Source organism: Gekko japonicus, unplaced genomic scaffold, assembly GCF_001447785.1.
Source record: "Gekko japonicus isolate JY-2015 unplaced genomic scaffold, Gekko_japonicus_V1.1 scaffold353, whole genome shotgun sequence".
Taxonomy (NCBI): domain Eukaryota; kingdom Metazoa; phylum Chordata; class Lepidosauria; order Squamata; family Gekkonidae; genus Gekko; species Gekko japonicus.
This window is the reverse complement of record NW_015160219.1, coordinates 22,656-94,744: the sequence shown is the minus strand read 5'-3', so window position 1 is coordinate 94,744 and position 72,089 is coordinate 22,656. Positions and strand designations below refer to the sequence as shown.

The 72,089-nt window shown below is 42.8% G+C and overlaps 2 protein-coding genes across 2 annotated transcripts; both read right to left on the bottom strand.

Moving 5' to 3' along the window:
* Positions 1–4,112: 4,112 nt before the first annotated feature.
* LOC107110235 (interleukin-1 receptor-like 2) lies at positions 4,113–23,904 on the bottom strand. The gene is made up of 11 exons (XM_015410986.1): positions 23,882–23,904; positions 22,430–22,493; positions 20,488–20,728; positions 17,948–18,134; positions 16,317–16,479; positions 14,589–14,654; positions 13,429–13,552; positions 10,682–10,818; positions 8,564–8,707; positions 7,852–8,001; positions 4,113–6,712 (listed from the first exon to the last, which is right to left on the bottom strand). Exons 2-11 carry the CDS (start codon positions 22,485–22,487, stop codon positions 6,321–6,323), a joined length of 1,662 nt encoding a protein of 553 aa, XP_015266472.1. The 5' UTR covers positions 22,488–22,493; positions 23,882–23,904; the 3' UTR covers positions 4,113–6,320.
* Positions 23,905–33,431: 9,527 nt separating this feature from the next.
* Positions 33,432–60,670, bottom strand: LOC107110211 (interleukin-1 receptor type 1-like). Its single transcript, XM_015410960.1, has 11 exons — positions 60,583–60,670; positions 56,470–56,533; positions 54,642–54,861; positions 50,420–50,597; positions 46,064–46,232; positions 44,513–44,575; positions 44,290–44,410; positions 43,174–43,319; positions 39,124–39,267; positions 35,725–35,889; positions 33,432–34,657 (listed from the first exon to the last, which is right to left on the bottom strand). Exons 1-11 carry the CDS (start codon positions 60,589–60,591, stop codon positions 34,266–34,268), a joined length of 1,671 nt encoding a protein of 556 aa, XP_015266446.1. The 5' UTR covers positions 60,592–60,670; the 3' UTR covers positions 33,432–34,265.
* Positions 60,671–72,089: the final 11,419 nt, after the last annotated feature.

Here is a 72,089-nt window from a genome sequence, read left to right as displayed (position 1 = left end):
GGCAAGCCACCTCTATTCATCTCTTCCCTTGAAAACCCTATGGGTCTCTATAAATTAGCTGTGACTTGATAGCACTTTCTACCACTAAGTGGGATGATGGGCTGGGGGTGAATCTTGCCTCACACATAGCAGCCCCAGATAAGGCAAGTTGCCTACAGCCACACTTCCATCTGCCCGTCCTTCCTCCGTGAGGAAGCCATGTCTGGGGAAGGGAGGGACCCTTTTCCTGGGCTATTTTGGCTTTCTGGTCCTCACCTGAGTGAGAATGAAAGACGATGGAAATAGGGAGCATTTCTTCAAGTGGGCATGAAGAAGGGGTCCAATTGACTCTGACTTGAATATATGTAATTGTGGGGAAGGTGAGATGTCAGTAGCATGTACGGTAGCAGACATTTGCAAATAGGAGGTTGCAGTGTCACCCTGTTGGGAGCTAATGGTTTGCCTTTTTGTTAATGGTAGTAATTGTTTTGACCCTTATCACAACTTGTAGGGTTGCCGGGTGTCCAGTTTTAACCTGCACAGTTTAGTATTTGTTGCCTCTGTCTGGGAAATAAATCGAGAAAAGGACAGAGATATAAATATTTAGTATTTGCTAATTAAGAGTTCCAAGAACCAGGCAGTTCCAAAGGGACAGAGTTGCAGGGGGACAAGGGGTTAAACTAGAAAGTGAGGACAACAGAGGGGCAGAATAGGAGATCAAACTCTAGTGAACTGAGAGCCAGTTTGGTGCAGTGGTTAAGTGCGTGGACTCTAATCTGGGAGAACCAGGTTTGATTCCCCACACCTCCATTTGCACCTGCTGATGTGACCTTGGGTCAGCCACAAGCTCTGGCACAGCTGTCCTTGAAAAAGAGCAGTTTGTGTCAGAGTTCTCTCAGCCCCACCCACCTCACAGGGTGACTGTTGTAGGGAGGGGAAGGGAAAGGAGTTTGTAAACCGCTCTGAGACTCCAAGTGAAGGGCGGGGTATAAATCCAATCTCTTCTTAATTGTACATGTGTCGAGGACTGGTTTTCTGTGTCTCTTATGTGCTGCAAGGTAGGAAGTTAACCTTTGCTCAATTTTGTGTTGCTTTTTAAATTCTTTGTCTTTTCCTTTCTCGGTTGGGGAGTTGCTTTACCTGTCCTGCCTCTCCCACCCCCTACAAACTGACTGCCTCTTCTGGCTCCCATCTTGGAAAAAAGAAGACTGCTTCTCTGCTTAGGCAGCTGCAAAAGGCAGTGGGGATAGTCCAAGCAACTACTGGGAGCAAGCATAATAAAGGACGTAAATTTTCAAGAAATCATGCCCTACAACAGCCCAGAGCGTGTGTGTGTGTGTGTGTGTGTGTGTGTGTGTGACTGTTCCAAAATCAGTGCGGCTGTGGTGTATTCAATGTGCCAATGTATGTTTGTAAATGCAGTGATTGAAACACCATGTGAAGCCTCGTCCTGGGCTAGGATCCTAAGCCCTCAATTACTATTGGTAGCCCAGGAAGAGACCACCAATCACCAACATCCAGTTCCATGAGAGGGAACACTTGTGATTGGTCCTTATCCGTACAACCTCATAGATTGGTATTGTAAAACAGGGCGTGGCTATATTAGCCGGGAGAGTTTAAAAGAAAAACAGCTTCAATGCTAAAGCTGTTCTGGCTATTTGCGTTGATCTGTTTGGAGTTGAGTTACGAGTTGCTGAATAAAGCTGATCTTTTGCTGAAATCACTCTCTGACTCGTTCGTTAAGTAGCCGACTTAACAGCGGCACTTCCCAAAAATCACTTCAGAAGGTATTTATGCCCCTGAGAACTAATCTTGTTTTTACCTTTCCTCCTTCCCCCCCTCTGCAGTCAGCACCTGTGGCATTTTGCCTGAAGGCCCTGCAGCCCTGACTCCAGCAGCACTGGCGATGAGGGAGGGATTGGGGCGGGGATCACGGCATCTAGCATTCGCTCCACATTTTCTCAACTGGGAGGGGAAAGTGCAGCTCAAAACCACATTCAGATACCTCAGGCCAATCCTGTACCGCCTGCAGTCACCCCATAAAACAGCCATAAAACACCCATAAATCTGACTTCCAGTACGGCGTCTTCGACGAGCGGGGGGGCGATGATCAAAGGAAGCGAAAGCGGCATGGAGTGTGGAGGCTCTCATAAAATTCAACGATCAAAAGAAGTGAAAGCAGCATGCAATGCAGAGGGGAATTTCTGTTCCAATGTGGGTTTGGTAAAACAACAGAGGGAAAAGCCAATGCAGAATCAGCCTCACATGTCTTAATAGTGTAAATCTTCCACCAAATAGGGACCCAAAGTGGCTCACAATATTCTCCCCCTAAGCCGTTTTATCCTCATAATAGCCCCACAAGGAAGGTTAAAATCAGTGAGGTGAGTACGAAAAAGGAGGTGTGGGGGGGCCCCAACCTTGACTTTTGTGCCCAGGTCTCCACTAAACTGCCCCTTGTCTGGTGAGGAATCAGCCTGCTAGAGTAGCTGTGGCATGAAACACACAGAGCACTAGTGGCCCTTTTGGGACCTGCCCCTTTCTCTGCCTCCTGTTCTGCCCCAAGCCACCTGGTCTCCAAAGGTCAAGAATTTTTTTACTGTGCCCCAACCTGGATAGCTCAGGCAAGCCCAATCTTGTCAGATTTTGGAAGCTAAGCAGGGCCGACCCTGGCAAGTATTTGGATGGGAGACCTCCAAGGAATACCAGGGCCGGGAGGCAGAGGCAGGCTATCAAGCCACTTCTCTGAACAACCTCCATGCCCCAGTAGGAGTCGCCAGAGGTCACCATGACTTCCAGACATGGGCACACACATGCACAACCAAAGTGAAAAAAATACAAAAAAAGAACATTTTATTATTTGTCCACTATTTTTGTTGAAACTATCTGAAAACCCCAGTCACAAAATCACTGCTATTGGAAATGTTTCTCATTACAAATCTCTCTTTTTTTAGCTTTAGCATTAATTTTACTACGGCATGGAGTATTTATTTTTCCCTTTGGAAATACCAGTCTAGGGTCTTTTTATTAAAAGCCTTTATTTCATCAGATTTCTAGGCAGGCAAGCAGACAGATATTCCATTATTTTATATATACTTCATTACTCAGAATCAGCTCTTGTTAAAGAAGAGATTTGCTACCCCAGCATAGTAAAACTAATAATTTATTAATCTAATAAACTACTAGCAGCAGCTTTTTAATACTGAGTAGTTTTGGCACCAACACTTTGGAATTCCCTCCCCCAAATTATCAGGCCAGCACTGAATTTACAGTGTTCTAGGCCCCAGGCAAAGACTCCCACATAAGTGGATAAATATCTTAGTATGAAGCATATGGCTTCAGTAACCTGAAGACAACAGTGGTCTGTGTTGAAACAAAAATTCATCTCAGAAGAAGAAACATCTACTTTCTTCTCCACATCTCCCCCACCTAGTCTAAGATTGCATTTTCACCAGTGCCTTATGGGTGTGGTGTTAAAATCCCACCATTTATAATATTACATTAAGGTAAATACCTTCAGAATTGAAACCTGAACATGCATATCCATGAGCTTTGCAGATTATTCCGCTTTGTTAGCTGCCATGAGTTTGAGAAGATAAAGCAGGGTATAACGGTTTTAAATAAATCAAATAAGTACATCAAAATCCGTTATCTTTTGAATAACTATTGGTGTTGAGCTTGCAGGCAAAAACCATCACATTTCAAGCTAAACATAAACAGAAATCAAACAGTTTGGAAAGCAGTTATTAGAAAAACCGTACACATAATAAAGGAGACTTGAGAGCTGTATGAACTTCAGATTGAAACAGGAGAAGAAAGAGACTGGAGATTTACAAGGATATGCCATTTAATAGAAATGCAGTAAACCTGCCACAGAATTAATTTGCTCTAGCTTGCAATGAGTGACTTTTTGTTTCTTTTAAATAGGGATACCAGTCCCTATTTAAATTTAAATTCCAGATCCCCTGGAATTACAGCTCATTTCCATTGAGGTCCCTGTCCTCCCCAGGCTCCATCCTAGGGTTGCCAGACCCCTGGTCCAGGTAGGGGTTTCCCCAATTTTCCAGGCTTCCATGTGACATCACCACATTGGAGATGTCGCACGATGTCCCTGCCCACCCTTGGAATGCCCCCCAAATCCCCCCCACCGGAAAGCTGAGGCGACCTGGCAACGCTACTCCATCCCCAAATCTCTAGGACTTTCCCAACCTGGATCTGACAACCCAACCCCCACATCCCCTGCCAGTGGCCAGAGGGGAACTGGCAGCCCTAAGAAGCCAAAAGGACAGAACCTGTCGTAATGCATCATCTGCAAAACACAGCTAGTTAACATCCCATTTTTCTTTTAATCAAATTTATTTTTTACTTTGTTGACCGCATCCCTGATAACTGTTAAACAACACATGATCAGTATTGTCTACAGAACCCTTTGTTGCTGTTAATCATTTTCTCCATCATAGCCTGCATGCAGATGTCACAATAAATTGTGGATTGTTTAAAGCGCAGCCTGCGTAACACATTTTTGGTTCGTGTATCTGATGTGACAAACTGGTTTGTGTATAAGTCTCAGGTTGTCTGGGTTTGTTTTGTTCTGGTCTCCACTCCACCTATGAGGACAGAGAATATTCTGAATATATTGCCATATCTATGTCCAGCCTTGCTGGCACTACTCAACAAACTGTGGTGCGTGACTTCAGATACTACAACAAGCTGCAGTTAGCAGGAACTGCATTAACAGATATCTACAAACTGTACTGAGGAATCCTGGTTCGATGCCAACCAATATATCCTGATTTATTGGACTTTTCTGCATTCAGATGTCACAAATTAACTGGGGTTTACTGAAACCACACTTTATTGCATTATCAATGTGTAGCTATAGTTGATTCGGTTTTGTATATTGCATTTCCCCCCCATTGAGTCCATTCTGTTCCTTTGCACAAGGAAGGACAATCATGTCATCCCAACCTCCAAAAGTACAAAAACATCGAAACACATGCCTCAATGCATTTGTAAGGGCTTATGGAATTTTTTTTTAAATGAAACCATTGCAATACAAATATTTACTTGTATAGTTGACTGGCTTGCACAGAGATGTCTTTTTGTAAAGCTTTGTAAGGTGTTCTGCCTTCAGCAAGGAGCTGTGTTTCAAGGCTCAAAATGGGGAAACCCATGGTTATATAACAATTGAGCAATATTTTATATGGGTGAAAGATTGCTTCCTGGGAGCCGTTCTGCACACCCATAATTACACAAGCTACTAAATAGGCAGGGTAAATGCCAATAAGCTCTTTAATTTGTTGACTGGTAATAAGAGCTGATGACAGTGAAACAGGAGACACAAACGATCGGAATGCATCTTAAACACTTTAGGCTTTACCAAGCAGTCAGCAAAAATTCTTTCTGCATCAGATGGTAAATCACAGATGCACCTATTTTAATTTTACTCTTACATTTTCACCAATGAACTTCCTACACTTCAACACCACTGACAACATATAAGAGCCATTTCGGATTCAACCTTTTAAGCATTCTGCTTCCTTTTCCATTATCAGTAAACATGATTAAATGAAATGTATCCGGAAGATTAAGATTCTCCCCTCTCCCTAGAACTTTACATTTGTACCTGGAAAACATTTGTACCTGAGAATCTTGCAAATGATTTCAGTCATTTATAGAATGTTACCAGAAAAAAAATATATTTCCAAGTTTGAAGTCAAGGAACACAAAGTTACAGTTGCAGCAATCCATCTGGGGCTTCAAACATGAACGTAAAAGTTGGCTTCCACAGATATCCCTTGAATGGGTTTGAGAGTCACTTGTAAACAGTTGCTCTGTGTGCGAGTCTCTTTCCTGATCCAACAGCTACGTTATTGGCCTCAGTCCAACAGAGTGTGCACGGAGTAGCTCAGGGTGCAAATACATTTCCCACTAAAGTTGTGCATCTCTGAATGACGTTTTGGGAAGGAAGGCAGAGGCTGGGTTCACCAAACAGCTAATCAGCAAGGTTTCAACTTGTGTTTTGTCCGTTCATGTGCAGCCCTGCCCATTCTGGGAACATTCCATTAGATCGCAGCCATTACTCAGATGTTCGCTTGCTAAGAAACACTTTGGTAATATAAAAAATGCTGTTCAATACACCTTTATAAAAATAAGCTCTTTCAGCTTCCTTGTTTTTGTCTGACAATGACCTATGGGTTTTATGTACACAAGAATGCTAGTTCAGTGCAGTCAAGCAGCAAACACAACAACATGGAAGTCCATGCAAAGTTGCACTATAAGGAAACCTATCAAAACAGCCTTCCAAAGCAGGTGCACCAAGGGTTATGAAAGCGACACAAGACTCATCTTCCTACTGTTTGACATGTGTTGAGTGAAGTTTCCACCAAAGGTAATTCTGTGGAGATCTGATGTCCTGGTGGCATTTGATACCTGACCTTTTTCCAGAATCTGGTACTTGCAGAATAAGATTGACTCTCTGTGAGGTCCCCTTTCCATCGGATGGCTCCATGTTTTTGCTTAATGTATTGAATGGATTCTGGCATGTCACTGTAATCCTTGATTTTATCCATTTCAATCAGGATTACTTTCATTCCGTCATGCACGAGAGCATTGTATAGAGCTATCTGCTGCTCAGGATCCTCTTCTAATAATTTGTAGCTTGGCGATCCTGACTCTAAAATAATTATCAGCCTTCTGCTTTGCTTAATAGTTTCATCAATCACTGTGACCAGAGCTGTAAATTAGAAGAGATAAACGCATCAAAATTAGAAGAGAGTCCTGCAAAACAGTAACCTACTGTAACAAGTATGACCACTATAGGAACAACTGCTGGAAAAACCATTGAACGCTGACCATTTGCGCTTTTAAGAATTGGTAGTGCGGACTAGGATTTTGAAACATTGATTGAGCATCTAGAAAGCATTATTAACATTAATAAACTGAAGTCAAAGGGCACAGATCCATTGACCTTTATCACTACCTAAGTACTGAGGTGGTGATAAAAGTTTACCTGAATTAAATACAGGGCTTTTTTTGTAGCAGGAACTCCTTCGCATGTTAGGCCACACCCCTAATGTAGCCAATCCTAATGAGTGTCTGCTGTTGGGTGTGGCCTATTATGCTAATGAGTTCCTGCTGGGCTTTTTCTACAAAAAAAGCCCTGGGTTTTGACAACAAACAAGGAAAACAGAATAAGAAGCAAAAGGTGGGTGTGGCTGGATATGCTAATGAGTTTCTGTTGGGTGTGGCCTATTATGCTAATGAGTTCCTGCTGTTGGGTGTGGCCTATTATGCTAATGAGTTCCTGCTGGACATGGTCAACTTGGGAGCCAGACGGAACTCCGTTCCTGTGTGTTCCTGCCCAAAAATAGCCCTGATTAAGTAGCAGTTCAGATACAAGCTACCATTTGCAAGCAAGACTATTTTTTTTTAATTAGGGTGGCATGTATCTTTCCAAAGGTTAAGCAGTAGTTTCCTGGTTTGCTGTAAAAAAATAATTATGTGCTTTACGTGTAAGCCCTAAATGAAAGTTTAAGATGGCTGGTGTTTCAAATCATCATTTGGTGGTGGTGGTAAGTGCCATTGTCACATCTGACTTACGGCAACCCCGTGGGGTTTTCAAGACAAGAGACGTTTCAGCGGTGGTTTGCCATTGCCTGCCTCCACGTCATGGCCCTGGTATTCCTTGGAAGTCTCCCATCCAAATACTAGCCGGGGCCGACCCTGCTTAGCTTCTGAGATCTGATGAGATCAAGCTAGCCTGGGCTATCCAGGTCATGGCCAAGTCATCATTTAGCATGGATAAAACACAAAGATTATGAATTGCATGTTTTGTTTAAAAAGCAATCATAAAAATGAATGTTCAGATTTTACCTTTTCCTGGTAAGTCATCCCTACCGAATATAAATAGAGTATATCCACACTGTTTCTCCAAAACTTCAGGAAGTACTTTCAGAACAAAGCGATCTGGGTTGTGGGTTTTTGGGTATAACACATATGCATCATAGATCTTCCCATCTGCAACTGAGCAGCACAAACCAAGGTGACTTGCAGAACTAAACAATCTCATGTTTCAAGTACAGTGTATATACCATGTCCTCCTTTTAAGTTATCGATTACCAGCCAACGGAGCTTGCATAGTATATTTAAGTGACTTATGAAACATCCTGATTTAGGGTCATGGTTGTAGAGATTCCTGGGGTTTGCTTCCCATGTGGCTACAATAATGTTTTGAAGTGTGAAGAGGAGACTTCATGGGAGGGACTGGCAACGGGTTTACGTCTAAAGACAAGGTTGCCAGTCCCTGCAGATAGAATGACGATGCTGCCTACAAAACCTCTAGTGTTCAATCATTCAAGATAATATGAAAAATGACACAAAGCAGCATCAGTCACACCATTCCCATAACATAAAAACCGGTCTCCATTCTTAGCAGTTACCAGCAGCCTTCTTATCCTGACGTCTGTAGAGGTTGCTATTTGCCAATGCTGGTTTATTTGCTGTAGCTTTTCTTCTTTGCCTCTGGTTACAGATACAGCTTTTATTTAAGCCATTCACAGTGATTCAGAATGTAATGTGGAATTACCTTTTTTCCCAAGAAACAAATGGCATGACTTTCGGTACCAAAGTATGATGTCAATCTTGAACAACATGCAGATTAATACAAGAACAGCTGTAATGAATACCAGTGCAGCAAGCCCTCCAGCCAGGTATCCAGTGTAATGTCTGGCTGCACCAAGAAACAAACAAAAATAACAGAACGTTAAGTCAATCACGCATACCTAAAGCAGGAAGGCAATTTGTTTATTTTATTTTACAAACTTTGCATTCACTTTTTCCCCCTCAGAAAGGCCACTTAGGCTACTAAAAAATTAAAACGCAATAAAATCAGATTTTAAAACCATTAAACCACCTCCAGTTTGGTGTAGTGGTTAAGTGCGTGGACTCTAATCTGGGAGAACCGGGTTTGATTCCCCACTCCTCCACTTGCACCTGGCTGGATGACCTTGGGCAGGCCGTAGTTCTGATAAGAGCAGTTCTTGAAAAAGAGCAGTTTCTGTCAAGAGCTCTCTCAGCCCCACCTACCTCACAGGGTGTCTGTTGTGGGGAGGGGAAGGGAAAGGAGTTTGTAAGCCGCTCTGAGACTCCTTTGGGTAGTGAAGGGTGGGGTATAAATCCAATCTCTCCTCTCTCTCTCACCTCAAAACCCATCACTGAAACAATTAACCAGAGCTAAAATACATACAAAAGCAACAATTAAAAACACTGGGCAGGAAGGACCACTGAGGGAATGCCAAACAAAACAAAAAATTCTCCATTCACTGGCAGAACATGCCAACAGAAGGGAACAGACAAATCTCCCTGCAGAGAGCCACTACCAAGAAGGCCCTGTCCTTGGCTGCCAGCTGCCTACTCTCAGAAAGTGGGGGCACTTTAAGCAGGGCCTCCAAAGATGACTTTAGTGGTTAGGTAGGATCTAAAGGGAGTAGGTGTCTTTCATGTATGTTGGTCCCAAACCATATCAGGCTTTAAAGTTCAGCAGCAGCACCTTGATCTACAATAACTATTGTCAAGACAGTAACTTGTAGATATCTTCTTCCCTGCATATACATAGCACTGCGACATGGGGTGGGAGGGTATCACCCAAGCAAAAGTCCTTCAAGGCTTGGGGACACAGTGGAGAACAGACCTGTGAGCTATACCCATTCTTCTGAAATCTCTCCTCCAAACCATCCTTAGCCACCACCACTGTTGAGGCTCTCCCAGCTTTGCCAACTGTGGGTGGCAGGTGCAAGCTGGGAATTCCAAGGGCTGAGGGCTTGACTTGAGGTTTCCGGGCTTTAGCCTTGTCAGGATCTGCAGCAAGTTCAGGTGGGGCTCGAGAGCTTGCTGTACCGCCAAGTCCATCAGTTTCCACCTCAATAATCCAGGCCTAATCAGGCTGTTTCCCACGACCTGTCTGCCAGATCCCAACTTTTGGCTATATCCTTAGAGACTCGATATCTGAGACAGAAGATCTGTGTTATGTCCTGGGCCCGGCATTGACTGACCAAGCTTGAAACCTAGAACAATAGATAGCTAGGCTGCTGGAAGGAACCTATAGACCAGGAGTCGCACTATAAATAGCCTATCATGGGTAGTGGGTATTTGTGGGGTGAGGTGTTGTGCACGGATTTAAGCAGGGCTTCGGTCCTGCTAGAGTTGTCCTTAGTTTGAGCTGATTCACAATAAACTATGAGCTGATCACTACACGGGTCTCAAACCCAGTATATTTCAATCTGGGTAACCTGGAACTCTGAGGTAGCCTGATGAAAGGGGACTCTCACATTCTCTTCAGCATCTGTAGATTACTGCTGAATACACACAAACAACCACCACGATCATTCACAAATATGCCTTGTGCTTTGCTTGCCACTGCTGCTTTGTCTGGGATAATCCCAGCCTATACAGAGGAGATATGAGTGGGAAGATGGAAGGGACTGTCATGCCTTCTGGTCTGGCAACCCATATCTTTCACCAATAAAGGGTAGAAGAAGGTATCTCCCATCACCAATTTTTCACAGGTCTCTATTTCTGTTTTATAAAACATTTCAGTTTGGAAAACCTGTTATTTCTTCATTCCTTTTTAAAACGAGTTATCTTTTCCTTTTTAAAATACTTTTCGCAGTTGAAATAGATTACTAACAGAAACCGAATGACATACTTGGAGGTTGCACCGAGATGTATGCTGCCACTTTCCCAGCATGGCAGACAAACCGCTCGCCGTAATCTTCCTGTTTCAGTACGGTGATGTTCAGAGGCACTACAGTAAGCAGCTCTTCTTCCGCAGGGAAGTATTTACTGTCCAAAATGTAAACACCACAGTGAAGACCTGCACTCATGATCCACTGTGCCCTCATAAAAAAAAAAGCACTGCATTTGGATCTGGAGGGAAGTGGTAGGTGCTAGTTATGAAAAGCTCAGCTCAGCTGTAAACCAGTCGCTAGCAGAGGTCATTTCGGGGGGGAACGTGGGGGAACACAGTTCCCCCGGGTGAGGTGCAGGGGGCAGGGTACATGATGAAGCCCCGCCCCCTGCTTCTGGCCACCCCGCTTCCAGCCCTCATTCAGCCAGGAGGAGGCAGGAGAAGAGGGAGGGTAAGTTGCTTCCTCCCCGCCTCTCCCCACCCCTGCCTGCCTGGGGCCAGGGAGGGCCTTGGCGGGGCTTCCTCGCACTCCCGCTGGCCTTGCAGGTCCACCGCCGGGCCCCTGATGTCAGGGGGTGTGGCATATGCTAATGAGTTATGCTAATGAGTTCCCCTAGCTCTTTTTCTACGAAATGACCCCTGGTCGCTAGGTAGATGAAGCCACATCAGCCATATTCAGGGCAGATTCAACAGTACAAAACCTGACATGCTGTAGTTCTCACAAGGAACTATACCGCCTCTTGCACAAGTTCTCACAAGGAACTATACCGCCTCTTGTTTTATATGAAGTACAGCATCCGTGTGTCAACACGTTGGTAGCATTTTCACTTTCTTACCCCAGACAACACAACCAGTGTTCCCTCTAAGCTGAGTTAGTGTGAGCTAGCTCACAGTTTTTTAGCCTCTGGCTCACACATTTTCATCTTCGCTCAGGAAGGATGGCTCCAGAGCAAACTAATTTATGCAGTAGCCACATCTCTTGCTCACAACTTTAATGCCCAGTAGCTCACAAAGTAGGATTTTTGCTCACAAGGCTCCACAGCTTAGAGAGAACATTGAACACAACCCACATCAATTTGTCTGCAGAAGAACTCCTAAGCATCAGAATGCCTGGATTCGGGAGAGTGTCCTATGGTTAGGGTTGCCAACTTCCAGGTAGTAGCTGGAGATCTCCAGATTTTTCAGCTGACCTCCAGGTGACAGAGATAAGTTGACCTGGAGAAAATGGCTTCTTTGGAAGATGGATTTTGTGGCATTATACTGAAGTCCCTCCCCCTCCTGTAGTAACCGGGGGGCTATTTTTATTTTATTTTTAATTGTTCATTTGTATGTAGTTCCTCGCAGGAGCCCTGTGTTTGGTTTTGTGTTCTTGAGACTGAGAAGTGCTGATAAGGCCACCTGCAGACCATTAGCTTTGGGTTGCCTAGCACTGACACCACGAAGACTTGTTTTTTTAGGAATGGCCTTGGACAGCCGAGGCTGGTTGGGGTTCCCATGCAACAACCGAGCATGTGAATGTTAACCAGTTCAGCTTTCAATTACATATGACAAATACTTCATTTACATATGTCAAACTCCCTGATTGGTACTGGGGTTGCAAGGTCCCATTAGTGCCTATGGTCAGGTGTTCCCAGAAATGGTTAAAAATGAAGTCTTTTCCTCTTTTCTTTGTCTAACTTTAGACCTGTAGCTGGGTATGCTACAGGGTCTCTTGTTTTTCCATTTGGAGGGAAACCCTGAACCTCTGTTGGAGAAACTGAGATTTGTGGTCTGTTCTGCTGAACTGCTGTAAGCAGACTGCTCTTATTGCTTGAAGAATTGCTGTGGATAACTGGTGTTGTAATATCCAAGGTAACTAGCTAGAAGTATTAAAAACCTTTTTTATTTTCTGTTCACCTAGTATGTTGGTATTGCTTTGCACCATAAATAAAATTTTTAGTTACATATCTGTTTGGTGTGTTTCTGTCTGGGGTTTGCAGAAGGCTTTTTCTAGTTGCCCTTTTGGCCCTACCAATAGTATATGAGTGGAACTCCTGACTCTGGAGTTTGGATTTCTGCTCAAAGTCCTAAAGGAAGCAGAGTTGGCCTGTGCCTTGCATTTCTGGATGAAACAGGTCTGGTGGCAGCCTACTGTGGTTTAGGAGCAAGAGGAACTTGACTTCTGATTTTTTTAGTAATAGTTAGAGTGCTCTGCTTGTCAGGCCTCCAGCCCAACCTCCTGCCAGGTTGGCAAAGGAGTGCTTGAGGTCTGGTGGTAACTGCCTGCCTGGCAGTGGCACTACACCTCCCCAAACCCCACCCTCCTAAGTCTCCACCCCTCAAATCTCCAGGTATTTCCCAACCTGGAGCTGGCAACCCTCTAACACACAGTTTACAAGCCTGCTGGGTCTGTTCACATTGCCCATAAGAACTGCAAGCAAGATACAGAACACGATCTGCAGTTCTCAGGCAAGATCTGCAAGTGGGAAGCAAGTTTGCCAGGGAAATTGAGGTTTCTAAGATCAAATGAAAATCTCTATTCTTTAGTCTACATACATTACATGAAGAGTCCTGAATGTGAAACACTGTTCTTTAATAAACAATAATCCAAGCTAGCTGACAGAGCAATAACTATTAACACCCACCAATGCTGTTCTAAATTCTAGCTGTCAGAATTTGTTTTTACCCACCATGAAAACTGACATTCATTGCAGTAAACAAAGAAACAGGTGAGTTACTGTTTCAGATCGTTGTTTGATTTGTTTGTATACAATACAGATACTTACTCATATCCCTCTTGAATTCTACCATCAAACAGATCGTTGACGAGAATTTTATTGACTTTCCAGGATATAGCAGTAAGACTGTCTGTGGAATCTGATACATTGCACTCTACAAACACACTGGATCCTGAAATGAAAATGGACATCAGAGGCCAATAACGTGTAGTTGTACAATGGAATGAGAACACAGGCCTTTCCTAAGACACTGCATCCCTGCAAACTGGAACATACAATTTCATTCCACTCAGTGGTGAAGTACAATGGATTTGCATACTATAAGGTCACCTGAGGCTTCCTCCCTGTCTGTTTTCAGCTCTCTGGGGAAATCTGACATATTCACTGTTGCAGACCCCTTCCCATATCTTTATGTAAAGTGATAATGGGGATGGCAGAGTGCCTCCATCTCTGCATTCACCAGCACATGGTGGAGCTGGCCAGTTTTCTAGCCTGTTTGCATGTCCTGCCTGCATCTTGTGTGGATTGCCCAGAGAGAGAATTGCCTTTAAGTCCCTGGATTGCTTGAACGTGAAAGCTTTGTGCGCTAGTGCCAATGAACTGGGTGGAAAAGGAGGCAAGAGGGGAAATGGAAATAAGCCTGGAGTTTTTAGAGAGAGAGAGAGAGAGAGAGAAAGAGATGGTACTGAGAGTGAGGACACAGGAAGACCAAAGTAGAAAAACAGAGGAGATTAACAAATATGGGGAAACAAAGTAAAGAGCAACACAATAAAACAGTTTAGTGAGCTCTAAGTCACAGAAGCTTGTGGAAGACATTTTGACAGCCACTGCACTCCTCCTTTCATTTTGCTGCCACAAACAAACATGGATACCTATCTAGAAGTATCATGGAGAGTAAAGAGCAACAGAGAGAGAGAAAGCTATGGAATAATAAGAGAAAAGTGGGTGGCATAGGGAAAATCGAGTAACTGGTATGTGGCTTGATCTGTGGGAAAATGAAGAATGACAGCAACAGAAATGGGGATGCAGCATAATGCCATCGACTTGGATTTCTAACATGAATTTCCAAGGAACTCTAAGTGAAATTTAACTAGGCAACACTAAAATTTCCTTGCACCCCAAGAGGTGGTATGTTTTTGCCAGTTGCCCTCACAGTCACCATATGTCTTTAGACAAACAGACTGAAGATAAAATAGAGGAAGATTTACCAAGTTCTGCTTCAATTGTGTTGTTCCTTGGGTACAGAATCTCAGTTCCTTTTTTCACTGGACTTCCTAGCAAAAAATTAAAAAGAAGCATTTTTTGAAAATATGCCTTTTATGTCAAAGTTCAGGTAACACATATAACAAGCACATAATGATAACAATACGGGGTTTTAGAAAGTTCAGAGCACGTACGTAGTCCTAACAACAAACCTGTACTCTGTGTCATCACTGCATCCAATTACACAGATGGGAGAACTGAGAATTTTTTAAAAAAGGCTTGCTGAAGGTCACCTACTCATAAGATTTGAATAGAAGATTAACAGCCTTGTCTCTGACGTAGGGCATTATTGTATTATAGTACAATTTGCATCTTTCACACGGGGACGGGGAAACATTCAGTACAGCCACACTGGCACGGCTCCAAAAACTAATCAGAGTTGTGAGAATACCAATTTGTTGACACAGAAATGCCAAAGTGAACATCACTTGCAATGGCGCAGCAGTGACAAAGGAAGTGACAGAATCACTGCAAGAGCTGAGAAATATAAACACATGCGAACAGCCAGTTCACATCGATTCTTGGGGTCAAATGAGATGTGACAGGGAAGCAACGAGTATTCTTTATGTGACGACCCTTATTTGTATACTAAGTGGGGACAGAAGACTAGTGTGTTCTGTGGAAAGCTGTATGTGGATGAGGGCCGTACTAAAGCTGTCCCTAAGCTATGGAGAAAAGTAGCTTGAAGCAATGGAAAAGAGCAATGTTTGAAGGAGGCATTGCACCGCACATTCCTTTTCATATAGAGAGGATGTACCACATAGGAAGAATCAGACACACAAATTCATGTGGGTTTTGGGGGAGACGGAAAGGAGAAGTAAACTAAATACTGGAAGTAAACTAAATACTGGAAAAAGATTTTTCGAGTCTGTGAAGACCTTTTTTTGGCACAATACATCACGGTTGTTTGTTTCCTTTCAACCTCCAGGTGGTGGCTTGAGATCTCCCACTATTACAACTGATTTCCAGGCGAGAGAGATCAGTTCACTTGGAGAAAGTGGCTGCTTCGGGAATTGGACTCTCTGGCATTATGCCCCCAAATCCGCCCCTCTAAGGCTCCACCCCCCAATGTTCCCTCTAAGCTGTGGAGTCCTGTGAGCAAAAATTCTACTTTGTGAGCTACTAGCATTAACGTTTTGAGCAAGCAATTTGGCTACTGCATAAAATAGTTTGCTCTGGAGCCATCCTTCCTGAGCTAAGACAAAAACGTGTGAGCCGGTGTGAGCTCACACTAACTCAGCTTAGAGGCAACATTGCCACCCCCCCCACCCCCCGGTATTTCCTAATCCAGAGCTGGCAACCCTGTTGGTCGCTGATTGAAAACCCAGTGAAGTTAACAGAAGTTTTGCACTGGAAAAAGAAATCGGAGACAACGACTTGGGTCTAAGGAGGATTTCCTTAGTCGGAAGGATTTCTGCCCGCACAATGTGACCTTCTTGCTTCCTACTTCTGCTACAGCCCCAAACGCTTCCTGAAATGCTGCCCCAAGAGCAGCATAGGGGTGCATTTTCAGCTCCAGCAGGAGGGGGAGGCAAGAAAGTCATGCTCCCTGGGTGGAAATCCTTCGTGGAATTGCTCCATTCTGTGGAACTGCTCCATTGGGTTCAGCACAATACCTAGGAGTGTTTGAATACAAAACATTACCAGTGAACTAACAAAATGCATTCACTTACCTATAGCAAGTGCCAAAATGCTTCCTGAGATGTTATATTTATTCCCCTCATAAGTGTATGTTGCTTTGCACTGGTACTTTCCAGAATCATTTGAATTCACATTGTTTATTATAAAATCCTTGTCAAGGAAGACAAATCGTTCCCCATCCAGCTGCTTACATTCCTAAGTGCAACCAAGGTAAGTTCTTTTTCATCATACATGGCATGCGAACAGAGTACACTCAAATGAACCACAAGATGCTTCCTACAGGCTTCTACATAATCCCAGACAAATCCCACTCAAGATCCACCAAAGAACAGAAATCAAAATCCAAGAGAGTTCCCCTCTGTTTTATGTAGTCCAAGAAAATCCCTAATGCGCTGCTCTTCTGGTTTACACCCAGTCCTGTTGGCAGGGCTGCAGGGGCTTGTACCCAGTCCATGGCAATGGGTAGAGAGGATCATTTGTCAATTCCTTCCCTATTGCCTCCAAGTGGGACCACACAGGACTGCCCAGCTTGTTTCTGTGCCATTTTAATGGCCCAGTCTGCAGTCCTAGTGGGCAAAGTTCTTATTCAATTGAAAGAACAATACATTTCATGGTGATGTTTTCCCTGGCAAAGTAACATAACTGCATTCTAGGAAGAAGAACCCTGTGAGCTAGGCTGAAGGAGAGGGATTGGCCCAAGGCCACTAAAAATATCCACATCTGAGGGAGGATTTGACTCTTAATCCAAGTCTGATGTTCTGACCACAAGCCTTCCAGTGTAATGATAGCGATCTATATAACTAGCATTTGTAAGTACAGGCATGAAGACATAATAAATAAATGAGTCAGCTCAACTATAGCCCTGTTCACAAGTTATAGTGAATGCATACACAATCCATGCACACGGGACACTTGATTTTTCTTTGTGTGTGTAGAGCAATTCTCATAGTGATCCCCAGGAATCACAGCTCATCTCCAGATGTCAAAGATCAGTTCCCCTGAAGAAAATGGATGCTTTGGAGGGTGACCTTTATGGCATTGTACCCTACTGAGGTCCCTAATCTTTCCCAGGCTCCATCCTCAAATCTCCAGGAGTTTCTCAACCTGTATCTGGCAATCCTATCCCCCCATTCCCTAATGGTGGCCAGTGGGACCCTGGCAACCCTAAATTCTTGTGTTACATTAAATGCATGTACAACTGAGCACGTTGTTTAAATTCCACATTTATTCAGGTACTCATCCCCAGTTTCATTTGTGAAGTGAACACACATTGGCTCTTTCTTACAAATGTAGTAAGCAGATACATACAGGATGTAACATATGAACAGGGTGATCTACCAAGTCTCAAAAACACTAAATGGAAGTATCGTCATGAAACATATTTCCAACTTGTATACTGTAATAGCTAAGAGACTTAACTGAATTAGGAAGTCCCTGCTTTAAGTTTCATGTTAGGCCTAGGCAAGTCACCAAAACTCTCCTGAAAAAATTATTCTATGTTAACGATGACAAGAGAAACACAGATTTGGGACTCCATATTCCCCTCATAGTCCTAGGCATGTTGAAATGGCTAACAAAATTCTGCAGCATTTTCAAGGTTAGAATGTTAGAATGGAGCCCGTGGTTAAATGCCACAGAGGAAGGAATTCCATTAGCTCTGTACCTTATACCAACGAATGGACAAAGCACTCATATCGTCCTTAAAACTGGGCATGCTATGACACACAAGCTTTGAATTTGATCCTATTAGTATCTTTTGCTTATCGAAAAGTTCATCATTAAAACACTGGCCATCGCTGTTATTGAAAACTGCAACTCTCACAACACTTTTGTAACATCTTGTTGATGCCCTGTGACCAAAAAAGAAGACGAAAATCATGTTAAAACATTTTTATAAAACACACAGAGACATTAACAAATTGCAAAAGAAAACATATGTGCCAAGTAAGGGATAATCATAATACTTCTTCAATAACCAATAAAAGAACAATAATGCTTCCAAAGGTTTAGCAGTACAGGTTATTCAATTCTGATAGCAACAATGTTCTTCTAATAAGCCTTTATTTCTCTAATATTTTGTAACTACAAGTTCTATGGGAGTCAAGGAATTTATGGTACAGATGTTGGGTTGAAACCCATGGATCTGTTCTGCTAATGAAGGCACTTTCCTCAGGCATAAGGAAGAAGGCTTTCCCCAGTGTAAGAGGCCTGAATAACTTCTTGCACCAATGAAAGGCTCCTTGAACTGGACAAGATGTTTGGAAGATCCAGTATGGTTCAGAAAGATCTCCACATTCAAACTGATCTAGCCTCCACATATTCCCAGTTATTCTACACTACTTCCAAAATCCCATAACAACTTGGCATTCCCATCGTATCTGCATGAAACTAATGTCTGTTGTCCAACACTTTCACAATCAGCTTGATTTTTGTATACTCCTTGTGGAGCAAGACATCAAAACAAAAACCCAGATTATATGGTAGCTCTCTTAGGTGCGATCAGATGGGCAAGTTGCTGCGATGTTGTGATGGCTCCCTACCGGATTTGAAGTGCACCATCAGATAGCAACATCTGCCTCCCGTCCCTCAGTCATCGATCCCAATCCTCACCCCTGACTTTCCCAGCACTGGATAAAGCCCACTGTATATGATTGAACATGTTTCACCACAGATTTCCAGGTGTCTGATCTCTCCCTTGCATGCTAGATATGCTTGGTGAGGTCTGACACTTCCGGTCCCCGGCTGCCTTTTTTTTTTTTGCAGTTAGCGATGTGCACATAACCACATATCTGCTCCTAGCAAATAGGCATATATGTGCATGTGCACATTAGAGGTGTTTTTTTTAAAGAAGCTGCCTGCCTGCCCTCTCTGTGGTGACCATGCAGCAGCAGTTTGAATGGTCGACCGTGGGGTGAGGCAGGAATAGGGTGGCATGTCTGGTTGCACCTCTCCAGAACAAATAGTTCTGGAGAAAGTAGAGGCATGGCCAGACCGTGCCAAAGCCTGCCATCTGATTGCAGTCTTAGATTCAAAAGATTAAGTAGCTGAGTGGATACAATGACACCCAGATACCCAATCATTTTTTATTTCTTACCCAATCATTTCCCTACCCATTTCTTACAAATTTTATATGTAACAACGTTTTACAGTTTTGTTAATTGTTTTAACTTTTATGCACAATGCTATATTCTTCCCTACCAAAAGCATACTCTTGAAACACACTTTGTTGGAGTTTACAGCCACACACTGATTCCAGAAATGTTAATTTCGGGGGAATTCTAAAGCTCTTAGCATTAGAATAGCAAACTGGTAACACAGGTACCTCCACTTTGAACAATAAAGAACCATTTAAGGCTATAATCTTTTGATTCTATGCCCAACAGGAAAAGAACTGCAATCCTATGCAAAATCACTCCAGGGGAAACCCACAGAGGAGTAACATATGAACTTTTGTAACAGATCTGTAGAAGTTTTTTGCTTTGCAGCTCTAAGGGGACATTGTGGGAACTTCCAGTTGGTCATCCCAAGCCATAAAATAATTGGTAGATCTTCTTAACAGTCTTTAACCATTAAGATTTTCAAATAATTTCAGCTGCTTGGTTTAAGTAAATATTACTATGCTAGGAAGTTCTGGGAAGAAAAATGGAGTGCATGTATCCTATATTCAAATAAATGGTTTATAACTGCTGTTGGAGGAGAGTTTTATGGATACCACGGACTGCCAAAAAAGGCAAATAAATAGGTTCTAGATTAAATCAATCCTGAATGCTCCCTAGAAGCTACAATGACTAAACTGAGGCTATCGTATTTTGATCATGTTATGAGACGAAAAGAGGCACTGGAAATAATGCTAGGAAAATAATTTCAACCAATCAAAAAGGATAGCATATTTGAGGATTTTGAACAATACCCTGAGAAGTTTAAGGTTCTTCTGCAAGAATTTATAACTGAAAGCCTAGGAATACCAGTGAGGAACAGCTGAGCGTTTTATAGGCAATATTGAAGGACTTGCCTGTTTCCCTAAACGTGTGTGTTGGGAAGGGACCAGCAAACCCCCGCAAAGAATGCAAATGCCAACATACTCTGTTAAATTCATTCCCCAGCAGCACTGAAAATTTATGTCCTTCTCTATGACATGGACATTCTCACTGGTAAAGCAAAAGTTCCCTCCTCCCCACAAACCACACAAAAGTATGTCCTGACCATACGACACATGTGTAGGATCCAGAATCTGGAAAATTTGCAGAAAGAAACAAAAGCTTGTCATCGCGTTGATGTATTCTTGAATCTGTTTTTTTAGTTATGGGCTCTTCACTTCCATTTCTATACCAGCTCAGATTATAGGTCTTCTGGTTAACACCAAGTATTTCATTGCAATCAATCCAAAAAGGTTGGCCCACTATGACCTTTTCCTGGCGAGCATCATCCTGAACAGTACAGTTCTCTACAGAGAGGAGAAAGTGAGTTAAGACAGCAAGTGAGAGTTTCGTGACCCTTTCAGGAGAAAGCAACTCTAAGCAACTGCTATTATCCACAGGATGCAATCAGAGCCGCACAGGGACAGAGCCTTGCTGTAAGACTTATCCCTCCTTCATGGCTGGGGCACCACGTCTCACGTCGCCCATCCTTGTGCCACAGACATTCCTGGAGCCAAGAAGCCCGCCATCACAGTAACCATCAAGCTAGAAAGGCACTTCAGTTTTTATGCTTTATTTTTATTGAACTTAAAAAAATTAGGGGGTAGGGCAGGGTTCAAAGAGGGCATCTGCTTGGCACATTTAAACTCGCATCTCTAGCTGAAAGGATTGTGCAGCTAGTGGATGGTATGAAACACCGTCTCCTGAGGTCCTGGATAGCCACTGCCAGTCACAGTACAATCAAAGACAATACTGACTTTAATTAATCAATGGTTTGACTCAGTTTGAGGCAGCGTCACGTTTTCAATTACATTCAATGTTGTCTACGTACTAAATGTATTGGCCGGCATACATAAAGGTTACATTCACCCTTGCATAATTCTGATTGCACATGGCAGTATCTATAGCAGCTTTTTCTCTCCTCAGTGCAGCCTAGGAAAAATTAGAAACAGCCAATGCAATCTGCCCAAACATCCCAGTTCTACTTTTAGGTTTAATAACAGTGCAGTCAGCCGTCCTTTGTTAAATAAGAATTGTTTCCAAAATAGCCATTTCATATCTGGAGAGGCATTTTAAGGAGTACATGGTCTCTCTGACCTTTTCAAGCTACAGGTTAGAACACCCATTCACAAGGGCAGGTGATCAGCTCAACACCAGAAAGAGCAGGCGTGTCCAGCTATCCACAAGGCTGTTTTTCTCTCATTGCCCCTCTGCTGCTCACGCTGCAAATATTAGAAATGCAGCAAAGGAGGGACAAGAGCAGCCATTCGATTCTGGTTTTGATGTGTCTTAGGAGTCTCAGTTACGGAAAAGCCTTGAGTTTTGAAACCTAACCTAACATTTACAGAACGCAACAGACCAATGCCAGTGTACATTTATGATTTGTGAGAAAAGATAAAACATCCCAATATTCTCAAATTTAGACCCGATAGGCTGTTCGTATCTCAGTAATCTGAACTGGGACTCTGCCCTGAAAAGCGCCCACTTATACAAATCAGATGCTCAAATTGCAGGGTGGTACTTACAAAACTATAATGCAAAAAGCCACTCCCGTAAGTTAACCAAATGGCCAAATATGCATTTCACAATATTTTTTAAAAGTCCTTTTAAAAAGGCAGTTGCAGAGACCTCAAACGTGATTCCACACATAGCACCACAACTAGGCACATTTTTAAAGCACACAGCTAAAGCATCTGGTCATTTAACCAATAAGAAAAGTGGTATGTTTGGTCAACCCCGGCCTGGAGCCGAACTGCGCATGCTCGGGCATGCGCAGTTCGGCCGGCTCCCGTTCGGGACGTGTTTTCTCCCCGGCGTTTGATCGCGCCGGGGAGAAAAGGCGGCGCGGCCGGGGGATCTGTGTGCGGCCGGGGGATCCGCGCTTTAAAGAGGCTTTTCCCCTGCCGTGTGGCAGGGGCCTTTTACAATTATCTAAGCTTCCTCTCTCTAAATAATTGGAAACTTGTCCACAAAGTTTTATTGCTTCACCTGTGAACTGTGGCACTTACCTGATTTTACCAAACGGAATAAAGTTAACACAATAGAAAGGCACAATGTAGACTTCATGGTTTACTACACAGGAGAGGGAGAGAGAGGAAAAGGGGTCAGTTATGCCCCCTATTTCAATTTAGCACATTTGCACTTGTTTTTACACTACCCCCCAATAACAAGGCTTTATTTTTCATTATTTTGGACTCTTCCCCCCACAGAGTACAGTAAATATGAGACACAGATTCATAGTTTGCAAGGACCTGTCACAAAGAACACAAATTAAGTCAAATCCCCATCCAGTATACCCTGTGAAGGGAGGCGCTGCTCCCATGTAATACATATCTCCTTGCTCACTGAGAGGAACAGAGAAGCCCCTGTGGAACCTATCATTAGTAACGTATATAATTACCCTTGACAATGATCAGTACAACAGTAGTTTTCAGCGTGACAGATTAAAAAGCAAGAGTTCATTTTTAATTCTTTATCATGGGCTAAATTTGTTATTCCTGGTTAATTTGCTGTTAACAGCTTGATTTTACTTATTAGTTTAACTTTTAATTTAAATCCCCATGTTGGTGTTTGTTTTTCTGCTTGCTTTGTTTCCACAAATAATGTTTATGGCTTCTTTTTTTTAATCTTAAGGCCAGGGGTCATTTCCTGCCGGAACATACCGGAACAGTGCCCCGGCAGTAAGGACACCAGGGCCAGGGGCCCCCACCGCCTGGGGGGATTTAAATGCCTTCCCCAGATGGCATCCTAAACATGGCATTTCGCTTCCCCAGAAAGGCATTCTAAACATGCCTGGGTTCCCTGCCCAATCTTCTCCACGTACCCCACAGGTCAGGCAGGGAACCCAGGCATGCTTGCATGCCTGCCCTTTGTCAGGGGGTGTGGCATATGCAAATGAATCATGCAAATGAGCTCCTGCACCTCTTTTTCTATGAAATGACCCCTGCTTAAGGGTAACCATTTCATTCCCTTTTGTCACAGCCCTACCTACCTCACAGGGTGTCTGTTGTGGGGAGGGGAAGGGAAAGGAGTTTGTAAGCCGCTCTGAGACTCTGAGTGAAAGGCGAAGTATAAATCCAATCTCCTCCTCTTCTTCTAATATTTCAAAGTCTTTCAAGGGGAAAAAAAGAACATGGGTTGGATCCAACCACCTTTTCCACTAGTGAGAAAATGAAGAAAATGACCACCAGAAAGGCTATGCTGGGGATCATGGAACCTGCCTGGGCAAAAGGTTTGTAGGAATGGAACACTTGGGATTCCCCTAATGAAGAGGGAAATTGCATGAGAGTGAATGAAAAGCTGACTGGATCCAACCCCTATATTCATGGACACAGCAGACTGTCACAGAAATGCGTTCATCACTAATAAGAACACTGTCTATACTTAATTTATTTATGACATTTCTTTTTCATGTATCGAACAGTTATAGCCTTACAAATCATAAAGTAAATACCACAAACCTGTATACTGTAATGGTGGGAATAAACAACCAAGCAGATCCAAACAATCTGCAGCATTTCATGGTGAAACACCGAAATCTTCTTTCCAGAGAAATTTTAACCCAGACTTCACATACTCTAAATTGTATTCCATGCAAAGCAGAGGATCAGCATTAAGAAGTTTAAATGTTTGTGTTTCTTCTGTGTTTTCTTCCTTGAACGGATCTACAAAAGACTTAATATCCCTGCAGCATGTTTAGATTTTAAAATGCTCATAATTCTCTTCATATTTTACAATTCTGTTAAAGAGGAGAAAAAGTTACTTTTTAAAACATTTTTACCACAACAAATCTGCCTGGTAATACAGAAAAGTACTGCACAACATATCCTTCCTGATGTGAAAACAATGATCCTTCAGACCATGTGGAACCAGCTGCGGTAACTGAAACATGCTAAACCTCTGACTCTATAATTCTTTCTGCCTAATTAATTTGCCAGAACAGGTTCCATCAACATCCTACACATAGGCGTAGACTTTCCAATTTCCCGGGGGGGGGGGGGGGCTGGGGCTGGGCCAGAGGCATTGCTAAGTCGTTAAAAGAACTGGGACCCAATGACATCATAGGGAGGAACTAGTTACATCACAGGCCATTGTCACTATCTATGGAGATGGAGCCATGTGGAATTTAGGGAGGGGTTCCCCAAAAATTTGGGGGAGGGCATGGGAAGCCCCCTAGCAATGCCCCTGGACTGGGCTAACCCCAGGAACAGGTGCCTTCTTAGCACACTGCTTAGAAACTCCACCTTAAAATGCAGACATTCAAAATAAATTATTAATAAAAATCACATAATTAAATTTATGGGGAATGACTGCATTCCTGTGCATGGTTAATTGTTCTGACCAAGGAAGTCAGAACAAGGGCACTCAGACTGAACTTTGTAGCAACATATACTTCTAGGGCAAATGATGAACTGTCTGGTAAAATGCAAGACACATTTATGTCAGCAAATTGGAACTGATGATGTCCCACAATTATCCACAAGGTACAACACAGAAAGCATACAAATAAGCCATAGGTTGAAACAATGCAAATATACTTTTATTTTACCAGACTGTCTCTGCTTACAGGAACAGGGATTCCTATGTTGAATCATAACCCACAAGCCATTTTTTTTACCACTTACAGTATCTGAAGAAGTGAGCAGTGACTCACGAAAGCTCATAGCCTACCACATATTTTGTTAGTCTTTAAGGTGCTATTGGACACTTGTTCTTTTCTAGTATTCACCCACAAACTACCTTCCCCTCCTTCCATTTCTGCCTCTGGAATTGTCTACTATTTAGTCACCAGTTTTATACAAATATGCTTTTCTTCACTGGAGGACAGTTCTTCTGATTTCTTTTTTTTTTTAATATGATATTTATTATTTGAAACAAACCCCATACAACATAAACATGGATTCCTTAACAGGGTTTACATATCCGCTATGGACAACAGCACATTCACTCCGTTTTTCATGCCTATCGGTTGATCTAAACGTTCTTCTCTAACCATCTATAAAATTTTAACCAAATATTATCAAAAACATCATCTTCTTTCCCTTGAAGCTTCATTGTCAAGTTATCCAAATCGGCTATTTCTGTAATTTTAACTATAAATTCCTCTCTAGACGGTGTATCCTCCTGTTTCCAATATCCTGCCGTAAGTAAATTCGCATTTACTTACAGTTCTTCTGATTTCTTACTTTGTGATAAAGCTGCTATTTAAAGGAGTTCACTCCAAGCAGTGGGCACTCTTTCAGTCTACCATACAACTGCATCAGAAAAGGAGCTAAAAATCTAGTTATGGGAGGACACTACAGCTACTTTGCATAATGGTTAACTCAGTTCTGCAAGACTATCAATGGCTGCGGTCACATGGAGCATTAGCCACGCTACAGAGACGGAAGATAGGTGGATTTTCCGGGCGTGATCACACCGCAACATCTGGGAAGCATAGCGCTCCCGTGGCTCACCCGAGGCTTCCCGCCGAAGATGCAGCTTAAAAAACTAGTACCTCTGAGGTACTAGTTTCTGGAAACCGTGGGGCAAGGGTGGGCGTCTGATCGCGTTTCCGGTGGTAAGTCGTGGCATCCGGCGCCTGCCAATGTCCCATCACTAAAAGGTTTTTTTTAAAAAAAAAAGTCTCCACGGGATGCGCACAAGCACCCAATGGCACATGCGCACACTTTGTTTAAAAACAAACAACACAGCCCCCTCCTCTTTTCCGTACCCCCCCACTCCTGGCTCGGGCTGCAGAGGGGGAGGTCCAGGGGGGGCGTGGCGGGAGGGCGGCCCGGCTGAAGCTCCTCCTGAAGGGGACCGGACAGAGGACACAGTTTGCATTCCTCTGCAGCCCTGGAAGGGGTTAAACCCGCGGAGCCTTTTGTTAGAGAGGCCGCTTCTTTGCTGCGCCGCAGGATTGTCCTGTGATCGGCACCTCCCCCATAACCACGGGACCTCGATGGGACCTCGACGGGATGTCTGATTGTGCAGCCGCGCGTTATTTTGTTCCGGGGCAAACAGCCAAGCTTCCCCCCCGCATTTTCTGGCCCATGTGACCGGGGCCAATGATTACATTTAAATTCCAGGCTCTGGTGCTTGGTGGTAACATGCTTCACTAAGTTAGGTCTTCCACAGTGGAGTAAACTTGAAGAAAGTTATCGCTTACACCACTGCAACATATTTATATAGTACTATAGTAAATTACTTCATGTCTCTATTGTGTGTAACACTGTGAAACAGTTCACCATTATTCCTGTTGGTAGGAAAAGTTCACATACTATTTGGGCTGACGCAAAAAGCACAGATAGATTAAAAGGATGAGTGCTTAAACTTTTTGCCTGAAAAGTATTGAGATTTACTAGTGATTTCAGCTCTCATACTTTATTTCAGCTCAGAACAAGACGAGAGTACCCAGCTCGCAGGCTGGTTTATATGTGCACAACCCCGCTCCCCAAACACACCCACACACAAGTGATTGGCTATTTACAGTGGCCAAGAGTTCCATAGGCTCTCGGCCAGGAGCCTAGCCTGCCGGTAGGTGCAGGCTAGGATCCGCTTGTCCCATTGTTACTGAGAGTGAAGCTCGGTCACTTCACCTGACCGTGTGGTGAAATGGCCACGCACGCAGTCTGAGATGGATACATTACATTGCCTTTCTATTCTTGAGTGAGAGAAATGAACACACAGTGCAAGCATCTCAACAAGTGTGCCTTTGAAAATACTGTTGTTAATATTGAGATGCTTAGGGGTCTTTTTCCAACAGCTAAATTTAAGATTTAAAAGTTATATTAGCATATCTGACTAAGTTCATAAAATTGTTAGCGTTTTAAGGGATGGCATTGTGTACAAGCTAATTTGATTATCTCCTCTCTTGGGTTTTTAGTTAGTAGTGGTTATCTTTTCTTTCTCCTTAAATGTATTTCCCCTTCCCTATTTTCATTTTAGTTTGTAGTCCTTATATAAAATGCAATTAAAAAATCCCCTTCAGGGGGCCAAAAAAAACCCAGTGTGCATATCTCCTGCAAGAGATTGTCTTCAGACACTGCAGTGGAAGAGAAAAAGCAGATGCAACACACATTCATAAATCTACAGATGTATGTATACATCCAAGTTTACTAGCATAACACTTGAATTCCACTCTCCCAGGTCATGGGGCAGCTTTCTGTCTCCTGGACCAAAATGGCTTTCACATCACCTACAAGCTAAGACATCTTTATTCAGAATCCAAAATAACTACCATTTCCTGTTTCTATATACTACTAACATGGACTGGAGTCCAGCTGCAATCCCAAGAACACTTTCTTGGGAATAAGCTCCACTTATTAAAATGGGACTTACTTCTGAGTGGACCTGATCAGGATTGCATCTCCTAACTATGCAACAAGAAGTGGCAAAAGAAGCCTCTTTACTGCCCTGATTTTGCATTTTATTAAGGCCTAATCAATGTGCATTATAAGACCCAGAGTGGGATCTTTTTTAAGTCCTGCACTACTTATTCATGGCAACAGCCACTGTGCTTGTACCACAAAGAACAATAAATAAATAAACCCCATCTTCGTGCTGTTAAAATGAAGAGAGCATCACCGGCCAGTTCCTTCCTCTTTGAGAACACACAGATGAAGCCTTTGGGCTTCCCAGAGGGAGAAACAATAGACCGCAACAAGCGTTGTCTAGCAGATTTTTTAAAAAAAATCTAATCATAATGTGGGATAAGTTGGAAAAAAGAAGTTGGGGGGGGAGTAAAGTGTGTGAGAAGAAATTGCTTCGGTGTGTTTTAAAAAGACCTTTATTCAAGGCTACCACTAATCCAAGCTACAGCAGGTTGCTAACCAAAACATTGAGGAGCCAGCTGCTGCGGAAAGAAACGGTTACATTAAGTTAACAGCGCTCAGGCTTTAAAAAAAAAAAATCTCCCTCAGTTTCTACCAGAAACTTTACCCGTGCCCTAGGCAAGCTCCCTTCTCAGAAACGCGAAACTTGAAAAGCACATGGTAGCTTACATTTGTAAAGAAAAAGCGGGGGGAGAAAGACTGGAAGAAAGTGGCAGCCAAATCGTCAATCGTAAAAAGGGTGGTTTTTCTCTCTCGCTAATATAGGGAATTAAAAGAGCCACAGGAAACAGAGAAGGAATTGAGGCTTAGCTTTCCTGGGCAAGCACGCTTCCTTACCTTGCCTGGTGCGCGCGCTGCGCGGGAAAGCAGTGAATCCCGTCTCCATGTGCAGCCCTCCAGCTCCTCCAGGCTGAACTGAGGACTCCTGGGAGCTGTGGTGGGGCTTAGCTTCCAGGAGGAAGCAAGCCCCCGCTCTGACTTCTCTCCCAGTCCCAAACCAGCCAAATTCAGTGTCAGAAAGCGGAGGGGAAAACCCCTCCGCTTTCAAAATGGGGTGGGGGACGTGGGGGGTTAGCAAAGCTCTGGTTGCCCAGCCCCCGGGGGAGGCTCAGTAACCCCTGGAAAATTTCGGGGAAGGGGTGAGCTTCCCAGCCCCCGCAAAGTTTACGCCTGAGAAGTGGAAAACGACAGACAGAAGTTACAGAAATAGCTTCTTACAGGTTCAGCCAGTTTCTTCTTTCAAAAAAGGGGGAAGTCAGCAAGGGTTTTACAGTGGTATGGAATAACCATCTCACATTTAACATTTAATTATCTCAATCAAAATTCTGAAAGGGGCTGCTTCATTCAAAGCATCTTTTGGGATCTGAGCAAAGATAAGTTTCTTTTGTAAAGAAACTAGACAAAAGACCTTGTGAAAAGAGATGTTAAAATGTTAGCCGCTGGTATGCCTTCATACAGGAAATACTACATAACATATATGGCTAGGTCAGAATCAGCAATTTGAAACTTCTGAATGGACCTCTTGAGGTAAAAAAAAACAAGTTGGGAGGTTCAATTACCCCTTTAGTACTGGGAATATTTTTGTTAGTAAAATACAGTTATCTAGTCTGAAGAAGCCACATGGCAGGGGAAACAACAGAAAAAGAACAGTCTCTCATCCTGGTACAACAAAACAACAGAAAAACCAACAGTCTTTATACAAAATAAAACATCCCTTCATATCGCTCACTGTTCACTTTCAAATTCTGGTTTTCTTGCAATCTAAGAGAAAGCAATATTCAGAAAGGTATTGTATAATGAAGAAAAGGGACCTTTAAAAGTCTTGCGTAAAGCAGTGCGGAATTTCTAATTCCTTCACCTATCTCTCTCAAGTCTCAGGAGGAGTGCTACAACCACACCAGTACCCAGCAGAACACTGGGCCCCGGTCCAGGTGGTTGTGTTTTACTGAGTCATAGCTTAAATGAACCCAACAGCTGCCACAACTAGACTTATATGAATTCAGTACTGTGGCAGGAATGAGAATGAAGTAGGGGAGGACAAATAATGGGAACTTACCAAGCAGTCACAACTTATTTTCCAGTCCTTCTGTAGTTTATGAGAAGTCAAGGCGGGTGTTTTCAGTCTCAACTGATCACATCTAAAGGAGAGCCTGGGAAGAGTTGCCAGGGAGTGGTAGGGCGGAAACTACACTTGGAGATTATGTAGGAGGAAGCTAAAGAAAAAACTAAACTGAAATGGAATGTAGTCAGATGCGGAAGACCTAAAGTATAAATGATTCATACTTGCCAAACTGAACTTCTATCAAATCCTAATACACTTTCTACTCAGGCCTGACTTAGCCATTATGTTTGCCATAGGCTACATGCCACCCATTTGTGGTGGAAATCACCAACTCCAAATAATGCATTCAGCAATGTTTGACATCAGGGCTGGAGTAGATGAGAAACTTGATACAAGAATAGAGATTTATTATTTATTTTATTTATTACTTTAGGCTTGATATACCGCCCTAACCCCCGAAGGGGTCTCTGGGCGGTTCACATTTTTTTTGTCGTTCTAAGAACTAGTTTCCTATCTTGGGCCACATCTAGAGTTAGGGGTGGGACTGCCTACCAGCACCCTCGAATGTTGGTTTCCTTTCTTTCTGTACTTTTTGAATAATATAGAAATCACGGGCAAAATGGAAATATGTGCAATACTCATAAACAGTTGTATCCAAGATCAAACTACAAATACTGCCAATATTACAGATGGAACTGCAAACTTCTCCGTTGTAACTTGCCATTTCCCAGTCTCAAATCTGGGTAGCCTAATTTGCTCATTATGCAAACAGTGTCCAACCTATGCAACCAAGTCAGCTGTGTAATAAGCCACTTATTTTGTGTTGGCTACTGAAGTACCACAAATGTCCATTTTGTCAGTTTGGCCTGTTCCTCTGTGGCCCATTCTGCATCTAGCATTCGCTCTGCTGTTTTACCAAACCCACATTGGAACAGAAATTCCTCTCTACATTGCATGCCATGTACAGTTCCTGGCAGCTGCGGAGCTGGCAGCAGGGACCGCTAAGTATTTAACACACAGTCTTCACTCATTTAGAACCAACTTTATTCAACTCTTTAAGCATCCAAAGGTTAGTTTACTCACATCCACTTTCTTGGTGCTGATAGGAGGCGTAAAGTTTGGAGTCTTTTGAGTGATTCATGCGGTAAAAGGAGCTGAATCTCTCCCGTCTGCTTAACTAAGAAGATTACAAACAAACTGAGAAGAAGAAGACAGTTTTCCCCGGGGCAAATGTATCAAAGGAAGAGGAGGCTGTATAAAACCAATCAGGAAGGCTACTCCTAACCAGCTGACTTTAAGGTTACTAAAACTACATTACCCACAATTTGTTATATATTTAAAGATACAGTAAACTTGCTATGCTTTACTAACCTAATCTCTACCAGGGGCAGCACATGCCAGTTTCATTTTCTTTGCTGAATTTTATGGTAGCCTCCACACTGCATGCTGGTTTCACTTCCTTTGATCTCTCTTTTTTATGGTACTGTCTGCATAGATTTATGGCCATTTTATGGCCGTTGGTCAGTACAGCGTTGGTCAGTACAGCGTTGGCCTGGGGCATTTGAATGTGGTTTTGAACCACATCTTTTTCTGTTCCGGTGTGGGTTTGGTAAAACAGCAGAGCGAATGCTAGATGTAGAATGGGCCTACATTATTTTAACATCTATTGTTGCACTCGATGAAAAACCTGGGGTGTATTAACTTGTTCCAATGTTTTGGCTGCCATCTGATATTGATATTAGACATTGTTCTTAATGTTTATATTTATTGTTTTGAATGTTTTAAATGTTATTGTTACTGTTGTTACCCACCCTAAGCCTGCTTCCAGAGGAGGTCGGGCTATAAAACAAACAATTAAAATATAGAAACCAACCAAGAATCTCCTACACACATACACGGAGGGGGGAGAGAGATTCAGCCTGTTGCTCCATTAATGGAAGAAGTATGGTTTCTGTTGTTTTAGAGCATCCCACACAACCTCCTCAAACAGTCCACTTTCCAGGTTCTTCCTGTCCTCAGTGTATACTTTCTAAAGCCTGCATGGCTACAATCTTTCCAGAAAGAATACAGTCCAAGCAAGTTAGCACACCATCTGAACAGGAAGGTGCATGTCGTCTAAAGTCCTACCCACACTGGCACCATTTTCCTCCTGCAGTCCCTCGCAGCTGTCATATCCCCCTCTGTACCGGAAGGCTTTTTGAGGGCTTCTAAAAATCCGCACGGTAACATTATAGGGCCACAGCAATTTCCAGTGTTATATGAAGTCCTCCAGTGGCAAGGCAGGGAAAAACGCAGGGGAAATGGTAGCTGATGGAGGAAAGTGCACAGAAAATGCCTCTGCATTCACAGCAGCAACAAGAGTATCCTTACTGCATGGATGCAGCATAAATGCATTTTCTTTCCTCGATGATATACTTATTCAGTCCTTCTAGCAACCTTTCAGCTCTCAGACATCGTCTTTTAATGCTAGAAAATTAGAATAGCATCATTTATTAGCTACTTTCTTTTTAGCAGTTAGATTCCCAAGCATTTCATGGTGTTCTTTGTATAAAGCAGGATTTGCTTCCCTATTCAGAATTCCCAGCATTGTTTAAAATAATCTCTGATTTTACAAAGTTAGAGAGAAGTTACTGAACCCCCAAGTGACTCAAACATGACCTGCTTAGGTTTTGTCTACCCAAGTTTTCCTTTCGGCTCAATGCAGATTGTTTGAGAGCACTATTCACCTTGGTCATGGCTAGCTCAGTTACTATGAATAAACATGAGTCCAGTGGCACCTTTAAGACCCATAAAGTTTTATTCTGGGTATACGCATTCATGTCCACACACGCTCCTTCAGATCTGTATCTTTGTTTTGCTGCTTCAGACCAACATGGACCCCGATCACACGAGCTGGATAATCCGCAGGGGAACAGAGGCTTTTAGCTGCAGAGGAAAAAAAGAGCGGTAGCGCGATCTCATGTTCCCCCGCGGCTCCGTCCTCCGGCTGTCAGCAGCCGATCAGACCAGCGAGGCAACACAGCAGGAAAACTGTAGGACATGTGCACATGTGCCTGACGCGGACACCGCTGGATGCGACGGGCTACCAGCACGTCTCCGATCAGATGCCCGCCCGTGCCGTGCATTTACCGGAAGATAGTACATCTAAGCAGGTAGTTTTTAACTCCGGGTTTTCCCTGGGAAGCCACGGGTTGGCCACGGGTGCGCTCCACTTGCCAGATGTGGTGGTGTGATCGCGCCCGAATAATCCGCCCACCACCCGTGGCTCTCCCGCAGCTACTTCCCCGTGTGAACGGGGCCATGGCTATGCTACTGAATCCATGAAAGTCTTCCACCTGAGATCTGGAGGAGCTGCTGCCAGTCAGGAGACAATACTGACCATAGAATCATAGACTCACAGAGCTGGAAGGGGCCACACAGGCCATCTAGTCCAACCCCCTGCCCAATGCAGGATTTGCCATGCTTGTCCAGCTGCTGCTTAACGACTGCCAGTGAGGAGGAGCTCACCACCTCCCTAGGCAGCTGATTCCACTGTTGCACAACTCCTACTGTAAAAAAAGTTTTCCCTAATATCCAGCATCTTCCCGCCCTTAATTTAAACCACGACAATGCAAGAATTATTAGGAACGGCTTTATTATGCTATTCATAGCAATCATATAATTATAAAAATTATAACATTCTTAAGAGTTTATTGCAAACCTCTGCCATAAAAATAAGGCATTTATGTTTAAGTACAGCTACTGCTCATTGCAAAGTGCCCATAGCATTGCAAAGTGCCCGTAACTGAATTACATGTTTAACTATTTGAATGCTGTGCAGATGTCTTAAGCTTTTTAAAAAATCCCACCCTACTACCCAATTAACATCAAAATCAATCTCATAATTTATGTCAGGATTAAAAAATTTAACATTTCATAAAAATATGAACCAAGCATTCTTTGCTTTTGCATTCACATTTTGGCAAGGCAATCTACCTGGATAACGAGTTACAGTGTTCTATTTCTCCTTGGGAGATACTAGAGTAATATGCACAGTATATAGAGCTGTAGTTTTAAAGGATGAACAAACAAGGCCATGAAGAGTGAAGCAGCTACAAACAGCAGCTGTTTTATTCAAACTCTTGGTTTTTGGTTAAAACATTTAAAGATGTGCATAACCTGAAAAGGTTCCTTCATATTTCTTTCTTTTAACTGTAGAGTAATTCTCTTATATAAAGTAGCGGCTGTTTCCTTTTTCCTCTTAATCATCCACATGATAATTCCCATGGTAGGTCCAAAACTTCAGGTGCATGGCTAAACACAGACTATTGTAGCTGGATCTCTTTAAGTGCTTACAAATGTACATTTCTGGGCATGATTCCAACCTCAAAGATGCCATATGCATAGCCATACAGCACACCCATAAGCACCTTGGCACCATTCATAAGAAAAGACATAGGTAAACAATACAATTCAGCTGTAACCTTGTCATCCTTCTGATATCCAAGTAGCTGTAAGAGTCACTGGCATCAACTGATGGTCCAAGGAAGGTGGACTATGTCTAACTGGCATTCGATACCGCACATTTTTCCAGAACTTTGTAGTTGCTAGCTGAGATTGCTCTGAAAAATCTCCTTTCCATATGAGTACCCCATGTCTTTGTTTCAGATATTTTATAGGTTCCGGCATGTTGGCATAGTCTTTTATTTTGTCCAGCAAAATCAATATAACTTTAATGTCATCCCGAATAAGAGCATTGTAGATAGCTATTTGTTGTTCATTGGTATCTCTCTGCACTTTGTTGGAATATGAATCTGGTACTAACACAATGATCACTCTTCTACTTAGTCTGATAGCTTCATCGACAACAGTGATCACAGCTGTGGAAACAAGGAAAGGTAGCATACATGAAAAACAAAGTGTTATCTCTTTTTAATAGATTTCACTATTGTGATTGTTCTGCATAGAAAATGTCTCTGAGGTGTTTACGACCAACTTTTTAATAGATTTCAGTATTGTGATTGTTCTGCATAGAAAATGTCTAATTCAGCAATGAACTACTAGCCATTTTACAGCCAGCCTTCATTTTCTCTACCTCCCTAAAGAAGGTATAACACTTCTCCCTTGGCCAATTCAAGAAGAGGATGAGACATGATTAATTTTCCACTGGATGTCTGCCTGGTGAAAAACAGGACATCCTGTGCTGCTGTTACAACTGGCCAGTGACACTCCTTGAGGAATTTCACTTGGCGAATAACACTGGACAGCCTGAAAAGACTGAAAGAAAATGGTGTTCTGCTTCTGAAAACCCAAACGCCCCACCCAGTCAAGTTTTTGAAGCCCATGGGCTGCTGAGTCCAAAATCAGTGCATCTGACTTTGCTGGGGGCACCACTTCTACTGGAGAAAACACAAGATGACAGAGAACCACCCAAGGGAACTTGAAACTAAAACTCAGCACAGGGAGAGGAGCAAACACAGGAAGATAAAGCAAAAAGTAACATGTACAGAACGTATGTTCAACTCCACATAGTTAGGCTTGACATGATGTTGGGAGACCCAACAAAAGGGCAAAAGCAGCTGCATGTGTGGCTGGGGAAGGGGGGGGCAATTAACTGGGCCACAATGAGGGGAGAGGTGGTTTGACTCATCTCCTCTTGCAAGTGAGACTAATTTACCCTGCCCTCAAAGGTCATTAAGCAGCTCAGTAGAGGTGATAGAGATCAAGACAGGGATCCTATTTTTGTTTTACTTCCCTTAGTTTGTGTTAACCACACCAGAAGGGAGGTAAAAAACATACTGGCAAAGCCATGCAGGGCTAAGCCCCTCCCCCCATACACACACATCATGGCACCATTCCAGAACAGCCCCCCCCCCCAATGCTGCTTCTCTTTAACAACTTGCCAAATATTCTACTAAATGTAAATGTATGTATTTATAGTACATACCTTGCCCTGGTAAATCATCCCTGCCACATATAAAGAGATTATATCCACACTGTTTTTCCAAAACTTCAGGTAGCACTTTCAGGACAAAGATATCAGATGAATACATGCAGTTTGCTACATTTGAGGGGTACACCACATATGCATCATAAAGCTTTCCATCTGAAACTAGACAGAAGTAGTAATCTGATCAGTACAAAAGATTCTTTCTTGTCAAGGTTGTTTCACACATGGATATTTACCATCTTTTGAGTGTAGCGTCAAGTGACAACTTACAATGTAGCCGACACCCATTAAAGAGCAAATAAGAAAAATTTCCGTGCCCCCAATGGCAATGCAATTACTTTTTCCCCAAGACAACAGACACATTCAGCCAAGAGTCATCTAGGGAGAAATCAAGCGATGTGAACATGTGTGAATCGGCCCTTTAGTATGAGCTGAAATTGGACACAAACAATATTCTCAAGTGCTTATCAAGAGATAAACATTCCTGTAAATCTACCCATGAATCACTCTTCTTCTGTCCAGTTATCGCTAAGCTGCTGAACAACCACCCATTCCAAGTAACTTTGTCAAATTTCCCTGAGTTCAAAAAGATCCTTCAAAGGGTTAGTGGCAGCAACTGCTAAAACCCGGTAATGAGCTCGTTTGTTCTTTATTACGATCATTTGACCAATCATCTACACAACTTTACAATTAAAAATTCAAAGTTTACAGTATACCAGATAAGATGATTAAAAATTATTTAAAATCTAATTAACAATATATTTTCTGAGACTTTAATGACACCAAACAAAATCAAGGCCAGGACCTCTAAGGCCAGGACCTCTATGGTAGCCTTCTCAGAAGTTCTACCTGTTCCATGGGCAGGGCCGGAGAGACAGGCACAGATCAGGAGTCTCAATGTGTGGATGAGACAATGGTGTAGGGGGGAAGGGTTCAAGTTTGTTAGGCACTGGGATGCTTTTTGGAACAAGAGGGAGCTGTACAAAAGAGACGGTCTCCACTTGTCCTGAGAAGGAACCAGGCTGCTCGTGCTTAAAATCAAAAAGGTGGCAGAGCAGTTTTTAAACTGAATATTGGGGGAAAGCCAACAGGAGATGAAAAGTCTCTGGTTCGCGATGGCTCATCTCAAAGAGATGAAGGGTTAGCTGTTACTTTTCTACAAGGAAATGGATTAGAATTGTTCACTGAGACTGTGGCTAACAATATGGACTGCCTGGTAAGGTCTTGAGGCAGCAAGAGGAAAGTTGTGGGCTTAACAGGCATAGGAAACTATAGGTGTTTATACACAAATGCTAGAAGTGTCCGAGGTAAAATCGGGGAGTTGGAGTGCTTGGTGTTGGAGGGAAAAATAGACATTGTGGGTATTTCAGAAACCTGGCGAGATGAGGAAAATCAGTGGGATACGAGGATTCCTGGTTATAAATTATATCGGAAGGATAGGGGGGAAGGGTTGGAGGTGGGGTGGCTCTGTATGTCAGAGAGGGTAATGGAAAATTGCTGCAAACGTGCATACAAATTGATGACAATAACATAAGCACTAAACTTGTGATGCTCTGATGTTGTTTTAATTCTTGTTTCCAGCAGTGCAGTGCCAACCCAACACAGTGGTGGCGTGGAGACGAGCGGATTACGAACCTCTTGAGTAACACCGTTCGTTTCGATACAAGTCTTTGTCAAAAATCTCAATCTTCCATGGTCTTCATATATTACTCTTCACAAAATGGAAATTCTAAATCCAAAATGCTTCCTCAGTGGCTCACAGCATACAGTATCAAAGGTAAACTTACATCGGACAAGCAGTCTTGCAGTGGGACCCTTGGATGACCAAGGGGTAAAAGGAGTACTGAAGGGTGGTAGGGAAATGGCTCTACACTTTGGCTTCCTGAGGTATCATCAAGAAACCTTCTAGAACCATCCCTTTACAATGAAGGAATCTCCCTTTACAATGAAGACTTCTCTGGAAACCTAATCATAAGCGAAGCCAGGGCTATCGCCTATTCCCTGGCCTATGTTAATAGATCTTCTGATCTAATCATCCATCTTCCCCATTGCTTCATCTAGTACCCATCATTCACCTCTCCCTCCTCTCCTTTTTTGGACAATTCAAAATCTGTCAACAAGAATGAGAATTCTGGCTTCTCCCCAATGGGAACAAGGTTCCTAGAATTCCTCCAATCTCAGAGCATCCAAAAATTCCCCAATCACAGGCAGAATTCTGGAAATCTGGCTCCATGACAAAGGATCCAAAAAATGCCACCAACAGAATTTGACCCCAATACTGAATGCCCAGAACAAACACGATAAAAGTAACATCCTGGCAGAAAAAAATGGTTTAATCTGACACCCAGAATTGCTACTCCACCACTGAAATCACCGAGCCTTCCTTTCACCTGGACCCATCCCCTAATTACTTCAGACTTTAGTCAGCTGCACTGCGATTGCGGGATCAAGCAACGTGTATGATACTTTTCTGCTCTGCTTCTTTAATACGCTTCACTTTTTGTCCTGATTGTAGCGTCCTCACTCCCCAAAGGTACACCTCTACCTCTACTCTGAGTGCTGCTCAGACAGAAAAGCCTCAACCCTTACGTTTTGGCTTTCTTGCTCTCTCTGGGGACACTAAACACTTGTAACAAACAGTGAAAGTGGGTTCTGATTTTGGACTAGCCCAAGGGAGGAACATGTAGAATAGTTATGATGGCTTCCACAAGGAATCATCCGATTTGCTTGTTGTTATTTATCCCGCAAATGCCTGTGTGATTCTATTTATTTGCTTGATTTGTAGCTTGCTTTTTTCACTGAGACTCAATGTGGATTACAAAATATAGGCCATCTAGTTACCTGTAATGCCCCAAATTTAGTATCTTATATTGCTCTTTCAATAGGCTGGTATTTCCCTGCTTTTTCTTCTGTTACTGTTATATGTTCAATAAAGATTACACCATCACTGTCTGCTCTTCTGCACTCTGCAATATAAGGTCACACACATCGACCTGGGAAACCTGGCCTCCTCCTGATCTCTCTTTGTAATAGCTCTTCACTCCACACTGTGCCTTTCTGCTGTTTGTAGCTTTGGGAATATTTCTCTCTCTGCCCACTCAATGTACACTTTGTGCACAAAGTGAGCTCCAACGTAAAGTTTATGACACAGTAAATAAATCTTTAAGGTTCCACAAGACGCATATTTGAGGGGAGTAAGGAGGACATACCAAAAACAGTTTTTGTTCTTCAACACAAGTATATAACTGTAATTTAGAGGGCTTGAAAAGTAGTCCCATCTCTGACAGGATGAGGGGGGGCAGAAATGTCGCCACAATACTATTAGAGCAATTGTAGCTTTGCTTACTTCAGCCACTAGAGGGTATGAATCCACAGAAATTACAGACGCTGACATACCTTCTTTCCTGAATAGAGGCTGACAGGACTGTCGATACCAAAGCACAATGTCAACCTTGAAAATTTTGTAAGTAAGAACCGCAGCCAGGATAACAAGTATGGGTGAAACCAGTCCTCCAATCAAATAACCCTGAATATTTTTAGCTGTTTGGCAAAGAAAGTAAGATTAGCTGGATGGCATCAAAATTGTGAATTGTCATCAACAAATAAATGCATCACACTGCTATTATTTTGCAACAGCTATTAGAGGTGACAATTAAATCCCATTCACTCAGACTTCACAACTGAATATGGCTGTCTCCATCGGACCATTTATTGGATCAACTGAAAATGCAGACCCTGTGGTAAAAATATTTTCAATTAGCCAAGAACATGCACTTCCAAGGCTGCTATGATTTAGGAATCATGGAAAAAGTAACCCCTGGTTTACTAGAGGTTCTCTGGTATCCATAAAGTATTGAATCAGAGAATTTTTTCCTGAAGGTTCCTAGGTCCACTTTTTCACTAATTTCCTACATGATGCCCTTTTAGTATCACATCAGAATGTCACAAATGTTATATCCTGTAACTGATGTCACAAAGTCTCACATGTGAGCCTAAAGTTTGACATTTTAAATCCCATATTAGAAAATAATATAACTCGCACTAGAGATTCTTACTGCATCCTTGAGTGTACTTTTACCTGACATACCTGAATTACAAAACTGTACCCAGGACCTTCAGGAAAAGAACTGTACAGTCTCCATGGCTCACAAGGACTTGGGATCCTTAAAAACAAACAAACTATGGGACACTTTCTGTGGGATCCATAAACTGGAGAAATGCTTACTCATGGCACTTATTTCCATTAGTGTAAACCACTGACATGGGGGGGAGGGTGATTGGGGAATGTTTGATGAATACGGTATAGTGTTGTATCGCCAAGTTAAAAACCCCATAACTGAGACTTCTATTGGCAGCATGAAAATGCCATATATTTAATGTATGAAGACACAGCATTTAAACAGAAGGAAGGAAACAGCTCTCTCATGAAGCCAGGGGGCAGACACAGTTCCAGTATGTGGAGAAAGTGTGTGCCAAAACAAATATTCAGTAACCAGTACTCTGAGTAGTATTCTTGGGTGCTATTCAACTGACAGAAAGGAATGAACAACAACCACAGTTAGTTCTTTTTTTGCTTTTTCCTCCAGATCCATGCCATTCACACATTTTACAGCCAGCAGCCTATGACAGATCGTTGGTTATGAAATGATTCATTTGCTATTTGCTTAGATTGAGTAATGCACCCATCAGTTAACCTGTTCCCATCAGCCTGATATGCCTGCAACTACCTCCACGGTAGAGAAAAACCTTCAGTGTGCTTTCACAAACCCACATGTTTGTTTATGGAAAAGTTTAATTTTGAATATGGAAGCAGCTGAAACCACAAACAATCCATCAATAGAAAATTAGGTATAAGAGGATCTGACTTATGAATCTGTCAAGGCCTGCCTTAGCCCAGCCTGCATCTGGGAAGAAGAATCAAATCCTCAGATCAAGAGTAGCTCCCCACTATGCATGAAGCTTTAGGTACTCTAGAAGCTACAGGACTGACCGGCTTCAAGTTCCCCAATTCAAGTTCCCCTGGAACCAACAGACCCTAGTCCTAACCCCACCCCTGAATGGACCTGTCTCCCTTCTGCAGTTTTGGAGTCTGCCCCCCACGACCAGAGAAGGTGGAGAAGCCAAAGCCGAAGCCTGAAAACAAGCGGAAGAGTGCATGCTTGCAGCATGAGGCTTGCCCACCTACAGTCTCTCTCAGGAGAAAGATGCAACTTCTTTGGGTATTGGCAGGATCAAGGACCAAACATTAGATCTTTGCAAAATCTGGGCCCTGGTTACAGGAGGGGCTCTCCGTTCCCTATATAATCCTGCACTTCAATCTCAACCTTTGCTGGTTCGACATCTCCTTTCAACATTCTCACTCTGGACAGTAGCTTATTACTATGCTCCAGCTCTCTGAACCCTGCCTGCTTCCTGTGGAGATTCCTAGCTCCTATCTTGACTACTGGATCTTGCCCTCCTCTCACCCTTAAGCCTTGGCCTGGATCCAGCCCTGAGATTTCTTGCCCTCCTCTCACCCTTAAGCCTTGGTGCTCAGCTTTTCAGGTATCAAAAGGGGCAGAACCATGTGTTTTTTACATTTGGGCTTATAGCACCATAAATCCTATCTACCCTTATCTGCGTAAGGCTAAACGCTTTTTCCATCATTGGCTATGATATCTCATTCCACACATTTTGATTTTTATTTCCAAGGATTCAGATCCATAAGCCAACAGGATCACCAATTTACACCAATACAGCACATGTTCACTGACTGTGGGTCTCCACACAAAGGGAGGCAAACACCACTCCCATTTATCAGTTTGGTTGGTGGGAAGTGCCGTCAAGCCACAGCTGACTTATGGTGACTCTGTAGGGGTTTTAGGGCAAGAGACGTTCAGAGTTGGTATTCCTTGGTGGTCTCCCATCCAAATACTAACCACGGTCAACCCTGCTTAGCTTCCAAGATCTGACAAGATTGGACCAGCCAGTTCTGCCCAGGGGGGAAAAAATCCTCCCCACAGTGAGAACATTTTAATCTGCAGTTCCATCCCAGAGATGATGCTCGTACTTCTTAAACAGTTTCTGACCTGTTAATTGGGCTTTAGTTGTTTTTTTTAAGTTGGCATAAGGTGGTGTTGTAACCGAAATGTATTTTTACAGTGGATGCTTCATACTACCACACTGCTAACCCTCCAGACTGCTAAGAACTCAACTAAATAAGTGTTCCTCATTCAATCAACCTAATTAATATCACCTTGAAAAACAATATCCTTGAATCAGTAGATTTTTGACCTAACTTTTAATGAAAGCAAATTAAGATAAAAAGACAGTGGGGCGGTTGAACACTTTTATAATACCATATCACGGTTTAAAAAGTTAACAGTTGGGAGTAAAAATTCAAATCCTAGCTGAACACAGAGACATAAGATATCACCGCTAGGGATGGGCATGAACCGGGGAAATGGAGGCTTATCCCGGTCTGTGCAGTCACACAAACCTCTCCATTTACCGAAACAGTTTGGTTCACGAGGTTCTGGGGAAGATCTGAGATCTTTCCTACCTCTTTTCTGCTGAATGGAAGGGGGGAAAGATCTTGCTAAAACCATTTAAAGGGAATGTTTGGAAGCGGGGGGAGGGGAGCAAAAGAGATCACTGAAATGGCTTGCATCCATTTTAGCAATCCCTCTTGCTCCCCCCCCCCCGCTTCCCAACACAAACCCCATGAGGAGGGGTTGTAGATAGGGATTGGCATAAACCAGTGATGTTCGTCATGAAATTAGGTTTGTGATGATGTTTGTGCCCATCCCTAATCCCCGCTACAACTCAGCTTCTTCTCTGTCAAAGTACTGATGATGGGTGAAAGTGCCATCAAGTCGCCACCAACTTATGGCAACCCTGTAGGGTTTTCAAGGCAAGAGATGTTCAGAGGTGGTTGCCTGTTGCCACTACTACAATACTATGTGATAATGTCAACAGCATGAAAATATTGCAAACAGAAGCTCTCTGTTCTGTTTAAGACATGCTGGATGAGGGCTCAGTGGCACAAGAGCAGATACAAACTGTAGAGCAAAAGGTAAACAGGGCTGACTCAAATTCCTTGCCAAATGGACTGCAACTTCCCAGGTATATAAGCAAATTTCCAAGGCCAAACTGATTCATTATGAGAATATCAATGCCATATTACTCAGGTGACTGCAAGATCTAACTCAACAGACTTTAAATGCAAATCCACCGGAAAAGATGCTTGCAACAATCCCAGGGGAATAGGGACCTTCATACCTGTTGCCAACTCAAAAGTGTTTAATTGGTCCTTGCAAAATAAAGGTTACATAAAACTCCTCAGCTGCTTATCTCTTAGCATGCTATGCTAGTTACATATGTGACTGCAATTATGTGTTATCCATGATGGACTCTGAAAATCATCTTGTCATTACTAATGGGCCAAAAAACTAAATAGATACTTACTTGGACGTTGTAGCATGATATACACAGCCGCTCCTTCAAACGTAGGAGTCCATACAAAACACAGAAATGTCAAGTAGTCTTTGTTTTTCACTACAGAGATATTGAATTTTGTTCCCACTATCCATTTTCCAGAAAGAGATACATGACTAAAGTTAAAAAATAAAATCAAGAGAGATATAAGAAGTTATATTCATGTGAAATTACAGGAAACTGTACATAAGAACGCTGGAAGAGCTCTGCTGGATCAGACCAATGGTTCATCTAGTCCAGCATGCTGTTCCACACATCGGCCAAACAATTGTTCTCAAGAGCCAAGAAGGCAGAGAGGCCAAGGCTTTTCCCTGATGTTGTCTCCTATCACTGGTATTCAGAGGTTTACTGCCTCTGAACGTGGAGGTTCTCTTTAGTCATCAAGGCTACCAGCTATTGATGGATCTCTCTCCATGAATCTGTCCAATCACCTTTTAAACCCACCTATGCTCATGGCCACCGCCACATTCATTGACAGTGAATTTCTTTTGTCCATCCCGAATCTATTGTCCATCCTCCACTGAGTGCTGCCAAGTTCCTGAATTTTGGAAAAGGAAGGTATCTAGAAAGCTGAACATTTAAATCAATGAAGATAGGGAATGTTTAGGGGGAAACAAACTTCAACTCATTTCTTTCTGTAGAGAGGCTTCAATATCACTTCTATGAGTGATCCATGCATCCTAATATTCAGTTGATAAAGATTCAGTTGTTGTTGAAGGCTTTCAAGGCCAGAGTTCATTAGTTGTTGTAGATTTTCCAGGTACATTGTAGTACCTGACGTTTTGCCAGCAGCTGTGACTGGCATCCTCAGAGGTATAATACAGAAAGAAACGTCAGGTACTACAATGCCAAGACCACGGCCATACAGCCCAGAAAATCTACAACAACTAAAGATTCAGTTGCTTCCAAAGAAAAGTCAAGTTAATAAAGTCACTCTAACAGGCAGGAATGTTTTTCCAGGGGTCTATCTAGGTGGATGCTAAAGGTGATTCGAATGTTGTTAACAGTGATTGAGCAGATTTAATCCAAAACACCCTAAAAATATTCTATGCCAAAGACCAATGGAAATTCAATTCTCGTACTCACGAATACGTTTCCACTCTCAGTGTGTCATCAAACTCTTCAAGTTCTGTTCCATTGACCTCCCAGGCTGTAAATATCTCTTGTGTGTCTCCAGAAGCATTACACTCTATGAGAACTTTTGATCCTACCAACAAGAAGACAATATTGCAGGTGAGTATATAGAAAGTTTGGAAAACTTACATAGCACTTTGCAAAAAATGTCTGAGCTATTAAGAAAACGGCTTACCAAGTTCTACTTCAATTGAATTGTTTTTGGGATAAATAATTTGTGGTAATTTCAGTGGAGAGGCTAGCAAAGGAAAACACAAGAAGGCATTATTCCATAGTCTATTGTACTGGTACATTTTAAATTCTTGAAATTAATTCTGTTAACTTTACTGATAAACAGCAACTAACTTGCAACTGATGAAGTGAGTGCTGCTGACTCATGATAAAATAAAATTATGATGGAATGAATGTTGTTACTTGTTAAGCAACCACTTGACTCCTGTTCTATCTAAATACAGAGCATACTACTACTACTATATGATTACAATACAGTAGAATACCAGCTTGGAGTACTGTTCAAAATTACAATATCCAGACACAAATAGAACATTTTGGACAGCCAGAAACTGACGAGGACTAGACATTAGTCTTTGCAATTTCTGTGCACTCACTAAAGCATGGAAGAAAAAAGTTAACCCATTAAGGATCTCAAAAAAGCAAAGCTTTTCCACAGTGCAAGTACTTTTGGCAAGTGCAAATACAACACTACAGTCTAGACCATGGGTGTCCAACATAAGGCACAGGGGACAGAACCGGCCCATCCAGGGCTCTTATGCAGCCCGCGAGCAACTAGTGAAAGTGAGGGAACAGAAAACTGCTTGGGGGGGAGTGGGTGGAGCCACTCCGATTATGGCTTCAGCACGGAAGAACAACCTCATCTGCAGCAGTCAAGCATCATGGGAGCATCTGCCCAGTGCTGCACCACTGGCTCTCCAGTCCACCTATGTGGATTTTCCTTTGCACCCCCCTTCCCAGCCCATGGGCCTTGTAGTGAGGATACACCAACTTGGAGCTTACAAGCTGCTGTCCTTTATACAGTTTCTATCTCTGGTACCTGGCATTATTGTTTTATGGCACGCATGGCCCGGCCTGACAAAGTGATTTTTACGTCAGATCCGGCCCTCATAACAAATGAGTTCGACACCTAAGGTCTAGACAACAATGGATGAACAACAGACATAAGATGTGTGACCATACACACATTCACTCATCTATCTCTCGTGCAGGGCACAAATTCTTCATACTGGGCCTTACTGTTGTACTGGCAATGATATTGTGGCTAGGAAAAACTCAGTCTTCCCCTTAAACCAGGATCTGGACCCAGTTTCAGGCCACAAATGTCCTGGGGGAGAGACGGAATTTTAAAATACTGAATTCAACATGCTCAGAAAAAGCAAATGTTCCACATGGGGATAACAATTACCTCATAGGGAAGGGAGCAGCAGAAAGATCAGCTTAACAGGTGTTAAATTTATTTTTATCCTACCCTTTCTCCAAAGAGCTCAGAGTGGTAGATATCATTCTAACCTCCTCCATTTTGTCCTCACAACACCCCCATGAGGCTGAGAGAGTGACTGGGCCACGGTCACCCCGGGAACTTCATGGCAATGTGGGGATATGAAACTGGTCTCCCAGGTCTTAGTCTGATAGTCATACCAACACTATCTCCAGGATCAACTACTAACCCCCCCCCCAAGCCAAATATAAACTGTATAAACAAAACACATACCGTAAGTGATCAGATTAATGGCTCGTGAAACATTATACCATTTTCCCATGTAGGTATATGTTGTTTGGCACACATAGATACCTTTATCACTCTCATTCACATTGTTAATCGAAAGGATGTATTCTAAAGCTCGAAATCTCTGATCTTCAAATAATCCAGGACTGTATGCCTGAAACATAATTATTATTCGTATTATTAACAAACTCAATTCCTACACAGAGATTACACAAGAAAGAAGTGATACATAATGGGCAGAATTGATTTTCACCCTGGTGGGCAGAACCAAGTAAGAATTTTACTGTCATACAGTGCGGGGCTTATTGCCCAAGAATAACAACCAACATTGCTGACAATTTGGACTTGTATTCTCACAGAGGTTTCCTACTTTACCTATGGAAACTTGTGGAACCCCAAATATATAACATTTTTGGATCTGTCTATCTTTGGTCTAATTGAGGCACGTGGGGGCAAAAATCTGTTGGTTCATGACAAGCATACACTTAGTTAGCTTCTCTCTCCCATTAGCATGGCACACCAGGGCTGAAGATAGAAGTGGTTAAGAACCCCAATTACTGGAAAAGAAATAAATCCCAGCTAGGTGGTCAGATTTGGATTAGTTGGAATCCGACTGATTAAACAGACTTCTGTCTTGGTACAACATGTGAAGAGAGGAAGGTGCATACACTGCTGTTAAAAAGTTTCCTATCTGAACTGATTCTCTGAGTAAATTATAATTTTCCCTATCTACATACTAATAGCCAATGGTCCCCAGTGCATGCGGAATCTTATTTCCGTAAACTGGGGGCACATGGAGGCTCAACAAAAATTCCTGCACACTTGAGGCATTACTTAGGTATGCAGAAAAATCTGACATGTTTAAAAATATATATACGGGGAAACTTAAATCCCCGCAAATCTGAAACTGTGTTCTCGCGCATGTGTGGAGAATGGACTTGCCATTTGGAACTGTGGCGGAGCTTGCTGCTGGCAGCTGTAAGGGAGCCGGGGGAGCCTTGGCTGGTGGGCAGCTGGGATCTGAGCAGGGCTTGCCACTGTTGCTGGGGGGGGGAGAAGCCGTGGTGGGCGGGCAGCTGGGAGCCACATAGGGCTTGCTGCAGTTGCTGCTAGCCGAGGGGGAGGGAGAAGCCGGGGGGGCAGGCAGTCGCCTCCTCCTCCTCAGTGAGGACCTCCTCCTGCTTTGCAGGCCAGGGGCTATACTTTGACAATTTTTTTAAAAAAATTGTAGAACAGGTTTTTCCTGCTTTTGGAGGAAGTGCATAATATAAATTGACAGTGTAAAATTCAATAGGTAACTACTATACTAGTTCTTTTCCTAAGTGATTTTTAACATCCAGGCAAGAAGTAGTGCCTGGTAGAGAAGAATCTTTTATTGGGGAATGAAACAGTTTATTCTTTACAATTAAAAAAAACATTCTAAAAGATCAGCACCGCAGATAAAATACATAAGAACAAATATGAAACAATCCTTTGATATAATGTTTTAAAGTTGCCAGTATTACATTTTATCCATTATTTTTGTTTCAGTTCAAATGTTTTCGCCAAATTTTGTATACATTATTGCATATGAAGAACTAATGGACTGATTTTTAGTAGTTTTTCCGTATGGCTACTAATGACACCAAAAATTTAGTGGAAACTGCGATTGCTATGTGTATTATTTGCAATATATTTTTTATTTGCACTATATTTTGGTCATGATCGGGGTTTTTTTTTTTAATCTACAAAACTTGTGTGCCACCTTTCTGCCTAATCAGGGCTACCAAGATGGTTAAGAGTTAAAACAAAAGAAATCTGGTTCCCAGTCTTGACATAATTTGCTTCATGTGAAATAATTCCTAGTAATACTGAATATCAAAAAATGCTAACTTTCTGACACAATTATAATGTTTTAGTACTTGGAAGTTTATGTCCTTATTGTTGAGTTTTATTAGATTAAAAAGGTAAAGGTAAAGGTTCCCTTGCTCGAAAGCCAGTCGAATCCGACTCTAGGGTTGCGGTGCTCATCTCTGTTTCAAAGCCGAAGAACCAGCGCTGTCCAAAGACTTTTCTGTGGTCACGTGGCCAGCATGACTAAACACCAAGGCGCACGGAACGCTGTTACCTTCCCACCGAAGTGGTACCTATTTATTTACTTGCAATTTCTTGCTTTCGAACTGCTAGGTTGGCAGGAGCTGGAACTAGAGACGGGAGCTCATTCTGTCATGCGGCAACCCGGGTCTCGGTATTACATTTTATCCATTATTTTTGTTTCAGTTCAAATGTTTTCGCCAAATTTTGTATACATTATTGCATATGAAGAACTAATGGACTGATTTTTAGTAGTTTTTCCGTATGGCTACTAATGACACCAAAAATTTAGTGGAAACTGCGATTGCTATGTGTATTATTTGCAATATATTTTGGTCATGATTGGGTGTTTAAAAAAAAAAAAATCTACAAAACTTGTGTGCCACCTTTCTGCCCAATCAGGGCTACCAAGATGGTTAAGAGTTAAAACAAAAGAAATCTGGTTCCCAGTCTTGACATAATTTGCTTCACGTGAAATCATTCCTAGTAATGCTGAATATCAAAAAATGCTAACTTTCTAACATAATTATAATGTTTTAGTACTTGGAAGTTTACGTCCTTATTGCTGACTTTTATGCTCCTATGCTGAGGTTATTAGATTACTACCTACCAATATATTCATTATCGGTTATTATCCCCAGTTTAATCTTTTAATCTATTTAATGTGTTATTTTGATTTTTGGTATCCTGTTGATGCAAATTTGTTTTCTCTCTAAATTGTCTGTAATTGTATAATAACATAATTTTTAAAGAATAGTTTAAATAGTTAAAACAAAACATTACAAAAACATATCCAATAAACAAGTCATAAAAATAACTAAAACCAAAACTAACATACACATTAAAAGCACATGAAAATGTAATTAAAAACATTGGGCAAGAAAAAGGGAGCACTGTGCGAATGCCACACAAACAATAAAAAGTCTTCACCTGCTGACAGTCGACACTGAAAGAAGGGAACAGAAAGATATCCCTGGGGAAACACAGCAGGAGCAGACTGGAAAGTGAAAGTGGCTCGGGGGCAAGCAAAGTTGAGTGGTCCCTTTGGTGCTACAAGCCAGTGCTGTTGGGACCATTCAGCTCAGTAGTGCGAAAATTGGCAGCAGTATGGGGAAAGACAACTGGTGAGCTGACACCAACTACCACTGTCGATGAAGGGAGAGTTCCTAGAGCTTGGTTATGCTTGGTTCTAGCAACCAGTGGTCTGACAGGGCAGTGGTCCACAAGGAACTTCCTTTAAATTAAATGGCCAGTCCATCCTGAGGACAGAGTTCCATTATTCTGGTGAATAGTCTGAGAAGGCCTTCTCTCTGGCTGCCAGCCACCTAACCTCAGAAGGCATAGGCATCCAAAACATAGCCTCACAAAATGAACTTAGAGGTTGGGTAGGTTCATACGGGAGTAGGCAGTCTTTCAGGTATTTTGACCATGACTACAATTGATGGATTTCCATTCTGTACGGCTAAATGTGGTGCCTTCCATGGAGACAGATCAAGATGGGTAGCCATGTTAGTTCATCTGTAGCAGTACAAAAGAGCAAGAGTCCAGTAGCACCTTAAAGAGTAACACAATTTGTGGCAGGGTATGAGCTTCCGTGAGTCACTGCTCACTGAAGAAGTATCTGAAGAAGAGAACAGTGGCTCATCAAAGCTCATACCCTGCCACATATTTTGTTAGTCTTTAAGGTGCTACTGGACTCTTACTCTTTTCTACTGCTACAGACAGACTAATATGCTACCCATCTTTATCTGCCTCCATGAAAGGCAACCACATTTAGCCGTACAGAATGGAAATCCATCAACCTTGTGTGGTATCTGAAGAAGTGAGGCAGTGATTCATGAAAACTCATACCCTGCCACATAATTTGTTAGTCTTTAAGGTGCTACTGGACTCTTGCTCTTTTCTACTGCTATAGACCAGCATGGCTACCCATCTTCATCTATGACTACAATTGTTTGCACATTTGTCTGTGTTCAAATGGTGGCAATGACATTTGATTTATAGTAATGGGACCCTATCCTTATTCCCTGAAGACGCCTTCTCCCTGTTTTGTATGTATACGTGGATGCACACGTGCACATTTAAAAGTAACCACATTCCTTCAGGGTGAAATACTTTGAAAGTTTGTTTTTATAATATAGGCAAAACTCAAGAACAGCAGGTTTACCAACACTTTTGGCACTAATCCATTATTGCTTTTAATTGTTGCTGTTAGCCTGTATAGAAAACAATATCCAAAGTTTTAATTACCAGAGAAACACACATTACCTTGGACCACTGCAAAATAAGTGAACTATTTTCACTTTCAAAATATTCCAGATCGGGACAAACCAAATTTCCATTGTTCTCTAAGGGTAGCTTTTGTACATAGGCTGCATTTTTATTGAAATATAAACCATCATCGTTCTCAAAAACTTGCAGTTCCCTGCCATCTGTTTCTGAGTTTCTGTAAAGAGAAAAAAATTAGTGTAAGTGTACCACGCTTGTACTTTAGTTATTATGTAGTACTGACACACTAGTGACATCAACATCCTATCAAACCTATTTAGAAGGGGGGAAAGTAACATAATTATAAAAAAAATCTAGAATTGGACAAGGGTTCAGTAGTGTAATAACTACATAACAGGACAGAAGGAAATAGATAATGAAGAAATTAGAAACGGAGAAGATGGACTGGAAGTTCATTTAATAAGGCTTGCAGAGTACTAGAAGGAATTCCAACAGTAGCATAATAGTTGAATCATTTTATGGGATAAAACTGTATTTTACATTTGTATCCTACCCTACCTTAAAGAAGCAAAGCACAATATTGTACTGTACGGTCCAAAATCAGAAACTTGACAAGACCCTCCTCCACTCATGTTCAGTATTTGTGAGAACAGGGATCTGAACCTAGGTCACCTACCTCAATCCCTAATGCTCTAGCTAGACAAGAATCCACACTGTTCAAAATGATCTGTTTGAAAGATGTTTGGGGGATGTTTAATTGACATCTGTTAGACCAATAGGGATCCCCCACATGTAACCCCAATTAATACCCACAGAGGTGATCAATCTTGGAAGGAATTGTTAGCTTTATTTGCAAATAAAGAGGAAAGAAATATCAAGCTTCTTTCCTAAAATGACCAAGGAAGGCTGTAGTCTTATAGCCATGTGTTCACATACAAAAATAGCTAATTCACATAGGAAGGCAGTCATACATTCAGTTAGTACCTAAACAAAGATCATGTCTTGTTCTGGACATATCCACCCCATCTTTCTCCAAGTACAGGCTGTTTATATATTACAATCAGCATATCCATGTCTTTCATGTTTATCTTAGTAGATATATTTCGCAGGTGCACTCATTAATATGCACAGGTGTGACTGGCCAGGCACAACGGTAATAACTTAATAAGTCAGCTATCCAGTTTTACTTTGTAACAAGCACTGACTTCATCTACCATATACATATTCCTTTTGATTTTTCTAATTTTCTCCCCCCCTAAGACCCTAGTGTCTTAAAACTTTATTATAAACTTCCAGAAATAAACCGAGACCCATCACATCTGCTCCCCAAGCATATAGACAAGGCAGTCCAGATGACTGAAACAGCATTTACTTCCATCACATTGTGAACCAGAAACATTCTTTAGAGAACCTTACAACAACAAGATAGGTAGCCACGTTAGTCTGACTGTAGCAGTAGAAAAGAGTAACAATCCAGTAGCACCTTAAAGACTCATACTAGGGTATGAGCTTTCGTAAGTCCCTGCTCACTTCTTCAGCTACAGATAGAATGTCAGTCCATCTGTCCTACACTTTGGAAAGTGGAGTGATTTCAGATGCCAAATGACATTAGCAAGCAAACGACAGTAACAGGTATGACTGGATTAAGTGTAATATGCAGAGAGGTAGCAGGCATGGAGAAATCAGCATTGGTGATGCGACAGGAAACCTAGGTCTTTATTCAGTCCAGGTGGATGCATTGTCTTGAGCTTTGTTATCAGTTGCAATTGATAAACTGATGAATTAATTAGTCTTTAAGATGCTAGGTAAAGGTAAAGGTTCCCTTGCTTGAAAGCCAGTCGAGTCCGACTCTAGGGTTGCGGTGCTCATCTCCGTTTCAAAGCCGAAGAGCCAGCACTGTCCGAAGACATTTCCGTGGTCATGTGGCCGGCATGACTAAACACCAAGGTGCACGGAACGCTGTTACCTTCCCACTGAAGTGGTACCTATTTATCTACTTGCAATTTCTTGCTTTCGAACTGCTAGGTTGGCAGGAGCTGGAACTAGAGACGGGAGCTCACTCCGTCATGCAGCACCTGGGTCTTGAACTGCTGAACTACCGACCTTCCACAGCCTGCAGTTCAGCGTCTTAACCACTTGAGCCACCACAGCTCCTATATACTACTGGACTCTTATAACAACAATTATGTCTCCATGTTCAAAACCATAAACTATGAATGTTTGCATGAACAAAATAATTCATAGATGCTGTAACCTGACAATCAAGATGCAGCAACAGGTGAGAAAGATCCGCAAACCTCAATATCAGAGAAACATAATCAAATTTAAACATTCAGGCTGCAGTCATTCAGCAATCATTCCCGTCCTTACTGATAAAACTGAGCTGCTACTAGTGGCAGGGGTGGTGGTATCTGACCTGGGAACAGGGGTATCTCCTGTTCTGAATGGGGTTGCACTCTCCCTAATGGAGCAGGTTTGTAGCTTGGGGGTGCAAGTGATAGTGATAGCCAGGACACCGTTTACCAGCTTCAGCTGGTGAGACAGCTATGGACGTTTAGGGGCAGGAAAAATCTTGCCACTATGATGCATTCCCTGGTAACAGCTACACTAGATTACTGTAATGCACTCTACATGGTGCTGCCCTTGACTGTCTGGAAGCCACAGGTGATACAGAATACTGCTGGCAGGAGTGGGTCATAGAAACCCTATTATTCCATCTTGTTGCATTTATACTCACTCCGAGTTTCTTTCTTGGCCCAACGCAAAGTGCTGGTATTGACATTTATATCCCTATACAGCTTGGGACCAGCATACCTGAAGGACCACTTACTCTCATATGAATCTATGTAACCACTCTGGTTGTCTTTGGAGGCCCTGATTCAGGTGCCCCCACTATCTAAGGCTAGACAGATGGCAACCCAAGAAAGGGCCTTCTTGGTCACGGCCCCCAAACTTTGGAACTCTCTCCCCAAGGGAGATTTGTCTGTCTCCTTCTATTGTTGCCCTTGGCCAGCAGGTGAAAGGTGTTGTTGTTGGTTTTTGTTTGTTTGGGGTTTTTTTTGGCATTTTCTCACTAACTCCTATTTATGAAGAGTTTCAGAGAGTAGCCATGTTGATCTGCAGTAGAACAGCTAGATTCAAGTCCGGTAGCATCCTGGAGTCCAACAAGACTTTTGGGGTCCCTTTGTCAGATGCCTGACGAAAGGCGCCTGGAGTCTCGAATGCTGATGCCCTAAAAATCTTATTGGTCTCTAAGGTGCTATCAGACTTGAATCTAGCTGTTCTAACTCCTTTTAGACCTCCTCCTTGTCTCTGTGTTTTTGTGTGTCTATATTTTAGGGAGTTTATATTACGTTTCATTTAATTGTTGTAAATATGTTTGTGTTTGTGTGTGTATATATATATGTATATGTATTTAAATGCTTTTTAGTGTCTGGAATGTTTTAATGTTTTGCTTTAATGTTTGTCACCTCAGGAACCCTAAACTGGGTGAAAAGGCAGCATAAAAATGTTATAAATAAATAAAATTAGTTATTTAGTGAAAATTCTTCTGAGAAATGCCAAGGCACATAAATTTACACAGAAAAAATATGAAGAAAAACTTGCCAACATCATAGCCATTTACTCTCTTTAGCCTTTATGCTTGAAAATACAACAAACTATATTCATATTAGTAGGAGGAGGAGTTGGATTTATATCCGGCCCTTCCCTCAGAGTCTCAGAGCAGCTTACAATCTCCTTCCCTTCTTCTCCTCACAACAGACACCCTGTGAGGTAGGTGGGGCTGAGAGAGCTCTGAGAACTGCTCTTGAGAGAACAGCTTTGAGAGAACTGTGACTGACCCAAGGTCACCCGGCTGGCCGCATGTTGAAGAGTGGGGAATCAAACCCGGTTCTCCAGATTAGAGTCCGCCGCTCTTAACCACTATACCAAACTGACACCAGACTGTATCATCAAGTGTTCATGACTGGCATGAAAAATACTTCCTTGACTGATAAAAATATAAAATTTAAATACAAAACCATTTTTTCTATTAGCCCTGCTAATAAGAGCTGCATTCCACTTAGGATGGAACTGTCTGATATTTATATTCTGCCAGAAGAGTCTTTTTTGACTTGACAATATCAAACTGGTCAATTCAAGATATTATGTGCTTTCCTATCACTGTCTCTGAACTATCTCCTGTTCAGATGTATCAACAGATAGACCTATAATACTGCTTTTCCAAATTACAGAAAGTATTAACTTCACACAGACATACCCGATGTGACATTCATAAAATCCTGAATCTTCTATCTTGGCAGGGATAAGCCAAAGCAGGTTCCTTCGCTGATGGATCCTCAGGTAGTTATCTGCTATTAGTGGTATAACACTGCCATTTCTGTACCAAGTCACATTGCGGTTAGATTGCTGAGAAGATAATAGTGGACAGCTGATAGCCACAGCCTCTCCTACAGGCACAAGGATAACAATACGTGACCCTAAAAAAAAAAATGTGTTTACAACTCTGCTCCATTTGATACTTCTCAAATATCTGAAAATATACAACAGCATTCAGCTTGCATATAATAACAGCAAATTCTGCTCAGTATTAGACCACTGTGGATTTGAGATCTGCTGCATTGTTACTATGGGGGAAGGTTAGTTACTTGTCCTTATGGCTGCAAGCAAACCATGGTCTATTACCCACTGTCACTTACACTCCCTATTAAGAATCAGAGAAATTTTGAGCAATCACAGGACAGTCAGTTTAACTCATCCCCTCCACTGTCTATTGCTCCTGATCTTCACAAATATCTCCTTCCTTCCTAGCACTGTATTCTCAGCTATAGCCGAACTTCTCTGAATCGTATAAACAACATTATACTGTGCAAATATACCCCGCCTTTCTCTGACATGGGGACCCCAAGTGGTTTACACAGTTCTCTATTTTCTCCTAACAACCACCCTGTGATGCAGGCTAGGCTGAGACAGTGTGACTAGTCCACGATCACTTAGCAAATTTCCATGGCAGAGTGGGGATTGGAAACCACTACACCATATTGGCTCTCAAATGTAAAATGAAACAATGGAAACTTCATGCCCGGTTTAACAGGAATTGATTGGAGAACACAATTTGGCTTAATCAAAATGTACATACCAAAGCCCAGAAAGCTAGTTCTGTGTCTCATTCAATATTACACGGAATGCAAAATATGCATAAGCCCAATTGTTAAGGCAACCAAGATGTAATACTGAGAGTGGACTGCTGATTGCAATTTTCATACTGGAAAAGCACAGGCCTTCAAGATGCCACAAGAGAACACTCTTGCTTTCTACAATTAGAAGCTTCTTAACCCCCCCCCAAAAAAACAACAACCCAAAAGCCTTTCTTATAGTGCTTGTTTGACATTTAATTATAGCTTGATGCACTGCCAAAAAAGTAGAGTGAAACTTTCCGTCTGTGAGACTATTAGCACAACAACTTCTTCTTTTTTTTTGAATTACTGGAATTTTACTTAAGATTTTTCCAGCAGATGTTTAAGACCATTATACAAACTCCCGACATAACAAAGAAAATTATTAGTGACTCTACATGTAAGAACTGATATAGGCATCATCATGATGGAGCTTGGTAGAATTTTAAAGGACTTGGAGGAATAAAAGTTCTCAAAAACTATGATCCCATCCTCTCCTTTAACAGAAGCAGATAAAACGGTATCCTTTACTCAAAAACCACATATTTGTTTGACTACCTTATTGGTAAACGAGAAAGGGGAACAGGACTGCTCAACAAATGCTTGCTCACTGCAGAGTCTAATGGTGAATCATGTGTTTAAATAAACTACAGATGGAAATTTCACTTTATCTCACACTGCTTTGCAGTTCACACATCCTAAGAGTGAGTAATTGAGGAAGAATGAATTTTCCCATAATATGCATGTGTGAACCAGCTTCAATGTACCAAAACAAAGAAACTGGCTTCTCACCAATATTTGTTAGCTAACATGTACTGTTTCATAATATTTTTGAAAACTGAATCTACATGATGATCATGTTCTATCCACACTGTACGTAAGCAAGCGAGCAATATGCACATTTTGACTTACTATTATGCAACGAATACGCCACAGAGATCCAGCATGCAAGCCACAACACAGAGATCATCTTCTGCTGGTAAGGAAATAGAAACGTGTTTGAATTTGCATTTCCTTGTTTAAATTATTTGCTTCAGTCAGCATGTTCACAAAGCATATATTTGAGGAAAGAGTTATTACCATCAGATGTTACTGTACATTCAGTTCAGAAGAAAACCAAACCAGTCCACAAAAGTTGCAAGCCTGGGATCCACTTTCAGAACGAGCAATTTTTACCAACTATATACTCCCACTGCAGATGCCTAGTTTATCTCCCTCCCTTCTCTGGAGTTCTACCAACTTCTGAGAGTAGGATTTTTTGGATGAGTATTTTACATGTGTGTGTATGTGTATGTCTGGCAGTCTGGAGACCCCTAGTGGGGCTTGAACGTTTCAGAGATATGGCTTACTATTATCTGTCCCTGTGTCCCAGCTCTGGTATTCCTTAGAGGTCTCCTATCCAAGTACCTGCCAGGGTCGGCCATGCTTAGCTTCTGAGCTCTAACGAGATCGGCTTGCTGGGCTATCCCGGTCAGGGCTGGATTTGAAGGTGTATGGCAGGATGGACAGATGGTAAAGTTCTCTTCCATGACTATTGCTGTGCTCACACAGCATGGGAAACAACCCACAAGCCTGAAAATCTTTGACCAGCCTACCAGTCTGCACATCTATGGGCCATTTACAGTTTAAATGAATAATAGTATCCTCTGTAGGTTTTTATTTGGGAGTGGGGCAAAAAAAAGTCAGACTCACAGGCCACTTAACATGGTTGCTATGTAGAAGCTTAGCATCTTCGGAGATCACTTCCACAAGATCAGCCAAAGTATGCTCCCCAATCATTTTTTTTACCTTTTCCTAATACTCCACAAGTTCCTTTTCAATAGCAAATTATAATATTCAATTTCAGCCTCCTGTCTGCATATAAAACTAGCTGTGTTTTTTTTTTAAAGGTGAACAATAGAAAAACTAATTGAGTCACGCTTTGCAGTCACGCTTTGCATTTATTGTGCCATAAACAAATTGTGAAAAAGGCCCTTAAAGCTAAGGATACTTAACACGTAGTATTTTCTACTTGAAGAGAAGTAGTTATTTTCCATAGCACTTAATATTGCATGCATTACAGCTTATAACCCAAGCGCAGACATAGAACTATCTCCAGTGGCCAGATCATTCACTTACGAAGAGCAGGCAGTATCATCACGAGGGGGCAACTCACACTTTTAGAGGAAAGGTTCTTAAAAATAAAACATTTCTGAAGAGTACCAATGATATGGAATTAAAATTTAAAGATCAGCCAAAGTATGCTCCCCAATCATTTTTTTTACCTTTTCCTAATACTCCACAAGTTCCTTTTCAATAGCAAATTATAATATTCAATTTCAGCCTCCTGTCTGCATATAAAACTAGCTGTGTTTTTTTTTTAAAGGTGAACAATAGAAAAACTAATTGAGTCACGCTTTGCATTTATTGTGCCCTAAACAAATTGTGGAAAAGGCCCTTAAAGCTAAGGATACTGAACACATAGTATTTTCTTCTTGAAGAGAAGGAGTTATTTTCCACAGCACTTAATATTGCATGCATTTCAGCTTATAACCCAAGCGCAGACATAGAACTATCTCCAGTGGCCAGATCATTCACTTACGAAGAGCAGGCAGTATCATCACGAGGGGGCAACTCACACTTTTAGAGGAAAGGTTCTTAAAAATAAAACATTTCTGAAGAGTACCAATGATATGGAATTAAAATTTAACAGTAGGAGCTAAGGTGGCTCAAGTGGTTAAGACGCTGAACTGCAGTTCGAGACCCGAGTGTGCCGCATGACGGAGTGAGCGCCCGTCTCTGGTCCCAGCTCCTGCCAACCTAGCCGTTCGACGGACAGCACTGGCTCTTCGGCTTTGAAACAGAGATGAGCACCGCAACCCTAGAGTCGGACTCGACTGGCTTTCAAGCAAGGGAACCTTTACCTTTTTACTAATGTCTCAACAGCATATTACCATACATCATAAATATGACAGTAACTTCAGGCAGCATTAATTGTTCTAATCCCGCTTAATTTTTTTATGTCAGTGACATATACATGAAAATCTTAATGTAACTCAAACTTGTTTCTCTGACCATTCATAGTATCTGAATCTCTATTTTGAACTTCATGTGTTTCAGGCAACGCAAGGTCTGCATAAGCCAGCATGGTTGCTGGACTACAGCCAGGAAGACCTGGCTTTAGATTCCAACCCACTCATGGCTGATTCTGTACCCATCAGTTTTCCCACAGTCATGTCAGGTCGTAAATCTCCCCTCTACACTGCATGTTGCTTTCACTTTCTTTGTTCATCAAGTTTTATGGTACCTTCTGCATACCTTTAAGGTACCTTCTGCTGTTCAGCGTGACTTCACAGTTGGTACAGCTCGCCCCAGGATATCTGAATGTGGCTTTGAGCTACACCTTTTCGTCAGTCCTGAGGAAATGTGGAGTGAATGCCAGATGCAGAATGGACCCTTGACATTCACAGGGTAATCAGATTCTCTCCCAACCTAAACTACTTCACAAGGTCATTGCCAAGTTGGTCTCAAGAATTTGGAAAGTTGCTGCTCATTATTTCTGCTGTACTGTTTATTTGGTTTTGTTTTTCTGACGAATGCCAAGTTTACACAGTTTCAATTTTCAAAAGTTTACTGACTTTAAATTAGCCACTCTTTAATACAGTATGGAAACAAACAAAACTTCTTGCTTTCCTTTTTTTAGGGAGGAAGACTTCAGTGACTACAGGGGTTGAGTTCAAGGCTACACTCTCAATGCTTTCCATTTTGGAGGAGGCTTGTAGCTCATTGAAAACTCTTTTGCAGCATTCATTGAAAGAGAACTTTGGATAAAAACTGTGGTATTTGGCAACCTTGTGCTGAAAATTATTGTTGAACTCCCTGAGGAAGATTCTGAAACAGAAGGATATCTGGACCTCTGTTGGAGGAAGACAGAGCACATGTTACAAAGAGACTTTAAGGAGTCCTCCCTTTTGAAACATTTAACAGGGAAGGACTAATATTAATTATAAGGTTGTACATTATCTTATGAGATTCTTTGGAGATGATATTTGATATTTTTGATATTTCTTATATTGTGATTAAGATGAATAATTATATAAGAAATTATTGTAAAAATATTTTTCAAAAAATATGATATGTTATAATCATCTGTGCACTGAATGTACAGCAAGGCATTGGGATTGTAACCATCAACCCAATCCCTATAGTCACCCTTTCCCACCCTCAGAAAGACACAGGAAGAGTCCTATAGATGTAAAACTTCCAGAAACTTTGAAGCCATTGGGGTGGGGGGACTTTCCCCCAATGTGGGGTTTTTCCCCCCAGAAAAAGAGGAAATGGGGGGTTTGAAATACATACAATACTCTCCTTCTTATCTAACAAAAACTTCCTTCAAGAATTGAACAACATAAAATGTGTCACATAACTTAGAATCACAGAGTTGGAAGGGTCCTCCAGGATCATCTAGTCCAACCCCCTGTACAATGCAGGAAATTCACAAATAATGAGCACATAAACCTATACTGTTTGGCGTATTTCTGGAGTTTAAAAGTATAAATGTCTTTACTATCTATAAGAAAAATTGCAAGTATACCCAATACTTGAGAAAGAGTTGCAAACTGCGGTACCCTATGCTACTATAGTACAGATGTCTTTAATTTTTGCCAACTGAGATGTACGAAAAAATAAAAGTTGAAGGTAGAAAACAAATTTTGTAATAAGCAAAAAAGTGTATGGTTTGGACCAACATTCTCCCATAGAGTCACAACAGGTAGGCCTGCCAGTGCCAACATGTTTGGCAATTAAGCTGAACTTTGTAACACCGAAAACACTGAACTCTTTGTGAATTATCATTAAACACATTTTAGGTTTTCATTGCTGCCAAAATTATTTAAACTTCTGAAAAAATTCTGTTTTAGGTGTGTTAGGTAAATAATTGTAAGATTCAAGGGGTTTCCATGCCTCTTGAAATCAGAGTACTAGAAAATGCTTCACTGACTTGAAGAGACTGTGCATCAGATACTAGCCTGGACAGCAGTTACTGACCTGTCCCATTCACTTTAAGAGATCTGTGCAGAAGATGTCAGTGCCTGGAGCATCAGCTGAGTTTCCTGCTTTAGCTATTCATTCAGAGGCTGATCATCATTATAAACGCCTGGAAAGAGAGGACAGGTATTAAAAGCAAAGCAGAATGAATTCCAAGTACTGTGCGCTAAATATGCCATTAGCAGAGACACAAAACAAAACAAGAAACAAAAGCTGATGCTTATTCAAGTTAAGTGAGATTTGTCACAAACACTTTCAAGACTACTAGAATAAATATATTAGACCATTACTAGGTACATACTAGGTACATCACTCTGGTATTCCTTGGTGGTCTCCCTTCCAAATACTGACCAGGGTCAACCCTGATTAGCTTCCAAGCTCTGACAAGATCAGGCTAGCCTGGGTTATTCAGGCCAGGGCATAAATACACTCAGGGATCTAAAATCCCTGCAATGAATATTGGGTATTAGGGCAGAAATAAATGGAACTAAAGAGATGAAGGCTCTGAAAAGACATGGAAAATTCTAGGGGATTCCCCCTGGACCCAAGGAATCCCCCCCCCCCAGTTTTTCACAATTGGAAACTTTGGGGAATATGGGGGGGGGGGGGGCTGCAATGAAATAGTCTCTATTCTGAAATAAGTGAAACAAAGTTAAAAGCAGGGATTTACTCACTTCAGATGCATAGTATGAGTATTAAGAATCACTTAAATTTCCACAACCATACTTTGGGGTCTTTAAATTCTCAGTACCTTATGCTTTTCCATCCACTACAGCAGATAACCCAATACACATCATACCTTCTCCTAGAAAGTGAACCCTGAATGAGGAAGACTAGATTACAGTTCATAACTGGAACTGAATGATCTCTCTATTGTGAGACCCTTCTTGCTCAATTAGCCCCTTCTGTATAAGGCAATCAGGCATTACTAAGAAGTTAATTTCAGGTAAGGAACAGAACTGGATCTAACAGAGACCTGTGAAAGTGGTAGTGTATGATAAAGTATTTGGGAACCTGAGCATCAGATACCCCACTAGTTAGGGTTTGTTCAAACCCATCTGAAAGGCAGATCCGTTTCTAATGGCAATAACCTGAGTGCTTCACAAATGCAGGTGGGTAGCCATGTTGGTCTCAAGCAACAGAACTAAGTTGGAGTCCAGTGACACATTTAGACCAACAAAGTTTAATTCTGGGTATAAGCTTCTACGTGCATGCACACAGATTTCCTCAAGTCTTACATATAGGTAGAGAGAGGGTGGGAGGGTTTAGTTGGCAGGAAGGGCTGGATGCATAAGTAACTGAGCAATAAGTATAGCTAAGATTGGATTAAGTCTGTTTTAATGTATCTGAAAAAGTGTGCATCTACACACGCTAAGTCCTCTTATACCCAGAATAAAATTTTGCTGCTCTTAAAGGTGCCAGTGTCCTCAATCTTCATTCTCACATCTGTTTGTTAACTCTTTTATGTGTAAGCTAATTTGCTGCTATTCACAGTTTTCACCAATTGCTTCAATCTAATCTTAACTATACTTACTGCTCATTTACATATGCCATCTTGACTGTAACTAGCCCTTCCCGCAACTAACCCCCCACCCCTTCTACTTATAAGTAATGGCTGGCGACTTCTGTTTCAAAGTATCTGAAGAAGTGCACGTGCACACGAATGCTGATGCCCAGAATTAAAAGTTGTTGATCTTAAAGGTGCCGCTGGACTCCAACCTTGTTCTTCATAAACGCCCTTGAGTTCCGGCCAAACAGTATCTATCAAAGTCAGGCAGGCACGTTAATGTGAAGACTGACGATCTTTTGTGCCCCACGAGCTGCCACCTTTCTGCTGACGGTGTGTGTGTGGGGGGGCTCTTTCTGACCAGGGGCGGTGGGAAGATTCCCAGGCCCGTTCCGGGGCTCGGGGAGGCTCAGGCCGGGATGCTTGGCAAGGTTGGCATCGCTTCACCACGTTCTCTATGTCCCGGTCCATCCCCGGCCACCAGACATAGCTTTCATGCACCACCACCAAGGCTTTCATGCACACCACCCCGGGGTGCGCTTCGTGAAGGGCGGTGAGGACCCGTTCCCGTAGGGGCTTTGGAATGACCACCCTACTTCCCCACATGACACAGCCCCTGTGGACGGACAGCTTCTCCTTCCGAGAAGCAAAGGGCGTTACGTCAGGGTCTCCTTTGGCCGCGGGCCACCCCCTCACCACCCAGCCCAAGACCCGGCAAAGTACCTTGTCCTTGGAGGTGCTGCGAGCCACCTCCGCGATGTGGACTGGCCGATCTGGAAGGGACTCCAGGAGAGCGATCTGGTGGGCGGGAGCAGGATCCGGGTCACAGACCAGCAGCGGCAGGCAGCTTAGGGCATCCGCATGGCCCATTGCGTTGCCAGGGCGATGGATGAGAGCGTAGGAGTATGCCGCCAGGAAAATAGTCCTTGGAGCTCGGGAGCAGTGCGGTGAGCGGCGATTCTCGAAGACTCTCAATGTCTTCGGCGGTGGCAATTTCGGCGTGGCAGTGAGCGGTGATGTCCGGAACGTGGTCTCTGTTCAGAGGGAAATGAATCCCACCTTCGTCGCCAGTGAAAAGTATGCAGACAGAGAGTGATTTCAGCAGAGGCCCTGGCTGGCGCAGCAAGTGGGTCGCTCGGAAGAGGCTGGCGGCTCTTTAGAGCGAGGCCCGCAGTGCTTGAGAATGAGAGGACTGACTGGATTACAGAACGGGCTCTCTGGCCACCTGGCTGGGAACTAACTAAAGAGCGAGCCAGAATAGAATGTCTGGCCGGGTTTTTAGCACCCTGTCGTTGCCACCCCGCCAATCCGTCCGAGATATATTTATACACACACACACACACACACACACACACACACACACACACACCCTTCCCCTCTTTCCTCAGGGCCCGAGTTCCTCGTTCCGGTCTGGAGACTGGAACATAGGCAGAGTCAGGTGGGATAGCTGGGTTGTCTGAAGCAGGAGAACAAAGGTTGAGTCCAGTGGCACCTTTAAGACTGACAAAGTTTTATTCATGGTATAAGCTTTCCTGTTCACACTTACATGGTTCGATCTGAAGACGTGTGCATGCACACAAAAAGTTAAACCCAGAGTTAAACTTTGTTGGTCTTAAAGATGCCTCTGGACTCAAATTTTGTTGTTTCTTCAGATACAGTATCTGACAAAGAGTGCTTGCTTGCACACAAAAGCTTATACCATGAATAAAACTTTGATCAGCGTACACGGGTTCCTCCAGGAAGAACCCCCTGGCTGCCTCATGTGTCTCCGTGGCTGGTGCATCAGCCAGGGTTCGGTCGGGGTGCAGGTGATCCAGCCGGGTCGTCAGATGGCGGCCGAGAAGTAGCTCTGCCGGGCTGCGTACCGTAGTAGTGTGGGGCGTAGTTCGCTGGCCGAAAAGGAAAGCAGGTAGCTTATAGACCCAGTCTGAGGAGTCCAAGCGGCGGAAAGCGTCCTTTGTGGTCCTGACCATGCGCTCTGCCTGGCCATTGGTTGCGGGGTGGAACAGGGCGGACCGGACGTGGTGGATGCCGTAGTATCTCGTGAAGTCCAGGAACTCCATGGATATGAATGCCATCCCGTTATCCGCGAGCAGCATTTCCGGGATTCCCTGAGCAGTGAATATCCACCACATCGCCCGGATGGCCACCTTCGAGGAGGTTGAAGGCATGGGAACTACCTCCAGCCACTTGCTGAAGGAATCCACCAGGATAAAGAAAAGTTGCCCCTGGAACGGTCCCGCAAAGTTCAAGTGTAACTGGGACCAGGGGCGGTGGGAAGATTCCCAGGCCCGTTCCGGGGCTCGGGGAGGCTCAGGCCGGGATGCTTGGCAAGGTTGGCATCGCTTCACCACGTTCTCTATGTCCCGGTCCATCCCCGGCCACCAGACATAGCTTTCATGCACCACCACCAAGGCTTTCATGCACACCACCCCGGGGTGCGCTTCGTGAAGGGCGGTGAGGACCCGTTCCCGTAGGGGCTTTGGAATGACCACCCTACTTCCCCACATGACACAGCCCCTGTGGACGGACAGCTTCTCCTTCCGAGAAGCAAAGGGCGTTACGTCAGGGTCTCCTTTGGCCGCGGGCCACCCCCTCACCACCCAGCCCAAGACCCGGCAAAGTACCTTGTCCTTGGAGGTGCTGCGAGCCACCTCCGCGATGTGGACTGGCCGATCTGGAAGGGACTCCAGGAGAGCGATCTGGTGGGCGGGAGCAGGATCCGGGTCACAGACCAGCAGCGGCAGGCAGCTTAGGGCATCCGCATGGCCCATTGCGTTGCCAGGGCGATGGATGAGAGCGTAGGAGTATGCCGCCAGGAAAATAGTCCTTGGAGCTCGGGAGCAGTGCGGTGAGCGGCGATTCTCGAAGACTCTCAATGTCTTCGGCGGTGGCAATTTCGGCGTGGCAGTGAGCGGTGATGTCCGGAACGTGGTCTCTGTTCAGAGGGAAATGAATCCCACCTTCGTCGCCAGTGAAAAGTATGCAGACAGAGAGTGATTTCAGCAAAGCGTACTTTATTTGATCAGGAACAAGACGCCTTTGGCCAGCTCGCAAGCCGGCTTATATTCCCCGAGAAACCGCCACCCAAAACACACACCCCCACTTCCCAATAGGTTGTTTACAGTGGCCGAGAGTCTCATAGGCTCTAGCCCCCTGATTGGAGTGGGCTAGGATCCGCATAGTCCATTGTCTCTTGGAGCAAAGCTCGTTTGTGCCTGACCGCATGGAGCCCAAGCCAGCCACGCGGTCAGGACTGGATACATTACATATACACACACATCCTTCCCCTCTTTCCTCATTCCAAGTCTGGAGACTGGAACATAGGCAGAGTCAGGTGGGATAGCTGGGTTGTCTGAAGCAGGAGAACAAAGTTTGAGTCCAGTGGCACCTTTAAGACTGACAAAGTTTTATTCATGGTATAAGCTTTCCTGTTCACACTTACATGGTTCGATCTGAAGACGTGTGCATGCACACAAAAAGTTAAACCCAGAGTTAAACTTTGTTGGTCTTAAAGATGCCTCTGGACTCAAATTTTGTTGTTTCTTCAGATACAGTATCTGACAAAGAGTGCTTGCTTGCACACAAAAGCTTATACCATGAATAAAACTTTGATGGTCTTAAAGGTGCCACTGGACTCATACTTTGTATAGGCATAGTGACCATGATGTCGCCAGTCTGGGTGCTAAAAGGGATGTCATCAATCTGGGTTCTGCTTTCCTCCAAACCTGCTAAAACTCCAGCTCTTCTTAGTACAGAAGGAGCAAACTCTGGTTACCTTTTTCAGCCTCTGGGATACAAATTTATTTTGTGTACAGTTAATTCAGCTTGTGTGCAGTGAATTTGTGTCTAATAGTGGATTTTCACTCAGAGATTACCTACCGGTGTTAACCTAAGCAGTATTGGGGCTGTGGCACATTAGGATGCTTCCCTACTTAAAATATATTGCTATGTTTGCACTCTCTATGCAAACACATTGGTATCTGAACTAGTTTAATACCACAGCCATAGAAGTACCCCCATCCACTTGAGTTGCTCATTTACACTTTTATTCATAAATCATAGTCATGAAAGAAGCTTGGGAGACCATCTTTCTCTGTCAAAACAAAGAAAAGTTAATCTGAATACGTGAATATTGAGCGTTCAGTTTGTTACAATACAGAGTCCTTCAGTATTGTATGATTGCTATGTTCTTGGACAATCCAGTGTAAGATGGAAAATGCTGTGTTGTAGTTCCTACAATGCAATATTTTTGACAGGTCACTCACAGAAGAGTACCATAATGCACAGATAAATTCCAAGGCCTGAGAATGACTAAGGGAGCAAGATTGGGGAATAAGAATGGAAACAGAGTCACTGGCCAGACCAGATAATCCATCCAGCAGTTGACCAATGGCTTGACACATGACTGCATTCTCACCTTTATACAAAATGCAAAACAGCAAAACAGGAAGATTTTACTCCAGAAGAGTACCATAATGCACAGATAAATTCCAAGGCCTGAGAATGACTAAGGGAGCAAGATTGGGGAATAAGAATGGAAACAGAGAGAGTCACTGGCCAGACCTGATAATCCATCCAGCAGTTGACCAATGGCTTGACTACATGACTGCATTCTCACCTTTATACAAAATGCAAAACAGCGATTATCTGCCAAAGTGCGCATAATGCTATTGATTGGATCTGTCAATATGTAATTTAATTGCAGACCACAGCTGCAAAATGGGCCCAGCATAGGTCAGGGTTGTTACTGCACCATATCCCTGCTGGAAATGCCCTCCCAGGAAGATTTTACTCCAGTACAGAAAAACAAAACAGGAAGATTTTACTCCAGTACAGAAAAAAGACAGGCACAGTACAGTCTTTTGCCCCATGCCAAGGTTAAGAGCAGTCATTCCTCACTGGGGGGGAAATTGGCATGGGGGGACAAAGGTACCACCCTTTCCCAGCACCTTGGCCCTGATCCATATGCGGGTGGAGGACTGTTCTTTGCCGCTGAAGTGCTTGTCAGAGAATCTGATCCTACATCAGCCAGTTGGGAATGTAGTTTGGCCTATAAATATGGATACATTGTGAATCTATCATCTTTACAGAAACATTAAATGATTATCATTCATTTCTTTAAAATTAGTTTTGTTGTTTCACAATTTGTTTTTGCAGTTAGCATATGTATCAAACCTCTGAAGGATTCGTTTATGTATCAAACCTCTTAAGGATTTTTTTTTTGTTATTCTAATAAAGACAGTGCTTCAATATTATTGGAAAAATTGAACTAATTAACTGGTTAAATCTTTTTAGAACAGTTGAACACTTGTAAATGAACAACGTCCCTCTCACAAGATCGAAATTGGGTAGCCATGTTAGTCTCTTCATAGCAGCAGAAAAGAGTAAGCTCAGTAGCACCTTGAAGACTAACAAAATTTGTGGGTATGAGCTTTCATGACTCACGAAAGCTTATACCCACAGATTTTGTTAGTCTTTAAGGTGCTACTGCTCTTACTCTTCTCTCAAGATGTTATGTACTTTGTTCAGAATAACATTTATCCACACCAGAAGAAATGCTTCATAATAGCACAATAGAAGTCGGAGGAGGTTCAAGAAGCAATCTTTTCCATTGACTCTACTACCAGAATTCAGACACTTAAAATTCTGGGGAAACTCAAAATTACCACTGGTTGAAAGTGGCCTAAAATGTATTTCACAATGCTGTTTAATCAGTCCATAACATTGTATGCTAACCAGTTATGTTGTTAATCACCAATTGCACAAAGAAAGTAGAAACAGACCTCTTTGAACTTTGTCAGAAACAGACTAGCAATCCTTTCAGAGGAATCCTTTCAGAAGAGGAATCTTCTGTCCAACTTCCAGAAAGATCTTAAACTTCCCAAAGTTTCAGTGCTCCTGGGAACATAAGCAAATCAACACACTTTTCTTTTAATTTCCAATTTTCTGAAACTAAAATTATAGCCTGAATGATTTACAATGCAATCCTAAACAGAACTATTCCCTGAGTTGCATTGAAGCCAGCCTCGATGGACTTAAAAGGTTATAATTCTGCATAGAACGCTGCTGTTACGAAGCAATTCTAAGCGGGTCTACTCAGAAGTAAGCCCCATTATATCAAAGGCTTTTTTGCACAGGCTTTTTGCTTTGTTTTAGGATTGGAACTGCAATGCATTGTTTTAAATCTTTCACACGACTCTGCTGCCTGTCCTCTTTCCTTCCTCGTTTTGCCCATGGTTTCTTCCAACCACCTTGATCCGAGGCTTCCTCTTGGTGCACAGCTGAATTGCTTTTGCATTTCCTCTGGATGGGGTGCCATGCTTCAAAAGGGGCCACCCACCGCTTAGCTGCCATTTTTTATGGCCGCTCCTGTTCCTGCTTCCTTTTAAAAGTTTACTTAATATCAGTGTACTGCAGTCATCTTTGTATTTGTTTAATCCTGTATTTAATATTTATTCTGTATAAATTAACTCAGGAACCCAGGGGAAGCCACCAGCACTGGTGTTTGCTTTCCCCACGTGCAACAGGGGCAGCAGGACTGGAGAGGGACAGCAAGTGCACCTTTAAATGTTTGCATTTGGTAGCAGATGGTGGCTGGAGGGAGGAGACAACCACCTGGAGCTGGTCAGGGGCAGGGGTGGGTGAAAAGGGAAAAAAACCCCCCACACACTCTGGGCCTCTCGTGGGCATTGCTCCTCCTACCCTCAAGCCGCCCTAGGGAGAGCAAGAGCCTGCCCCTGTGCTGGCTGCCACCTGGCTTCACAGAAAGACGAGGCCGCAACGGAGAAACAACAAGTCTAAGTGAGAAAGGCGGACTATAGATAGATAAAGTAAATAAATAAATATACACATACACAGGGCTTTTTTTTGTAGAAAAAGCCCAGCAGGAACTCATTAGCATAATAGGCCACACCCAGCAGCAGAGACCAATTAGCATATTAGGCCACACCCCTGACAGCCACAGCTCATTTGCATATTAGGCCACACCCGGCATGTTACCAGAAGTGTGGTCACCCAGCCACACCCACCTTTTGCTTCTTATTCTGTTTACCTTGTTTGTTGTCAAAACCCAGGGCCTTTTTTTGTAGCAGGAACTTCTTTGCATGTTAGGCCGCACACCCCTAATGTAGCCAATCCTAATAACTGTCTGTTGTTGGGTGTGGCCTATTATGCTAATGAGTTCCTGCTGGGTGTGGCCAACTCAGGAGCCAGCCGGAACTCCGTTCCTGTGCGTTCCTGCCCAAAAATAGCCCTGAACATACATACATACTAGGCTTTGCTTCCACACAGGCCTATAGCTACAGTGAGGCATTTTGGGGCCCGGCCCCTCAATTAAAGGCCCGGCCCCACAAATAGCCCTGCCAAAAATGTTATTTTTGTGGAGAGACCCCTGCTGCTGGCAGCAGCCAGCGTGAGAGTGCCACAGCTTGCCCTCAGGCTTCCCTCTCGCACCCACTGTGGAATTTTTTGGACAGGGCATCATGGGATTTGGGAAAGGACAGTTCCGAGGGTATTTAAATGTCTTTGGTGTTCCCTTCCACTGGGCAAGAAGCTTAGAAGGGCACCCAAGAGTGGCACCTTCAATACCTCTCCAGCAATCCCCCTTTCTGCTAGCCTAGTCCTGTTGTATTCCACCTAGGTCACGGTGAGATTAATTTAATTAACTGTAATTTAACTGCCCCCTTAAAAATTTAAATGCCCCCTGAACAAAAAATAATCCTGGCTACGGGCCTGCTCCCACATAATTGGTTAGACTCTTCCTCGGGCAAAAGACAGCATTTTAGAAAAGTGGAACATGTTTTCTTTTACATACCTTCGCTAAAGATAAAAAAGTTAAATGTGTCAGGTTTTTTAGACGGCATCGACAAAAGAGGTTAAAAACAAAGAAGCCTGTGAGAAAGTGGGTTGATGTGGTTATATGACCTGATTTTAGAAAAATGTCAAAGGAAGCAGACTGATTTGGTGTAAAACCTGCGACCGTAATTTTTGTATGTGGCAGAGGCATAGTGCATTAGGAAGACTATTTTATACAGATTTTGATTATGTTTTTAAATGGATAACAGTTGAAAAGATTAAGTTGGGCTTCAGCTGATATGTCTTATTCTTTAATTTGTAAAGTAGTTCATACATTTGTTAATAACCTCATTTTTGTTGTTGTTCAGTCGCACAGTCGAGTCCGACTCTTTGCGACCCCATGGACAAGATCACACCAGGCCTTCCTGTCTTCCGCCGTCCTCTGAAGATGGCTCAATTTCATGTTCGTTGCATCTATGACACTGTCTAACCTCATACAAACAGCCAAATATTGCAATACAACAGATGTTGATTGATTGGTTTGGATCCAAACAGCTTTTATACTAGTAAAAAGAGGAGGACGGTTCCCCTTTGACCACCCAAAAAGACTATGCTAAGAAGCAAGGGGGCCTGCATGAACAGAGCTGGGAACAGGCTGCAGATCAGTAGTAGAGCCTCTGCTTGGCATGCAGAAGGTCCCAGGTTCAATCTCTGGCATCTCCAATTAAATGATCCGGCAGCTGGTGATGTGAAAGACCTCAGCCTGAGACTCTGGAGAGCCACTGCCAGTCTGAAGAGACAATACTCACATGGTTAGACCAAGGGTCTGATTCAGTATTAGGCAGCTTCATGTGTTCAAAAGGGTCAGGAGGAAGAAAATTAATGTTATGTAGAAAACCTAATTGGATCCAACTCTAGATTTCATGTCCCTCATTCTAGGAAAAGTAGGAAGATCTTGGACTGGCCACAGGGTAAGTTTCCTTGTGAGGAATACTGTGGACTTCTTGTAATATCTACTTATTTCTAAACATACACTCTGAATTACAGAATGCACAAATTGGGTCTGGGGTCACAGTGCTGTGTCTGACTTTACACATCATTTGGTTCTTCTCAACTCCCATGCATGTTCTGCATTAATTAGGATTCAGACAATGGTGCCTGTGGAAAAGGGGCTTGCCCCCCCCATTTTACGAACCTGAAATACTTCTGGGGCGGCACTATTTAGGGAAACCCATGTGTTCCTGAGATACAGATGGACCGATTTCCCACAAGCCACTGCTCCACCCTTGCTCTTCCCTTTCCCCTGATTGTATGTGTCAATTTCCCACTATTTGCTGCGTGGCCACATTTTTCCCTGCAGCTTTGCCTGATTTTCCCTGCTACTTGATCTTGTTTTTTGAGGACTGAGTCATGGATTTCCCCAACAGGCCCAATAGCATCCTCCCAGTCCTGTTTCAGGCTGGGGAAATGGTGCTGGGAGGAACTGGTGCTCTGTGGTCCCGATCCACGTTGCAAAGAAACTAAGACGAACTCATGTGTGATTGTGGAGACCCCAGACACAACTTGTCTGGACTGGGAAAGATTCTTCTGGGCTTGAGATCTTGGAAAGGTACTGCCAGCCACATTGAAGACTACTTGGCTAAGTTGCTCTGTGGTCTGACTCAATTTATGGCAGCTTCATATTTATTTGTTTATTTGTTTGTTTATTTCATTGGGCTCCTAGTCCGCCCTACTCCCGGAAGCAGGCTCAGGGTGGGTTAATTTGTTGTTCAGTCGACTTCCGGTCTGTGGCTCGGCGATGGCAGACACTCTCCCCTACCTCTGGGGAGGCGATCTGCACTCCAGTGGGATTGGAGGGGTGACACCTCAAGTGGCACCCCCAGGTGAGCCTTAGGTATAGGCTCCAAGCTGGGGGCGCTTGGGGGGCGACCTCTTCGATGGCGTAATGCCGGAGAATTGAGGCGCTCCTTTTTGTCCCAATCGGTCCGTCCACTGTGAGGCTCAGTTTTAAACTGAGCATAGCTGATGCCGACCGGACAAGCAGAGAAGGTCAGCGAATTAACAAAGCTACAAAGGGTCTGTTTACAGACCGGCAATGAACTGGAGAAGCAGCCAAGCGGAGAAGTTTTAAAAGTGAGTTCTCCCCCCCCAACGGAAAGCGACGTCGGGAAGGAATCCCAGATGTAAACAAATGAACTGTGTT

Excerpts from the sequence above, each read along its gene's own strand:
- LOC107110235 (XM_015410986.1), bottom strand. The coding sequence starts at position 22,487 with ATGAAGTCTACATTGTGCCTTTCTATTGTGTTAACTTTATTCCGTTTG. Across the intron at positions 20,729-22,429 it reads ATTCCGTTTGGTAAAATCAG|AGAACTGTACTGTTCAGGAT; the intron begins GTAAGTGCCACA and ends TCCTCTCTGTAG. Across the intron at positions 10,819-13,428 it reads AGAATTCAAGAGGGATATGA|TAAATACTTCCCTGCGGAAG; the intron begins GTAAGTATCTGT and ends CATTTTGGACAG.
- LOC107110211 (XM_015410960.1), bottom strand. Across the intron at positions 44,576-46,063 it reads CATTAATCTGATCACTTACG|CCTCTCCACTGAAATTACCA; the intron begins GTATGTGTTTTG and ends TTCCTTTGCTAG. Across the intron at positions 43,320-44,289 it reads CTGAGAGTGGAAACGTATTC|TCATGTATCTCTTTCTGGAA; the intron begins GTGAGTACGAGA and ends TTTTAACTTTAG.